Source organism: Lissotriton vulgaris, chromosome 8, assembly GCF_964263255.1.
Source record: "Lissotriton vulgaris chromosome 8, aLisVul1.2, whole genome shotgun sequence".
Classification (NCBI taxonomy): domain Eukaryota; kingdom Metazoa; phylum Chordata; class Amphibia; order Caudata; family Salamandridae; genus Lissotriton; species Lissotriton vulgaris.
Genome location: NC_141696.1, coordinates 786,108,626 through 786,180,714, shown reverse-complemented (window position 1 = coordinate 786,180,714; position 72,089 = coordinate 786,108,626).

Genomic DNA, 72,089 nt, shown 5'->3' with positions numbered 1-72,089 from the left:
CTACCCTTTTCTCATCTATATATATAAAAACGAAAGTATGTCTGTCTGTCTGTCCTTTATGCATTACTACACCATTCATTCGATCGATCGACATGAAACTTTGGGAAGTTGTTGAGTACACTCCCCCCAGGGCCCTCATAATCTTTCGAATACTGAAATAGACAGCGAATTTGTGAGCATCGTCGACAGTTATGACCCCAAACGGAAATCGAATGGTCAATCTACATCAGATGCACGAAAGAAAAAGGCATTATGAGCTTCAGAAACAGACAAGCAACGGGAAGCAAGATTAGAAGCTGTTCGAATACAAACTGCACAAGCCCGTAATGCTGTTTGAATACAAACTGCTCAAACGAACGAGCAAAGAGAATCAAGATTGGAAGCCGATCGAGTACGCACTTCTCAAGCCTGTTCTTCTCAAACGAACAAGCAACGAATGAAACAGGGGAGCAACTAGAATCAAGATTTGAAAATGATCAATTACGCACTGCTCAAGCACGCTCGAATGAAACAGGAGAGCAACCAGAATCAAGATTGGAAGCCAATCGAGGACACACTGCTCAAGCCACACTTAGAAATGTTTTCAAAAATAAAATGAATACGTTTCAATAACAATGACACAATGTAAATTTTATGTTATCATAACGAGTTTCCTTGAATTTCCTTTCTTCTGAGATCGCAGCAACGTGCGACGGGTAAGCTAGTGATGCAATAAAAAGTAGGCATTCTGTGAAAGCTAATCAAGAAATAAAAGTATGCTTTCTAATGCTAGCCTTTAACCCACCATTCGCAACTGCACGTCGTAAGGAGTCCTAACCAATTAATGTTAATGGCTGGAGGTGTGCAAGTTTCTGCGACCTGTCCTTTTGCAGAAATAGGACTGTGGACAAATATCACACTCCAAAGGAAGAGACTGGTTGCAGCGCAATAAGATTTTGTTTTACGGATACCCTTTTTGTTCTTCAAGCTTCAAGTACTTTATAGTAAATACTCAAAAAGGTCAAGGTCAAGGCCCTAAATAAAACACAGTGACCCTCTGGAGGTCCAATCGGGGAAAAGAAATGAGCAGAGTGTCAGAGACGTGTACCAGAACAGTGATCAAAAGTAGGATACAAATCCTTAAATGGCTGTGCACCCTGATCCCCCATAAGTACAGTCGTTTCAAAATGGACCTCTGTCATAGCTTGTAATTCATTTCTTAAGAATCCAGCAAAGAAATGCCTAGATGGCTCACTGAGTTAAATGATAGCTGTTGACATCTGCTGTCTGTAATTCATAACTTCAAATCTTGGCAATGCTAACTTAGCCTTCCATCTTTACAGGTATGTAAATGGAATACCGCTACAGCGACACCTTTAGTACGCGGACAAGGCAGCACGGGCATCATCAGGCCCGGACTGGTCATTCCGGGCACCGGGCAATCCCCCGGTAGGCTGGATGGGGTGGGGGCTGGTTTCGTGACGGGGGGCCGGTTCTGTTGTTGGGGCCGATTTGGACCGGCCCCAACAACATAACACAGATAGTGTTTACAGCTGTACTTTAAGTACATCACAATCAGGCCGCCTGGCTGCTGCCTGAGAGGCCTGTGTGAGCTGCGGTGCTGCGCCGATTTAAAATAAATGATTTCATTTTGATCACCACCTGACCTCACCTCCTCCTGTCACCTGACCATGATGTGTTGTTTAAGACGTGCGCAGCGCGCTTGTGTCACCGCCTCCGCGGCGCCGCTGTTTTTTTTAGGGTGAGGACTGCAGTGATGCTCATGCGCATTGGGAAATGCGCGTGAATGAGGCGAGGTCGAGGCAGGCATTCAGAGCAGTACAGCCAGGAAAGAGATTCGCACCCCGTAATTTAATCTTCCCTGTCTGCCGCCCGCAACGCATGTGAGTGTAGTATTTATTTGTTTGCAGTGGGCAGGGGCCAGATATGATTTATGGGTGTGGGCGGCACAGCACTACTGTGCAGTGTGCTAAAAAGACATTTTTAGCAGGTGGGTGTGAAAGACGGAACTAGGAAAAACACAGCAATCAGCCAAAATTGAAGTGAAATCATCACGATGGATTTTGTGACATGTTTATCGACATGGTCTCTCTGTTCAAAGTGTAAGCATGTATTCCTCTTCTTTTACTCTACGTGTAACAGGATGCATACACCCATTGTGTCCCTATCAGACTTCGAGGCGCGCTCATCTGTTTATCCCCATGGAAATAATTAAATGTAGATGTATAAAGCACACAGAGACGGGCGTCCTCGAGCTAGGGAGCATAGGACAGAAGGTTAAAGTCCAACCCATTTAGCAGCTGAAAGACCTGTTCTGCGGACTTTGTGAAATGAAGTGTGGGTTGTCAGACTTCTCAATAATAAAGGAAGCATGTTCAGTGGCAGCGTGCACCTTTAATTACTTTCCTGAATATAAACGTGCCAGTGTGCAAACGCCTATATGCCTCTGTAATAAGTGACAGTTTGCTCTCAGTTCGCCCCCTATAAATAGAAAAAATGTGCACTGTCCTTTGTCACTTGATGGGTTGCGTGAGAGATTTAAATAAAATCCTGGGTTTCTCTCTTTAGTATAAGAAAGCTCGCACTGCCTCGTTTTTCCCTGTATCACATGACAGTTTGCAAACTCAAGTTTTTTCCCTATAACACTTCATAGCCTGTACTTCGCTACTGTTGTCTTAGTGTACTAGCAAGCTTTCATTGCTCTGCTGTTAAATACAACAGGTGCTGCTGGTCTCTACTCACTGTGCTGTCTTGCGCCACCTCCTTGTTGTAATGCCTGTCAACTCGCACTCTCACTGTTGCTTCCTACACGAGGTACTTGCTTGCAGTCTTGTTTTGTTTTCTATAGTATTCGATGTTGCTGCTATGAGTGCCGGCTTGCACTCTCCTTGCTGCTGGAACAATTTTCTGAGTACGGCTGCTGCTGACCATTAACTGCACCAAACAAAGGTTCACAGAGGTCGGAAAAAGACTAGTACTACTGAAAATTCAAGAGTGACACATATGTCAAACCTGTTCAGAGAGGGAGAGGGAAAACACACAAATATCCTCGATGTTCCATAGATGATCCAGATGTAATGTACGCGTTTGCAGGGGCGTAACACAGCCCCCGCAGTGCGGGGGGGGGGACCTCAACACAGTACTGAGGCCTGAGAGCTCCGGATGAAATCTGGAGTGGCAGGCAGTGGTGCACGCTGGTACTGGCAGGCTTTGGGGTTGGGCAGTTTCTCACTCGGAATGACCGCTCCTGCAGTGGTTGTCCTCAGGTAGTCCTCACAAGCGTGTCCCAGTGACTCGAAGCACGGTGCAGCATTAGCGTCTCAATTAAACTCTGAACCACAGTTCTCTGACCTTATAGAATGGGGAGAGAGGGCAAGTTGCCATTAGTGCTGCCAACTGAACTGATCCGGTAATTTATAGAAGAGGTTCTCACAAGAAACTATTCAAATCTTTTAAAGTACCACTGGGATCATTTAACTAACAATTTTTTTAAAAACCTTTATTTATCATTTTTATAAATGTAACTAAACTAATTTGGTGAGCCAAGACAACAAATGGAATCCCTGTATTTCCTTCTGCAGCTTTGTAAATCTAATCTTCAATTCCTTGAGGAATATCCGTCTTTACCAGGTGTAGTATTATCACACCAAAATCTACGTGACTCGCAGTAACCCCCTAAATATTCTGAACAGAGGGACAGAATATTTTGGTGCACAGGATCCCCAAAACCATTAGGATGGGCATATCATATGATGTGGCTGTGTAGTCCTGGTCACCTCTTTAGAATGTTAGAGATGTAATGAGATGGAATGTTGGAAGGCCATAGGGCAGTTGATGAAGGCTGAGGTGTCTGAATAAATAATACCTTACTTGAACCGTTTCACTGCCTTTCTTTAATGTGTAATTGAGGTTGACATCCCAATTTGGCAACAAGGATGGTAGGCAGAAGCTAGGTCATACGTAAAGAGACTGACCGCAGACTGCTCTGTGTCACTTAGGAGTATTGCCATAGTGACAACTCGAGTGGAAACAGGACCCGGACATACTCCCAGTGACTGCAGCAAGGTGTGTAAAGAGGCATTGAACTAAGTAAGAGGAGGATTTTGGATGGTTATGTCAATCGGAGTGGCATGAGCATGATCAGCTTGTTGAAGCTCGTGCATCATATTGACTCAGCAGTGAGGTTGGCAAAGTGTGCGTGTCGCCTCAACGAGTGTATGATGTCATTGTGTGATGACGTCATGGCCATTTTGGATTGGGATTCAATTACAGAGGAGTGATAACTGCGAGCAGCCATTTTTGAGTGGGTCACTGTGATATTTTGGAGGCATTTGCTGAAGTGAAAGGTCCCGACGAAGTTGTCCATATAAAAGTGTCCACTTTGGAAAGTAAATTTTATTTCTTGTACTATGTGTGAGCATAAGGCACTTTACAGTAGTTAAATTATGTAATTTTGAGCAAACAGACAACAATACCCTGACACTTGCTTTTTGCTCTTCTCTATAATATATTCAGGTGTCTAGTCAATTTAAAGGCATTCTTGTAGTAATTTCTGCCGAAAATTTCAGCTCCAATGGTTTTTCTTGACATCACAGGGCGAACCAAATCTTAAATGGAAGAAGGTTTTCGGGGATTATTTTTGAGTTTGTGGCACTAAATTAAGCTCAGCGAGGAAACGTGCACTGGTATTACATCATTTAGGCACAGAAGGCAAGAGGTGTTAGAAAATGTACCTGAATTGTCTATAGAAGACACAAGGAATTTGATCGAGTACAAAATTGTCTTACAAAAACTAGAGCAGTCTGTGGAAGATTTTGTGACTATTTTGCGCAAACTGGCATAAAGCTTCAATTTTGGCAAACCTACAGAGCAACGAATTAAAGACTAATTTGTTTTAAAAAGCAGTAGTGACGAAATACTAGAAGAATTTTGGTCGAAGGATGACCCACCTCTAGAAGAAGGGATTCTGGTGGCTAAACGTTTAGAACTAATGCTGAAGTATCTGGAAGAGTTGAATGTAGAGAAGGATGTGAAAACTATTGTGAAAAAGAGGGCACAAGTGATGTGTGTGTTGTCAAAACTAATAGTGAGTTTAAAAAAAGGAGATTTAGAACTTATAGGGACATTTTACAGATGTGGAATGGTGGGACATAGAGCCAATGACAAGATGGGCCCTGGTTGTCTCTAATTTGCAATACATGTGGCAGGAGAACTCATTTTAGTAAACAGCCATGAGTAAACAACGTTGTAGTGTTTTAAAAAAGTAATACAGCCAACCTGAGGCCGCCTGGCTGTGACCTACGTGACTGACCTATGCCTCAGTCTGTGTTAGCCTCGTCTACACTGATTCACTGACTTCTCAGAGACTTACTGTCCCATGTCGTCGGCTCGAGTGAGTCCACTGACACAATCTAACAGCGTCTCTCTATAATCACTAGGCAGCTGCTAAAGTTTGGGGCCTCTAACATCCTGATGGAGGCTCGAGTGTAGGCTGGGCCCCGCCCTAATCCCTGGCCTGGAGTCCAAAGTGCTGTAATGCACATGCCATTATTATGATTATAAATTCCAGGGTAGGAGCTAGGGGGCCTAGTCGGCATAGGCTGGCTAATTGTTGTCCGCTGGCCTGGCAACACACATGTCCAACTAGTGATGGTCCGATGTTCGATTTCCTGCCTCAGCCTGTGTGGTACAGTGAGCACCAGCATTGATGCCACATTTAAAGCACAGCAGTCGAGTGTACTGTATACCGGAACACTCTATAGCACTAAGCCCCAGGAACGATAACTTCTGTCTCAGCCTACCTACTACCATGCCAGCACCAGCAGCATTCAGGTAATTTATCAGAGAAAACCGCTCTAGAAGCGCGACTCCGGTACAGTCGGTATTTTAATATTCTGGCAGATACAAAAGGTATTTTTACCCCTATCTGTACATACTTTAAACAGTGCATATAAGAAGAAAACAGTATAAAATGTGTATTCAAACTGCCCTAATGACCCCTGACTGATAAAGTAAAAAAAGAGAGAAAGTGCATTTCAAAAATGAATACAGACAATTTCATGCAAAGTTCCCTTAAAACTCAAGTCCAGGCCTTTGCAAACTGTTAAAACCTGAAATGGTAGACTTTATTTTTTCTCCAAAAGGTGGCAATCCTAAATGAGCAACAGTATTGAGGCCTCAGTAAGAGGACAATAGTTGAGTGTAATGTATGTCAGCACTCTCTGCAGCTCTGAGCCCCTGACAGATGGCAGTACAATCCTCTTAGAAACGGGCAGGGCAGTAGGTTAGTGAACTTATTTTTCAGGTATTTTGTAGTAGCTTCAATATCTTTTTAGAACTTCTCATTATTTGAAGGTGTATAATTTTGGATATTTTGTTCTGTCAATGCACTTCATTGATTGATTTTTCTTGTGAAAGTGTCACTCTAAGTGTTACACATGTTGTCACATGTTGCTGTTGAATGTCACTCATAAGTACAGTTAAATCATGAAAATGTGACACATGAGAAGTCAGAATACTTGGCAGCTATGAGTAAGTGCTTGAGACTGAGTGACAGTATAATCTCCAAGTTACACTTGCTATGCTATAAAATTTGCTTTTTAGGCTACCATGTGGTCATGAAGGATCAGATTAATGAGATCAAGTTCTGAGCAGCTGCAGTGCCTACCCTCTGTTTCTGAGAACTTAAGTCACAAAGTCTCTCTCCAGTTAACGCCCTTCCATTTCCCATACTTTGCAGAAGTTTTAAGATCTTCTTAGAGTTTCTTGTTGCTCAAATGGGAGTAATTTCTGATATTTATATGTTTCCCATGTCTTAATTGCTTGATTTCGCTCGCAAGAAAGTGTCACTCATAGTTGTTGAAATGTCACCCATAATTACACTGAAATTATGAAAATGTCACACATAGCAATCTGAAACCTTTAAGGTCATCATCTACTATTTACTGTGCTTTGAAAGTTGATACAATTTGAATATGTGATGAATATGTAATGAAAATGTGCTGTAAAATTCCCCATTTTGGTCTGTCGTTTTCTCAAATTTTCCTAGGGGACTACCTCGCCAAACCCCCTTATTAGCCGTCAGGCTCGCTCGCTGCGCTCTCTCGGTACGGGCAATGGGGGCTGGTCTGGCAAAATTTGCCAGGGCTGCTTTCAGTTCCCAGTCCGGCCCTGGGGATCATGACACATTATTGCATGATTACAATAATCCCTACCTTCAGCTCTGTACTGTGGCACACTACATTCCACTGTTAGCACGGACTGCACTGCATAACATCCCAGTATAAACCTTAGCAATATTATGTTGAATAAGAAAACGCTGTGTCCAATCAGGATGTTGCAACGTTGAGGATAGGAAATCTCCGCCAATGGAAATATTGGCAGCAATCAGTTTTCATTTTATTTTAACTTCCTTGGAGACTTAGCTAAAGGCTGGAATGCGAATAGATGAATACTATTATATTCTACAAAGCCTCGAGCAAAGACAGCATCTGGCAGAGGCAGATTCCTCTGTACACTACTTAACCTTTTAAAACATAGCCATGTGTCTTTCAAAGGAAAACGATTGAAAGCAGGTGTTGAAAACTCCAGTAGCATCATAACGAGGAAGACATTGAAATGATCAATATGCCTCAAACAGTTGTCTTTTTAGTTACGTCCTTTAATGTTATATTCAGGCGTTATCTGGTTCTGCCTCTGACATACTGATGTATTTTCTTACTTACTTCCTATGACTCCGAAATGTCACCCTGGTCCTCTAGCTTGCTAGAGATGAGGAAAGTGCCAGGGCATAAATTATCAATCATGTCTTTTTTATGCACCACTGTCTCACGTTCCTCGTAATGTGGCATCGACAAATGATTCTCATCATAACACTAAAAGTCCTCAGTTGAATGAGCAGGTGAATGAGCGAATCAGTCAATATTTGAGTGCGGATATCTGAAACTAAATCTGAGAAGCAATAGACTGCCATCTCTTGAGGAGAAAAGGAAGAATTAGTGAGTAACGCTGCATATTGAAGCTTCTTACTCCAACCCGGAAACTGTGACTATTCTATTTTACAATTCTCGAACTAGCAACCTGCATGTTCATGTTAATACCGTCATGTCCCTAAATCCCTCAAGATGGATTTTAATTAATCATTGTGCACAGACACTGGCCTTCACCGCAGCCTGATATCTCAAGCATGCAGATTTGACCACTGCAGAAATTGAGATACAGCACATAGACTTCAACAACACTCAACCAGCTACAGATGACAGCAGACACTCATGCACCACTTAATACAAAAAGGGTAGAGGGAGTTTCCCATAGATGATGGGTAAATTGTTTGATTATTTACAAAAAACCATGGAATTAATCACAATAACGAACATTATATAGGCCTACCATATATCACAATCTGAGCTATATCAAAAACGTTGTACAATTATTAAGGTGAGCCATATAAACAGGAACTAGTAGGTTCATATGCAAATACACTAATCAAATCTTAAAATACCCTAATAGTCTCAATGGAGCTTTTTGCCCTTGAGTTCTAATTTCATAAATAAGTTCATGCTCGTACTTGGACCTAATTCAATGACTCAATTAAAAAAGTCTTCACTTGCATGCAGGCCACACAACAACAATATCAGTAAATGTAATGTGGACGTATGTCATAGCCTGTGCCCATATAACCACATGAATGGCCATTAATGCAATGTTAATATATACCATAAAATGTGCCCGCACAGCAGAGCTCACATCAAGCAATAATGATAAAAATGTGTGTCATAATTCATGTACGTATGGTGATATTATTGTTGCCAATAAGAACAATGTCGATGTACGTCCAGATCAAAGCAAACATATATTTGATAGTAACAGTAAGAACAATGTCAATGCACAAGATGACAACTGTATGCGCGATGTTGATAATGTCTATAAAAATAATGCCAGTCGCCGCTATAATATTTTTATGAGTTCCTATGAACGCATATCAGTCCTGTCAGATTCATCCATGATGACATACCTTTCAACCCAGAGTCAGAGATATGTGTTCAGGCAGGTCTTGTGACCCCCACCCATGCCTATTGAGTAACAGGTCACAGTTGGGGTCCACCATAAACTAAAGCCAAGCACACACCCAGGGAAAACCTTGATTGACTCCGCAGATAGATAGATACACCACAAACAAGTCAGAGGTAATTGGCCCCAATATAACATGTTTAGCCAAAATCTCATGTTCCCCAGAAATACCACAAAGCTGTATACCACATGTAGATAAGTACACTCATCTAATCAAGACACAACATGCACACCACACATAGTGATCACGTGATCCTTATGCAGAACATCGGGGCACATACACACTGGACCACATTTGCTCTCCCCGAGGTCGAGAGCCATCTGTGTTCTCATCAGATGCACGCACTCAATTGATTTACCACTAAGATGCACTTTAGGAATGTAGATCATTTTATTGTACCTCATGAACTGTATATATTGCCGGCCAAACTTTTGTATATCGAGAGATTTTGAGCAGACGCACTCTGTCCCGGCTGCAGCGTTTAATAAAACCAACTTGTTTCTGTTTTGTCTTTTCATTTAATTAAGGTAAATTCATATAAACATTTTAGTGGGCAGGTAGGAGAAATTGGTTCTTTGAGCCTAATTGCTGTCGAAGGAAGGACCCTGACTTGAACGGATTCACATCTGTTCAAAAAGATTGGTGAGCAGAAACCATAAATGTTTAGAAGTTCTGCTTAATTCACTGGGTGGAGGTCCGTCCAGAGGCAGCCGTCATTGGGTAAGAGAATAACATCTGATCCTTAGTCCCAGTATGTGGTGTGTGGCAAACTTTGATAAGTATGTAGATCAATTTAGTTTTTTTCTCCTAGTCAGCACGCTAAAACAAGGTGAAGGCAACTACAATTTTTGGTATTTTACACCAAGAGTGGAGCGCATGGTATGGCTCAACCCTGGGTGTCAGTAAGGGAACGTTTGTACCTCTGGGCATGGTTCAGAGGATACGGTTAGTCTCTGGGTGTCAGTAAGGGATAGCTTGGCCAACTGGACTTGGTGGCAAGTCGGTTCGCATAGGCTCTGGGTGTGATATAGAGCTAGCATCTCAAACTTGATTTTTTTAGCTACAGAGATTCTTAGGGCTATTGATTCCAACATTGACAGCACCTGAAAGAAGAGAGAGGTGTTCCCATTTTTATCTCCTCTTGGATATCCGGACATTAGACAGTAACACGCACAACCCTTGGGTGTGATATAGGGTATAATTCAGAAATTAAGAAAAGTTCAGACCTTGGTGAATCAGGTGAAGCTTGTGTCAGGCCACAGAGGGCTAATAGTTATCATGGTATTCCTTTTTTCTCTGCTTAAAATTGTTTCGAATTTTTGTCCATCAAGCTGATAGTGAGAGACTATCAGGCTCACTTACTCTGCGTACTGCGCAGAGCTTCCCCTCTCCTCGGGCTAAAGCCACTCGGAGAGGACTCAGTTTTTTGGACAAAATAAAAAAAAACAGTCAACCTTTTTAGTCTCTATTAGATTATTTCTATTTTCATGCATTTATTAATGTTGTGGTGCTGTTGAAATTTTGCAAATCATGCCACATGTTTAAATGTTATGCCTTGTTAATACGTCTATGCTTTTAGGTAATATTAACTGTCTTTCCAAATCAGAGGTTCATAATTGCTAGTTTTCTGATGCAAAAGAATCTGCTCTGCTTTGAACTAACAATTGCACTTTTGTTACAGGTTGTTATTGCTTCGTTGCACTATTGTTGAGTTTTGGTACCACCCAGTGTACACTGTTCCCCCAAATAAGAGTATAATTGATAACTACATTTAAGAAAGTCTTGAGATAACCTAAATTTTCCAAACCTGTAAAACAAACCAAATTTCCCAATGCATCATGGAGACTCCCCTAGACTGCATGAAAGCAAAGTGTTGCAACCAGGCTTGAAAACTAGAGAGACACTGCGGTGCCCATAGCACGGCACAAGCATTCCCCTGGCCTGAGTGGGGTACATTTGATACCAACATCATAGATCTCATCAAAACTTTCATTCAAACCAGACATAAGGGACAAGAGAGAGACAGGAAAATGACCCTGTTAAGAATGTGGGCTTTTGAGGGCAGTACCAACAGGCACCATACCCAACCAGAGACCCGCAAAGGGAAAAATTGTTTTGCACGGGGATCCCCCTCCTTGTTATCCAGTACAGGGCTGAGACAAATAACTGTGGCAGGGAAGGCGGCATGCCAAACCATTAGGACATTGCCTCAAGGAATTGTCCCTGCCGGTCACATTGGAGAAATCCCTGGGCCTAGAGTAGACTGGCTATTGCCTACATTCCCCACCCCATGGTTATACAGGAGCCACCAAGAAACTGGACAAACCACCCCAAAGGTGTTGAAGCAACCATGAACATATAGGACCCCAGGGGAATCCAACTGAGCACTCGCACCAGACAGCCAAAGGGCGTTTGACCTCAAACTATCATAAAGTGCCACTATTGTCTCCGAAGAAACCACAAGGCTGCCTATTGTCACCTAAAATATACCATGAATGGAATAGACTGATATCAGGACTACCCCCACAGAATCCCAAAACCCAGAGAAACCCTCAGAACCCCCCAAACATTGAGTGAATCTCGAACCTCAGTATAAGAATACCTCTGAGACCCGCTGATGGAACCCCCCCCCCCACTAATGTCTAAAGGGAAACATCGCACCAGTAGGGATAACAATGACAGTAGGTATCAGTCAAATTCTTTAATTTAACAACAACATTAGGGATAACTTAAAGCTTTTTTACCACCAAAACATACAGGATAATTCAAAACCGTATGTTCACAAAGGAAAATCTCTGGACGACCATTCTATGTCGATGGGGAATCCACGCTTGAGTTCCCCATCCAGATGCCCACAGGAGGCCCAGGGTACCCTCAGCTGTTGATCCCCCAACGGGGGTTGGCTGACTATGCCCCTGGTGGGAAGACAGTCTGACAAAGGAGCAGGATGGCCCTCACTGGTACATGAAAGCAGCCATCCAGATCTTCGTGCCCATACCACCAGGTCATGTCGCAGATCAAAAGGACTTCACTCTCCATTCTCTTTCAGGCCTCCTCCAAATGGAGGTCCACCTATGGTTCCAAAATTAAGCAAATGCTCCAGTGGGGGAACTGGACCTATCATGCATTTTAGGGAAGAGGGGGTTGAAAGAACCTTGGAGCTCGATGGGCCTTACACTGATCCAGCACCGAGTCAGTGGATAAATCCACCAGTGAACAGCAGTTTCAGTTAACTTATTCACCACGTAATAAGCCCCCACCTGCACACTGAACTCCCCGCTGAGAACAGAGCATTCAGTTCCATCCTCCTCTCCCCCAAAATGTCTCCAAAGCCTTCTGAGGTTGACCTAGCGGGTTAGGCCTCATCAAAAGCAATAGATTCAGAACATCCAGGGCCCTTGGGGAGGGGAGCGGTGGGAGGTAAAGGATCTCCACAGCTTACCACCTCAGGCCGCATCTGGAGTGCAAGGTGGGCATTCCAGTTATGCCCAGCTGGTCAAAATGACACTCACATGCCCCATGAGGCAGCATTAAAAGAATTGGAAATCCCAATCTCTGCTATAGCTACATTCAATCCACAGGGTCCACAGAACAGCATCCCAGCAATGGATCCTAAAATGCCCGGAAGAAAAAACAAGTTCACAAGTTCATTTACGCCACCTCCTCAGGCCAGACTCCTAAAGTCCCAAAGGGACCCTTGAATCTTTCCAAGGAAACACTGCAAACAAACATAGTCACAGCCATTTTTCCCACTGCAGGTACTTAACAAGGGGTCCCCACACGACCTTCAAACCACCTCCAGTATCCTTTGTTAGATGTGCCAACACCCATGAACAGGGAACAGGCTGCTGGGACCCACACAAAAGAGCCCTAAGGTTCTTGGCCCTTCCAAAAGAAGGGCAGGACCCAACAATTCAGCCTAAATTAGAGAAACCACATTCCATGACACATACAAGACCGAAGGGGCACACATGTGTCAACGGAGGCTTAAACCAAAACATTAAACATCCTCCTCGCCTCACAACTGCACCCAGCTCTGAAAGAATGAAAAGACACCTCAGCACCTGCTAAAACATTGCGCTCTCAACAGAATAGCCTACAGAGAAAATAATATCCCCACTGTAACAAGGAGAGGGGGGGAAACCCACAATACAAGTCACATTAAAGTGAGTTTAAACATCCCTGGTTGTCCCCAAATTTTGACTGCTCACTGAAATTAGTTTAAAAACCTCATCAATGCCATTAAAAATTCTATCACTTCCATCTAATCCCGAAAGGAAAATTTGCTCCCCACTAAAATCATATAGCCATGGCAAAACCATATAGCAGGATCATTTTATAGATGGAACACGAATGTTCCCAAAAATTGCATAACAAAGGTGTTTTTGCAAATTAACCTACAACCTACAGCTCTTACTCTACACGTCAGCGATCAAACTCTAAGTGCACCAACATGGCCGCAGCCTGCCATTCCTTTATTCAGGACTCTCAAAAGACTTTCAAAAGATCAGTTGTTCAAGTACTACAGAGTTCAATTGACTTTGTAATTTAATTTCTAAGAGACACTCTTTCTGCACCACACCAAGGTGAAACTACCCCTTCGCCTCCAGACAACAGCCACCCCACACCGGACCACAGACACGGAACAACAAAAGACAGGTCCAAATGATAGACATCTCTCCCGAAGACGATCCTACATTCTATAAATGCTTCCCAAGTTATGTACTCTTATATTTTTGTACATGCTCTTTTTAACCATTCTGCTTTCGAGCTTCTCTGAAACCAAAAATGTGCATGATTTTGTAAGCTCTACTCCTACTTTCTTGCATGCTTGCACAAAGACCTCTCATCTCACATACACCTACACTAAACCAAATGTTAGTATTGGTCACGCACTACCCAGCACACTCCTACACAAAACCTAGTACCAACATATGTCCAGTATAGACACACAAATTACAAACAAATTATGTTGCATCAGTTAATTATAGCTCACGCGGTAGGTTCAAACAGGGAGATAGCACCTGAGATGCCTCATCCTCCTGTACCTTTGCAGGATTCGGACACAAAATCCATCCCAATGGAGGAGAATCTCATAGAACACTAGTAAACATCACCCGGTATGAGACCAACCCCACTGCACCATATCTCTTCACTGAGCCAAATGACATCAAATCAGAGGAACATAGGATGTGTATAAGGGGTACCATGGGTTGTACACTGTTTGGCCCCGGAACTTCATTGAATAAAGATTCTTGGAGGTACATGACCACCACACCAAAGCACAAATACTTTGTATGAGGTCCCAGGGCAGCCCTTAACATCATTGAGCCACCTTCTTTAATGATCAATCAACCCCACACATGGATTTCCAGTGAAGGGTCACTCATTTCAATCACACAGGGGGAAAATAAGTCCAATTGGAGGGGGTCCAATACCAGCATAGCCCCCCGTGACAGGAAATCTGGGATAGCGAGATCATCAATAGGTACATCTGGTTGGAGTGGAAGGGGCCATGCCTAATTGTATGGAAACATACACTGTACTGTTTATGCTTCAGTGGCAAAGGAAGCATACTGTTAGACAGCAACAAGAATTGAGGCACAATGCTGCATGTGTCAGACCTGCAAAGGGGCACCTCCATGCTGATGGATTTCTGCTGGCATTGCAGTGACCTTGCCTACACCCAGCTCATCCCTGGATGGCAGGGCCACTGCGCCCTCATGACCATACACACCCCAACCCTGAGCAGTCCTGGAGAATATCTGTCTGAGTTCTCTCAACATCTGTTACAGAGGAAAACAACTCTGTTGAATCAGGCTCGAAGGAGAAGAGCTGCTGATTATTTTGGCTGGGCTCAGTACAAGGACATTCCAGAAGAATTCGGACTGTTAAAAGATGATCCAGTAAACACCGGAGGATCAATACCCTTCTTCACCATGCAAACCAAAGCAAACACCCGCCGGTTGCAGGTTGCAAATAACCATATTGGAGCTGATGCAAATGATTTACAATACTGAGCTCAGCCTACATGCTATCAAGTAAGAATTGCAAGCCATCTGCCTTATGGTGATGCAACATTGGTACGTGTTGGATTTGATGACTGTGATGGAGGGTGGGGTGTGTGCTAAGATTTATGCTTCCTGTTGTACTTTCATCCTCTGGCGAAATAATGAAACACTAGCTTGTGCTATCCAAGATCTGCACAAGCTGCAAGCCAATATGAAGAAAGAAGGAGTTGCCCTGGAGCAGGACTGGTTGAAAAGTAACTTTTTGAGGATTCCCTGATGGGTGCTAAGATACTGACACCCTTGATGCCGATTCTCCTTGCTGTACTTCTGTTATGTGGTTTTGTACGTGGTGGGAGCTCACCCGTGAAAAAAAAAAACCTGGTCTGCTTTTTTTAAAATTAGCCCCCGGGGGGACCAAATCCCGTGGGCATATTTTACAAAAAGCGTGGAGGGCCCCAATCCCCCCCACACTGTCCCGGGGACCGGCACCCCCGAACAAAGTAATTATGCTAGTGGGGGCACACAGTCTCCCCGCAGCCACGTGGAATGCCACCCCCCGGGGAAACGACGTTTATGATGGGGGGACTCTAAGGCCTCCTGGGGACCGCCACCCCCAGGGCTTTGTTAGTAAGTATGTGGGGGGCTCACAGCCCCTAGTATGGGCCAGGGGGCTCCCTTGCAGAGACGTGTAAAGAGGGCATGCCCCTTTTTACACCTCTCTGCAATGGAGCCCCTTGGCGCATACTGGAGGTTGCTGGTGGGCTAGTTGGCCCCCAGGGACCCCCAGTATGCAAGGGAAATATTTCCCCCTCTGCAAACACACCAGGGGGCAGCGTTACAGAGAGGTGTAAAAAGGGGCATGGCCTCATTACACCTCTCTGCAACGCATCCCCCTGGCGCATACTGGAGGTTCCAGGTGGGCTAGTTGGCCCCCAGGCACCTCCAGTATGCAAGGAGAATTAGTTCCTCCTCTGCAAACACGCCAGGGGGCTGCATTGCAGAGAGGTGTAATAAGGCCATGCCACTTTTTACACCTCTCTGTAATGCAGCCCCCTGGCGCGATACTGGAGGTTCCTGGTGTGCTAGTTGGCCCCCAGGGACCCCCAGTATGCAAGGGGACTTTATCCCCCAACTTAGAACGCGTTACGGGGCATGTTTGCACATGGTTTTTCAGTGAATTTCTAAGGTTCTTTAAATGCTAATTTTTAACTATAGCGTGTGTGAAACCTATGTTTTTTTCAGTGAATTTCTAAGGTTTTTTAAATGCAAATTTTTAACATTTTATTGTGCGCTGAGAAGTTCATCGGACGTTTAATGAGGAAGTGTTCAATTGCTTTCAATCCATCGCAGTGCCTTATCGATGTATATAGGGTGGATACATCCATAGTCATTAAAAACATATCAGGGCCCCAAGTCACATGATCTATCTAGCGTACAAAATTGGAAGTGTCCTGCACATATGAAATTAGTCCTTTGACCCAGTCCTGTAAAAAATAGTCAATGTATTTAGATGTATTTTCCATTGAACTATTTATGGTCAAGATAATTGGTCTACCGGGGGGTTTATCTATATTTTTATGTATTTTTGGGATCAAATAAAAGGTGGGGATAAATGGATGTTCTTTTTTCAAGAAGCGAAAATCCTCCTCGGAAATCAAACCCCCACTTCTCCAAGCCTGGAGTTTCAAATACTGATCTATCCATGTAGCCTTAACTGTCTGGATGTTGCTTTTTCTGTAGCAAGATGTATCCCCCAACTGTAACTCAGCCTCCTCCAGGTATAGTTGGCGGGACCACAGGACAATGTTCCCACCTTTATCAGCTGGTCTGACTATGATGTTACAGTCAGACTCCAGCTTTCCAATTAGCTGGGGGTAGCATCGATTGTGTTTACTGATGGCAAATTGCTTTTTATTGCTGGCAATGTATAGTTTCTTTAAGTCCTGAATGACCATATCCTGATGGACATCCAAATTGTCATGTACCATTGTGGGTTGAAAAACTGACGTTTGTTTGTGAGGGGTCATACATTACTCATATCATCAGCAAGTGATAATTCTGACACATTGGAAGTCTCCCCCTGTTCATTCTGTAAAGACCATATATCCTCAAAAATCTCTCGGTCCCCAGCAGTAAGTAGAGAAGGACTTGTGATGACTTCAGAGTGCACCATTTTTTTTGGTTGTAGACTATGGAATTTACTTAGTTTATGTTTCCTTATGAATCTGTAAGTGTCCATTCTAGTGTCTGCATTATTGAATTTGCAAGGAGGACAATAGGATAGTCCTAACCTAGGACCGATTCCTCTCCTGGGATCAATTTCAAATTAGTTAGATTGACTACTGTGTTGGGGTTTTTGTTTGGACCAGGTTTTGGTTTTGAAATCGATTCCAGTGGCCCCTCGCCTCCTTTTTCCTATGACTCAGCTCTCTTTCGTTGCATCTGCATCTCTGGCAATGCTTGTAGTTTGCTCTTTGGTTTTGTTTCCAGCCGGTACTTGGGGTCCTAATTTATCCCATCGATCCTGGCATAAGCAATTTACTTCCTGTGCCAGAGAAAGCTTGGTAAACCCCAAGCTTGGAGCTCTAGTGGCATCCCCTTCAGGGTCACTTTCTGCAGCAGAACTGAGATCTGAAGCTGACATAGACATTGTCATCATTTCGCTTGTTTTCCTTTGTTCTGGTTTATTTGCTCGTGCTTTCACTGCATCATATCGGTGAGCAAATGGGAAAACTTTTCCATTTTGATAGTCTGCTTGATCCCTCTTAAACTTAAAGGACTTTCTTTTTTTAATTGTGTCCTCATCTCTGCGTAATCTGGCCATCATGTCTTCTCTCATTTTTTTAATTTGGTCACACATTTCCAGTTTACCAATTTCTCCAGTGACTCAATTTCAGTTTGAATTTTACCGCTGTCACTTTCCGCGTACTTCACTAGAATGGCCATTAACCTACTTGAGGACTCGAGGTTTTATTCGGCCCACTCCGCCAACATTGCCGGGTCTGGATTGTCGTAGATGGGGCAAGGGTAATACGTAATACGTAATCCCCTAGGCTTGAGGTTTGAGGAAATATAGATTTTTGGTCAAGTAATGTTCCCTAACGCGTACCCCACCGTCTCCATGTACTAGCTTGAAGTGCATGTAATTTCCCTCCTGTGCCAGCTATGAAGACGCAAATACATTTGCATCCATCTTTAACATGTCCTCTTTCAGATCTGCCATAAACGGATTGAATATTCAGTTTCTAAATATGCTATGCCAACGTCTTTTTGTGGTATACTTTACACGTTTTTCAGCTCTGGCGAAGTAGGCCCTGATTCTGCCATCGAGCCTCTTTTTCCTGCCTTCTGACTCTGAGGGCCTCAGCCCAGGCTGCCTCTGTACCAGTGACCCCTGCCTTACTCCTCGCGCGGCTCATGGCGCTTAGCCCAGCCTTCTGCCTGCCAAGACTTTTTTCAACCTTCGATTTATCTGCTCCACTCCTCGAAAATACATTCCTGTCTTGTCGTTCAAGTAAACATCCTCCCAGCTGCAGGAGCACTGGGCCCGGCCTTTCTGTCTCCGTGCAAGTAATTCATAGACTCCGTTGCCATGGTAGGCCCATGCCCCCTCACCTCTCATGCAGACATGTAGACACAAGACGCTTATACACACACTCACAACCAGTATAGAATAGCCTCCGTCCGAGAGACCTTTCCCTTCCAGATACTACAGTTCCTTAAACATAAGATATCAGATACGATTTGGGATTAGGTTGGTCTGACATCCCAGACTTATGTCTGCACTTGTAGGGCTAAATGTCAAGTCCCCTTCACCCTCCAGTTACACGTCAGCCACACGTCATACTGCTGCGCGCGCATCTCTGCCATGTAATTCTGCTGACACTGCAGGATTCTCTTATGGATCCACCTACTTGTGACCTCATGGTAAATGACGTTTCTAGTACACGCCTTCATGCACGCCTATTGTAACGCCTTTTCTGTTACGTATGAGCATTTTATCTCTCTTCTCAGCTGTTACGCCTTCTGCATATGCCTTTACTGTAATGCATTGACTATATATATGAATAACTGTCAATAAAATGTTGTCTGTCAGTCCCTTCCCGAACCTATGTGGTGACGGAATGGTATGCCACCTTGGCTCGAGCCAAATACCCAATTCCTTTTTAAGGAATAAAACCCTTTTGAGTAAACCTCAATATCACGGATTTTGCCTCTTATTTATCTGAGTTATTCTTATGGATTTTTCCGCATAAATTAAGCATGGGTAATTAGATTTTACCACAGAACTGGCGCCCGAACAGGAACCCCTCCCCCATCTCACGCACCGGCGGTGCGTTGCAGGCCTGGCCCCCTGCCACAGCCGGACGGACAACTACGCGTACCCGCAGGATTTCCAGTATCTCCCTCAGGCCAACGGAGGTGACTGAGGCTGCGATCGACACCCAGACGAGGCGGTGAGGAGTGCGGAGGATCCCGACCAGAGCCTAGCTGAGAGAGCAAGATCCGAGGTATACGGAGGCCCACCAGGTTCCGAAGTTCCGAAGTATCTGCGTCACGAGTCGAGTCCGAATCCAGTCCGAGTCCAGTCCAGTCCAGGGTTTCCGAGGCCTTCTGTTTCCGTGCTTCCCGGTGAGTACCGTTGCTAGGGTCGCATCTAGACGTGCGCATTAGTTTGTGCCGGTCGAGACGGGCTTGGGTACACAAGCCTGGTCTGCACTGTTTAGCAGTGTATCTGTACTGTTTAGCAGTATATCTAGTTTGCACTGTTTACGGTGTATCTGTACCGTTTAGCGGTACATCCAGTTTTGCTCAGTTAGTAGGTTTTATTATAATTATAGTAGTTTGTTTTTGAAATGTTTTAATGTGTCATTCAAATGTCGTGGTATGAGTGAATGTTCGATCTTCATTATTGTGATCATTGTGTTCATGTTCAGTGTGTTCATATCTGAGTAGGAACCAAGTAGCCAGGTTTCAGAATGCCGTAAATTAAGACAAATAAAAACTAGAAAAGGGGTACTAGAAGAAGCCGTCCCCATTCCCCCTAGGGACACTCCAGGGTACTTTATGTACCACAAACATGGCCTAGATGCCGTTTTATTTCTCGACTTATGGGTGGATTACACTAAAGACCTATCAGAGAATCAGAGATGGCCCGCTGCTGGGACATGGGATGCAGATTGCATCATGAGAGTAGAAGAAGCATTATGGAAAAAGAAAGCCAGGCAGTCACAGAAAGATGCCATTGAACTATGGCGTGAAGAATCGCATAGGCGCACAGAAAAAGCACACAGACTAGAAGAGAAACATAAGGAGGAGCCTGAAAAGACCCGAGAAAACGTATTAGTTGAGGAAGGTATCCGAGTAAAATTAGAACAAGTAGACAGACAGCGAAACACACTCATGAATGGCATGTATCCCCTCTTGACTGAGGGTTTGCCTAAGGCCACCCCGGAAGTCCCGAAAAACCTACCACCCCCACTGCTCCCGACTAAAAAGCACCAGAAAACAGCAAAGGACGTTTTCCTTTCTTCCTATCTAGACGATGTAGCTCCTGCATATGTTAATACCGTACCGCCACGCACACCTCCGCCTGGCGGCCAAGATGGTCAGCCCCTACCTCCCCGACAAGCTACTCCTCCTCCCGCTGTTCCTCCTGGTCTTCCAATCCTCCTTCCACCTCTTCCTGGACCTGCACCCCTTGATATGGCCCCAACTAACCCCTTCGGAGCCGGCGCCTCAGGTGGCGCGTCCGGAGGAGCGGTAGGTTTCCAGACCCCGTCACCCACCCATCGGATGACTTTTAGAGAACAAGCACAACAGCGTACACCTAGAATAGGCGATATTATGGTATATGGAGATCGTCTTGCAGACTGTAGATATGATCCAGTACCTGGTAAAAAGAATGATGAAAGAATGTTGCTCGCATCAGTACGATTGCGGAGAGTCACGAACTTCTTATTAACACTACCTGGAATGATAGATCATCTAGATCGAATATATCGGTTTGTCCAGACAGGAGTAGGGCCTGAAAGTATTAAGGAGGCCATGGCCTTCCAGAAAGTGGATACTAAAGCCAAGATATTACGGTTTCTTATAAACTGTTTCATAAGAGAAGTGGATAGGCCGGGTATGAACCCGGAAGACGTGAAAGCACTTCACAGGTGGGGCCAGAATATAGCAGATGGGCAGCACGATAAAGAGGCCTGTGTAGATAATATGTACCGAAGAATCAGAACTGCAATAAATAAAATGCATGAGAAAAGACAGCCACTACCGGAAGTAGATTCAGACAAACATGAATCCACGGAGGAGGAGGAGGAGGACGATCAAGCAGAGATACCAGAGCACACACAGTTACCAGCTAGAGAAATGATAGCTTATGTAGGTAAAGGAAGACCGTTCAATAATTCAATGCGCCCAGTGCGTCCAGAAAGTAAAAGGATTTTTCAGGAAGCCATGTGTAATCCGAAAACGCCCGAACACTTATTCCAGGCCACTGATAAAGTACTTCAAGAACGAATGGGGTACCATGTACTCGATTCTATAGATGAACAAGAATTAGCTAGGTCAGCCGTGCAATGGGCTGACAATTCTGAGAAATATGGTGATGATGCGTTAGCACATACGTTTTTGAACCTGACACCGAGTGAACAGCGTTTAGCTGGTATATACATGATACAACACCTGCTCTTATTGTACAGAAGCCAACATTCCGATCCAGGCCCTCTTCCTGATATATTAATAGAACTGCTCATGAACAGATGGAGTGGTCTGGGTACTGATCTAATTAAAGTAATTTTAGAACATCGTCACAAGTATAGTACCTTCTTATGTCCACAGATCAACTCAGCACGTGTCATGGAAAGAAAAATGTATTATATGGACAGACAGAATCCGTTGCGAGAAGTGCACCCAGTACAGAACGCAGACAATACGCTTAGGCGCGTGTTTGTGTACACACCCATAACTAAAATGGAATTATTGGAGATGAAGAAATTAGTACCTAGTCATGACAAAGATCCCGCAGGTTTTCACCGTGAAATAAAGGATATGTTATTAATGGGTGATTACACTTTTCCAGACCTTATGAAAATATTGAAAGTATTACTGCCTCCAGGTATATACGAGAAACTCAAAGAAAAAGAGTGGGAGGTGGGAGACACAAAGATTGATTGGGCTGCATTAGAAGATGAAGAAAATACCCGAGTTCCAGGCCTAGGGCTTGGAGACAAAGTCAAGGCGTTACCAGGGTTGTTAGTACAAGTATTGCCACGTTTATTGAGTACGAAAAAGGAAGATTGGGGTGCAATCTCAGCCTGCAAACAGAAACCCGATGAAGACACTAGTGATTTCTACACCCGATTTGAGAAATGTTTTGGTATTAATAGCGGTCTGAAAGCAAGTAGCGAGTCATATCCACATCTTTTTGTAACGAAATTAGTCGAGAATTCCCTGCACTAGGTCAAGAACAGGGTACTGAAAGTAGAAAGTACTTGGCAAGCTAATACTCCTTCACAAATGTTACAAATGTTACAGTACCATCAGAATAGACTTAGAGAAGAACAAGAACACGAACAAAGACGTATGAAAGATACAAAAATGAAAATGTTAGTTGCTCAGTCAGTTCCAGCTGACGGTCACAAAAAGGGTGCGACCCAGCCCAGTAATTCAACGGCTCCTGTTAAAGGGGTATGTAACTATTGTAAACAGCCAGGTCATTATATAAATGATTGTGCAGTTCTGAAACACAATATCTCCACGGGTAAGACCAAGGAGAGACCGCGTCCACCTAGACAAGATCAGGTTCAACAACAAGTACCCCAGAATGTACAACATATTCCGCCTATGCCAGCTTCATCACAGACCGTAGCGATACCCCAACAACAGCCTATCACCGCAACACAAAACACGACACAGCAGATGTACCAGTATGCACAAAATGATTACCCCGATTATCAACGATACACATGAAACAGCCTGGAGAGGGAGTTCCGCTTGCCTCTTATTGAGGTTCCTGTAGATCAAAGGGGTCCTTATGTACACAGTCAAGTATTAGGAAAGGACAGAAAGTTTCTCATTGATACAGGGGCAAGCAGAACCACTATAAGTCACAATGAAGTACCAGGGGCACCCCTCTCAGGCTCACAGAACGTGTCCCTTGGATTTTCAGGAAAACCCATTATTAATGAAGTATCACAACCCCTTCCTCTTGCAGTTGGTCCTTTGACACGGACCACAGATTTATTGCTTACGAAATCATGCCCAGAAAACCTGTTAGGTATAAAGACATTGAAAGCTCTAGGAGCTATTATATGCTGTTCTCCGGAAGGAGTACGATTGTTTTTGCGAGATTTCAAAGGCCATTATGTATTGAGAGACATGGATCGCAGATTACAGGATGTCCCTGCACACTTGTGGGCGCAAGGCCCCACTGATGTAGGTTGTATGCGCATTACACCATATCGAGTCACACTCAAAGCAGGAGTGATATTACCACGTATTCGACAATACAAGTTACCCCCAGATGCTGTAGTGGCTTTACTGAGAATCATTGACGAGCTCATTGCACAAGGAGTGGTTGTGGAAACTGACTCCAATGTATGTAATTCTCCTATTATTCCAGTTCTTAAACGTACTGACACAAATGCACCACCTGTTTATCGATTAGTTATTGATCTGCGCGAATTGAATAAATGCATTGTACCACAGTATCCTGTGGTCCCAGATATCTCCTCATTACTGACAGCTATTGATTCAGAAGCGACGTTCTTCACTGTAATTGACCTCAAGAACGCCTTCTTCAGTGTCCCGATCGATCCGGAAAGCCAATACTTGTTCGGATTCAGTTTAAATGGACGATCTTTCAAATTTGCACGCGCACCTCAAGGATTCACAGAAAGCCCCAGCATTTATAGTCAAGCATTGAAAAAACAACTCGACAGTATCCACATGCCAGTTAACACTGCCCTGCTTCAATATGTCGATGATCTGCTGATCACCGCTCGAAGCGAACCCGAATGTGAACATGCCTCACTGACTGTTTTGAACTTCCTGGCTGACAAGGGGCACAAGGTGTCCCCTTCGAAGCTGCAATTCTGTGTTCAGCAAGTTGTGTACCTGGGTCACTTGCTGTCCAAAGTGGGGAGACAGCTCACTCCTGATCGCATTCAGTTAATTGTAAACATGTCACCACCCAGAACACAAAAGGAGGTGCGGGCTTTTATAGGCCTCACTTCATACTGCAGACAATGGATTCCCCAATATGCATTTCTAGCAAAACCACTCATTCAGTTGACAACACAGGAGGCAGCGACTTCGACTGTCCTCCCTTGGACTCAGGAACATACACAAGCTTTTGAAGACTTGAAGAAAGCCTTATGTCAAGCACCTGTTTTAGCGACACCATGTTACAGTAAACCTTTTACACTTTTTGTCACAGAACGTGAAGGTACTGCCTTGTCAGTCCTCACTCAGGAACAAGCAGGTTCACACAAACCGTGTGCTTACTTTTCTAGCACATTAGATCCAGTAGCCCAGGCCCTCCCGGCGTGTTTGAAATCAGTTGCAGCAACAGCTTTAGCAATCAGACAGAGTGATTCCATCGTGTTAGGACATCCATTGACAGTACAGGTTCCACATTCCGTGGAAGTCCTTTTAAATCGAACTCAGACTCAACACCTGACCATAGCAAGATTGACAGGTTACGAACTGACATTGTTTCAACCACACATAGAAATCAGACGCTGCAGCACATTAAATCCTGCCACGTTATTGCCACTCAATGGAGTAGATCCATTGGCACATGATTGTATTGAAGTCATTACTATTACAACAAAACCCAGACAAGACTTGACAGATGTTCCATTATCAGATCCAGACCTGACACTTTATGTGGACGGTTCATGTATGAGAACAAAGACAGGTGAATTAGTGGCAGCCTACGCAGTCACGACAGACATCGATGTTATTGAAACCAATTGTATCGACACCTTGTCAGCTCAAGCAGCAGAGCTCATCGCTCTGACACAAGCATGTATCCAAGCCAAGAATAAGAAAGTCAATATATACACTGATTCACGTTATGCATTCGGAGTCGTTCACGACTTTGGAGTCCTTTGGCGAGAGAGAGGTTACTTAACTTCTCACGGTGCCAACATCCAACATGGTCCCCTCATTCAAGCTCTGTTAGATGCGATACATCTACCCACTGAAATTTCTATCATGAAATGTAAGGCACATACAAAAGTTACTGATACCATCTCCCAGGGTAACGACCTGGCAGACCGAACAGCAAAGCAAACTGCTCAAAACCGAACTCATGTAACTGAACAGACACAAATAGTAGTACCGACACACTGCATGACAGTCAGGGATCCCGCACGTGATGTAATTGACATACAAACACATGCCACGCCAGACGAAATTAAGAAATGGACTGAATCAGGAGGGATCCAAACAGACCAGGGATGGATGACGAAGGGAATATCTACATGGTTTCTCCCCGACTCTATGGTTCAGGTTATCATTAACACGATACATAGTCCTGCACACCTAGGAGAGAAAGCAATGCTAGACAGTATTCAACACATATGGTTCAATAATAACTTACGAGCAGCAGCCAAGCAGAAAGTGCGTACTTGCATGATTTGTGGTCAGTTTAATCCAGGTAAAAGCATCCCCGTAGAGCAAGGTGGATTTCAGCCTCCCGAACACCCTTTTGAAGTCCTCCAGATGGATTATATCCAGATGGAACGTTGTCGAGGATTCAAATATGTCCTCGTAGTTGTATGTGCTCTTTCCCGATGGACAGAAGCATACCCAGTCCCAGATTATACTGCTCCGACCACTGCCAAGCAGCTGGTTCGTGAATTTTTCCCACGGTATGGTTTGCCCCGTATCGTGTACTCAGATAACGGTCAGCCATTCTCATCCGAGCTTGTGAAACACATTACACTCCTGTTAGGCTATCAGTGGAAGTTCCACTGTGTCCGGCATCCCGAGGCAGCAGGTCTCATGGAGCGCCATAATCAGACTCTAAAAATCCGACTTTCCAAGATCTGTAGAGAGAAGGGTGTTGACTGGATAGTTGCTTTGCCGGTTGCCCTCTTCTATATGAGGATGGTGGCCCATTCTCGAACTGGGCTACCCCCGTATGAAGTGGTCTTTGGGAGGCCACCGAATATGTGGGGGACGCCTATTCCACGTAAACTTACAGATGTTGACTGTATTATGCTGACAGATTACCTTGCCTCCTTGATGTCTGCACTACAATCTTGTCGTTCACAGGTAGCTGCAGCCTTTCCCGACAACACCGAGGTGAAACCCCACGAGGTGGTCCCGGGGGACTTTGTCTTCGTGCGCAACTTCGATCGGAGAGGTCCGTTGGAGCCCCGCTGGCAAACCCCGAAATTGGTCCTTCTAACAACCAGGACAGCGATAAAAGTAGAGGGCAGGAAAGGGTGGCTGCATTCCAGCCACGTCAAGAAATTTCACGGACTTCCTTCGGACTTGGACTCTAAGCCCTGCCCTCCTACACAAACTGATTCAAAACTCCCTTTGGTTGAAAAAACCGCCTCTGAAGAATATAGACTGAAATTACGATCTAGCAAGTCAGACAGTTTAATTGTTTAAGTCCTCCCCTAGGTGAATCGGTTAAATTAGTTTCTGACATGTATCCCCTAGATCGAGATAGAGAGAGAGATAGACAAAGACAACTCAAGAAGAGTGCATATTGTAAATCACTTCGTAGTCACTGTATAGTGGCGCTACTGATTATGTTTTTTATAAGTCTTCTGATTATTGCTGCTAGTATTGTATTGCACATATATTACCCTATATTCAAGCATGCACAATCTGCTTATAACGTCACTGCTGAACATTCCTTTAGTGAATTACCCCCTCACGAATTATCCTACAGACTTGCGCTGCGCAACAACACTTTCATTAGTATGTTACATCACTCCCATCAGACTAATAACGCTACCAATTGTTGGATATGTGGCCGACTCCCTCCCTACCAGAAATACAAGGGAGTTCTGCCCCTCTTTCCGTACCCGTTCACTCACAATGGTTCATGTGGCGCGTGGTTTAAATTGATTAATGCCCTAGATCCTGATACTGCTGTATATGAAGGAAGCTGGGTTTGGGGAAACCTGAACTTAGTCTTGCTTAAAGCCTGCTACCCTGACAAGGAGGGACTTCCCGTTGGGACAGGAACTGATTTAGAAAACGAAGTGTATGGGTTAGGTAACTACACCATTAATTTCATGATCCTAACAATTGAATCTGAAGCTGCACCAGTCTTACCAGCTATGTCAGTATTACCAGTCACAGGCGAATTATGTGTCCGGAAAAATGGTTCAGTACATTTAGGTCATAGCAAATGCACTACTGTGGTCGAATTCAGTGACCAAGGCAAATCTTCATTCAGAGCTTCACGTCATTCCTATTTTGTTTGCGGCCATACCGCATACATACGCTTACCTCTAGACTGGGATGGTACCTGTTACATTGCATTCCTTTTGCCACCTGTCTTCCTAGCCCCTCCTGATTATCATAGAAATACTAATCTAGTGAACCATCGACTCCGAAGAGATCTCCCACTTGTCGATTACACTGAAACGGCATGGGAGCAATATACGGACTTCAATAAAGGTTTTTTCCCCTATCTAGGTGCTGTTTTTAATAGTAAACTGATACGCAGACGAACCAGAACTCTCGAAGCAGTAGTGAATGAGACTACTTCAGCTCTAGGTAACCTAACGGAGGAGCAGTCCGCCATGCGGGTTGTTGTTCTTCAAAATCGTCTTGTTATTGACGTCATCTTGGCAGATAGGGGTGGAGCTTGTAGGGTCATCGGGTCAAGTTGCTGTGTTTTCATTCCAGAAAACGCGCCAACTGTATATAAAGCTATCACACGTCTTCATAAAATTGCAAGTTTGATACACCAGAATCCAGGCACCTGGACTTGGTCCGGTTGGTTTTGGACAACGTTAACTGCTTGGGGATGGAAGATCCTATCCCTCCTAGGCATTGCCCTTCTCATAGTATTCAGTTGCTGCCTGTGTCTACAATGTGGGCCGGCGATTTGTGGCCTGTGCGCCACATCATGCATTCCGCATTCAAATTCTCATTCAAAACGCGAAAAGAAGAAAGAAGAGCAAATGATGTTACGTGAACAGATTGATCGATTCATGAGGATCGATGTATCATGAAGGGTCCGTAGGGAACAAGGAGGGAATGAGGAAATATAGATTTTTGGTCAAGTAATGTTCCCTAACGCGTACCCCACCGTCTCCATGTACTAGCTTGAAGTGCATGTAATTTCCCTCCTGTGCCAGCTATGAAGACGCAAATACATTTGCGTCCATCTTTAACATGTCCTCTTTCAGATCTGCCATGAACGGATTGAATATTCAGTTTCTAAATATGCTATGCCAACGTCTTTTTGTGGTATACTTTACACGTTTTTCAGCTCTGGCGAAGTAGGCCCTGATTCTGCCATCGAGCCTCTTTTTCCTGCCTTCTGACTCTGAGGGCCTCAGCCCAGGCTGCCTCTGTACCAGTGACCCCTGCCTTACTCCTCGCGCGGCTCATGGCGCTTAGCCCAGCCTTCTGCCTGCCAAGACTTTTTTCAACCTTCGATTTATCTGCTCCACTCCTCGAAAATACATTCCTGTCTCGTCGTTCAAGTAAACATCCTCCCAGCTGCAGGAGCACTGGGCCCGGCCTTTCTGTCTCCGTGCAAGTAATTCATAGACTCCGTTGCCATGGTAGGCCCATGCCCCCTCACCTCTCATGCAGACACGTAGACACAAGACGCTTATACACACACTCACAACCAGTATAGAATAGCCTCCGTCCGAGAGACCTTTCCCTTCCAGATACTACAGTTCCTTAAACATAAGATATCAGATACGATTTGGGATTAGGTTGGTCTGACATCCCAGACTTATGTCTGCACTTGTAGGGCTAAATGTCAAGTCCCCTTCACCCTCCAGTTACACGTCAGCCACACGTCATACTGCTGCGCGCGCATCTCTGCCATGTAATTCTGCTGACACTGCAGGATTCTCTTATGGATCCACCTACTTGTGACCTCATGGTAAATGACGTTTCTAGTACACGCCTTCATGCACGCCTATTGTAACGCCTTTTCTGTTACGTATGAGCATTTTATCTCTCTTCTCAGCTGTTACGCATTTTGCATATGCCTTTACTGTAATGCATTGACTATATATATGAATAACTGTCAATAAAATGTTGTCTGTCAGTCCCTTCCCGAACCTATGTGGTGACGGAATGGTATGCCACCTTGGCTCGAGCCAAATACCCTATTCCTTTTTAAGGAATAAAACCTTTTTGAGTAAACCTCAATATCACGGATTTTGCCTCTTATTTATCTGAGTTATTCTTATGGATTTTTCCGCATAAATTAAGCATGGGTAATTAGATTTTACCACAGTAGACTATGGAATTTACTTAGTTTATGTTTCCTTATGAATCTGTAAGTGTCCATTCTAGTGTCTGCATTATTGAATTTGCAAGGAGGACAATAGGATAGTCCTAACCTAGGACCGATTCCTCTCCTGGGATCAATTTCAAATTAGTTAGATTGACTACTGTGTTGGGGTTTTTGTTTGGACCAGGTTTTGGTTTTGAAATCGATTCCAGTGGCCCCTCGCCTCCTTTTTCCTATGACTCAGCTCTCTTTCGTTGCATCTGCATCTCTGGCAATGCTTGTAGTTTGCTCTTTGGTTTTGTTTCCAGCCGGTACTTGGGGTCCTAATTTATCCCATCGATCCTGGCATAAGCAATTTACTTCCTGTGCCAGAGAAAGCTTGGTAAACCCCAAGCTTGGAGCTCTAGTGGCATCCCCTTCAGGGTCACTTTCTGCAGCAGAACTGAGATCTGAAGCTGACATGGACATTGTCATCATTTCGCTTGTTTTCCTTTGTTCTGGTTTATTTGCTCGTGCTTTCACTGCATCATATCGGTGAGCAAATGGGAAAACTTTTCCATTTTGATAGTCTGCTTGATCCCTCTTAAACTTAAAGGACTTTCTTTTTTTAATTGTGTCCTCATCTCTGCGTAATCTGGCCATCATGTCTTCTCTCATTTTTTTAATTTGGTCACACATTTCCAGTTTACCAATTTCTCCAGTGACTCAATTTCAGTTTGAATTTTACCGCTGTCACTTTCCGCGTACTTCACTAGAATGGCCATTAACCTACTTGAGGACTCGAGGTTTTATTCGGCCCACTCCGCCAACATTGCCGGGTCTGGATTGTCGTAGATGGGGCAAGGGTAATACGTAATCCCCTAGGCACCCTTCCGACTTGTAGGTAGCGGGACAAAGAGCGGCGGTCTCACCACTTGGACTGTTCAGAGCGCATGAGTCTTTCCAGGTTCTTGAACAAGTCTCTCATGGTGGGATTGCCGGTAACTGCACTGGTATGTACTGCGGTCATTGACCCCCTACCGGGGAGTCATTAAACATGGTCTCCACAGCCTCTTCTCGGTATCGCAACACGTCTGTGGACATTCTTGCTGTGTGGCTTTAGCAATACTGCTTTACACTTTGAACGGTCACTTGCACGATATACAATATCACTGCAAATGCCATGCACACTCCCCACTAGGTCGGCCACAGGGATCCTACCTGAGCCAGACTGCCTGCGCTTCCTCCGGTCGGCCGACACGGAACACGCTGACTTCTGCAGTCGAGTCGGTCAATCGGCGGCACCAAGGTGCTCTTGCGGCTTGCTCCTCACTGGAGTTTTGTAACTTCTGTTTCTGGGTTAGCAGAATCAGCTGCTTCCTGCCACGTCGCCCATGCTCGGGGAGGGGTTCTGCTCGTACCGCTGAAGCACCTCGGTACCAAGATATCTGATAAGTCGTCACAGCCAACTGCTTTCCCGCACAGCACAATGACGAAGAGCAGACCTAAGGTTTCTGGTGAAAACTTAAAGGGCCTTTATTGTGCCCAGCATGTCCGCCAACGCGTGTTTCACTTCCCTGCGAAGCTTGATCACATGACATGTTGCGAGTGATCAGGACGGCTATCTAAAGTGCTAGTGCATCGGAAATGGTCACATTCAGTGCAACAAATACATAGACTTGAAGAACATACTACAAACATAAGTAGTTGCCAGAAAAGCATAGTGATACATGAATGATAAAATCCATGGGGAACATAGTCATTAATTATTTTAAAATTCAAGGTTCACTTTTGTTAAAAATCACATTTTTGATGAAAATTTCAAAAGTACCATAAAAAAGATTTTTATAATAAATACAGTCCAATCAATACTGATTTGAAAGTTCCTGCATATTGCGAGATAATCGCTATATGTTCTTACAGCTGATGGTAGCTCAAGCCAATGCTAGGCATGTATAGTCAAGTCAAAAATAGGCATATATATATTACCTACTGAAGGTCCCCAGTAGGTAGTTACAGTTAGGACCTATTTTCCATCGGAAATACGCAACATTCTATTTGGAAGAACTTTGGCGCCGGTTGACGAATCTTCGCAAAATTCTCAAAACTGGTGGGGCGCTCAGGTCCGCTTCTTCCCTGAAAGTCTTGGGGTGATTCGTGAAGCGGGGCAGAGAAAAAAGGGGGTCCTAAAATGTGTTTTCCCCATGCAATTTTCCATAGTAAGAGTTCATCACGGCTACAGCCCGAACTACTGAACGAAATTATACCAAATTTGGCACAGAGGTAGTCCTTGGTTCAGACTTGTGCCTTTTGCTTAAATGGTATAAATCCGTTCAGTAGTTCCTGAGAAAATTACAATAAAAAAGTACACATATATCTATAGCCTCGGTGGATCCGCACATCTTGCGCACACTCTAAGCGCACCGTCTCGATCATGCGCTGAATGCTAATTGGCTGTCAAGTGGTTGTTAACATTTGAAACCAGGAAGTGTTGGCAGCCATTTTGTGCCTCGGTTGAAGTGAGGATCTAGAAATTAGTGGAACAAGTGTTCAAAACGTATAAAGGGGGCAGGACAGAAATATTTGGACCCTCTAAACCTGCTTAGGGGGGTCCCACAAAAGTATTATTATTTTTTTTTTTTTAAACTGAGAAATGCGCGATGGGTGCATGGATCCGCCGTAAAAAAAATAAAAATGCAGCACAGGCTCCTGTGCTTATTTAAAAATTAACTACCTGGAAGGGCAAAATCCCGGGGTCTAAAATATGACATTTGATGGGGGTTCAGAGGGGCCCTGGAGCCCGGGGACCGCCATTCCTCGGTGCTACAAAATAAATCGATAAGGGAGCTCAAAGGTCCGTCAAAACCCCGGGGATTACCACCCTCCGGGTCTTTTCATATTTTGGGAGGGAGGCTGCCTGGTCTTCATTCTGGAGCAGTCGAAAGCCTTGCGGAACACCACCCCCCCAGGAGCGGCTCCTTTGTGTCTTGGGGTGCCTACCCCCGGGACACTGCTGTTTGCTATGGCAGGATGGGAGTCGAGGTTCCAGCTCTGGCATAGCAAACTTTATGGCATATTAACAAGTGCCATTTCGCCACAATGTTTTTAAAAAATGCGGTGAAAACTATATTGCCCTGTTTACTAGGCGATGCTAAGATGCATTAACGCATGTTAGCAGCCGGTATGCTAACAGCTCGCCTCGTATCTCCAATGAGTTGCAATGTAAGTGTTCCCAGTGGAAAGGTAGGTGTTCCTATGACAATATAACATGGAAGAGAGAGGTATGACAACAGCGTTGTATTTACAAGGCGGCACTGGATTTGAGGATCGATAGCAAAACTCTTGATAATTGCAGTTTATGTTGGATCCTAACATCTGTTCTGAAGTAGGCTTAAGCATGTTTAATATGTGAGGTAGATTGATATGTTGAGTCCACAGTCTTATATTAACAAGCTTTTCACTTGCGAACATGAATTATCGCTGTTTTTCTTGCGATATTGTAGGCATATTTACAAGGACACCGTTAAAATTATCGTTGCTTTAGCGTTAGGAAAGTGCAGTTCAAGCGGCCATAATGGGCTTAATAGTAGGCTTTTGAGAATTTGTGAGAATTCCAATAGAAGCCCAGGTTTACACCAGAACATTTTAATACTGTCCTTGTAAATATTTCCATTACAGACCTCTAATTTTACCGTAAAAAAATAGCACCTACTACTAATTTTTATTCTTCCTCAGTATCCCATCCCATGGGCGTATATTCAACGTTGGGGACTGTGGGTGGAGGCCCAATTTCCCTATGGTGCCAGTCAGCTCCCTGCGTCCTTCGGAAGCCACCATTACTTTTCCACCGGGGACCTGCTAATATGCAGCTCCCCATGGGAACAAACATTCTGCTTTACATTTTAAAAGAGAGAGTAGGTCTCAGCTCTCACCCTGCCATAGCAAACTGTAGCGGTGAAAAAATCAAGGATTTTGAAGTTCATTATCGCGTTTTAGCTGTAGTTTGCTGCTGTTAAAGCGGCAATAATTTTAACGCCGTCCTTGTAAATATTCCCCTAAGTTTTGGAATGTCGACAATCCCGTCTCCCATTTAAATAAGTATTTAGTGAAGTGCAAACTGTGAATCGTGAAGCAACGGTGTTTAATTACGATCGATAAAGAATTGCCCATTGTTAAGTACAGAGTAGGCAAATTGTACATGGGGTTTTGTAACTTCAGTGGCTATTCCTCGAGCCCTCACTTGAGGTTAATTCGAAGAGTTGTGTACTACTTTTGTCGTAAGGTACATAGTTCTCTGGCTTCTCAGTTTGCTTTCCCCTCTGTCATGTAGAGGATCCTGGGTAAATATAACGGCTTCTGTACAGCCAGTACCTTTCAACCCTACCCCAAACTGCTTACTGCCTGTTACCATAGTAACAGTTCATGGAACACTTAAGTGAGCACACAGGTCACAAGTTCACCACACAATGTTGCTAATACAAACAGTAAGTGTGTTGAACTTTTTAAAATTTTCCATAGGAACCGTTAATCGCAGCTAGACACTCTGGTAAAGAGTTAGCCTCAGTATTATACTTCTAGTTATAAACATCCTTTCTACTTTTGATTGTTAAATCTTCTCTAAGAATATGATTATCACACTAAATAATAGTGAAATGTTATAAGAAAAAGAAGACGTAAACACTTTTTTTAATTAACTTTTATTAAAACAAAAATAAATAATATAGGAACGTAACTTTAACATAACAGTATAATGAACACAATGTGAAATGGACTCCAATGGTAGGAGGCTTGGTAACCTGCAAACCAGAAATAAAAATAAGGCTGTATAATTAGATTGATGTGACTGAATGAGGTCAAAGATCACTAATTAACATACAACTTTGCTATATTGCTTATTCGCAAGTGTGCAGTGTGCCTGATATATCCCACCCCTGTCAACGGCCCACGTTAAAGAGGTGTCTGTAGGGAAATGCCTGCTGGGATAGATCTACAGTATGGTCCAACAGGTCTTTAAAATGATTCACAGATGAGAAAGAATTAGGGGAGAGATCACGTCATTATGCAGGACAATATTGTTTATTTGCAACGCATTCAATCGGAGGCATTGTGTATCTAGGCCGCTCTGCTTACCTTTTGTAAACACTGTTTTCAACAGAGCTCACAACTTGGTTCTTTACTGCAGACTGTATTTAATTCAGTCTTGATTTATTCATCAGCAGCCTCCATAACTTGCAAAGAGAAAGAGAAACAATGTGAGAGAGAGGGAGAGAGAGAAAGAGAGAAAAAACGACATTGAAAGTGTGAGAGGGAGAAAGTAATAGATGGAGCAGGAAAGGTAGTATTGATACTGGAGAAAATCTTCGTAGCTGAACTTTTTGCCTCTGGTGTGTGTCCAAGCATGTGCCGGTTCATAGTGCACCCTCAAGTTTAGTGATCTGAAAGATAGTATACAGTTAGTAATAGCAGAGTACATACAACTGCACAGGTATATATTTCTGTGTTATCCCTTTGGACACTCAGGACACTGTATTACATCAACTTCCACTGCAAGAAGGTGCCTGTGCGTTCTTTTTCTCCCAGAGTACTCTACCTCATGCACTCCCACTGCATAGCGGTGAGTTCTCATTACTGCGTACCCAGGCTGTTGCACCCCATTGACTCCCAGTGTCCGGAGGTGAGTGCCCTTTCTTGTGCACCCAGACTGTTCCAATCTATCCACTCCTACTGTCCAGAGGTAATTGTTCTTTTGAATGCAGTTAAGCTGCTGCACACTGTCCACTCTCTCCGCCCACAGGTTACTTCTTGTTGCTTTGAAAACAAGCTTCTTTGCTCACCTTGTGCCAATGGCATGATTCAAAGAGGGTCCCCCACGTGTCGAAGCAGACTTCTTATGCGTTGTTATGATGGCCACGCATCATCACAGAATCCTTAAATGTTGAGCTTTGGATGTGTTGGGTGGGACTTCAATTTGTGAAACACAACCTGTTAGATAAAAAGGAAGATAAGATTGTGCACCATTTGTTTATCAAAGGGAGAGGAAGTGAGAGAGTGACTAAAAAGAATATTCACAGCACACCTTTCTGTCACCGGTGTGTCTTCCACCACGTGCCGAGACATAGTGCACCCTGAAGCTCTACATCTAAAAAATAGTAAAAGAAATATTTTATGATTGGTAATTGTTACTATCTTAATGTGGAGCAGAATAACATCGCCCTTTCACACACCTTCCCTCCCGCATTTAAAATGCAACTATTTGTACAGTTCCAACTTGTATAATGGGCTTCGATTTATGAAGAATTAGTAGAGTAGTAATGTTTTCCATCGGGTTATAGAAAACAAGTTGTGCGCAGTGATACACATGGTTTCAATCATCATGAGCGACAGACTTTTGACCGACTATAAAAACTTTCCTGCTATAGGAAAAAAAATGCAAATGCAATAAGATATGGTATATAGGACTGCGTACGCCTAAAACGCTGTGTCGCCTTTTTGTATTCAGTCTGCTGCACCCCATCTACTCCCTCTGCTGCACACCCAGAGCTCACTGCTCACCTTTTCGCGGACAGGGTATGTTCTACATCAAACAGTCCTGCTCTGTCACCAAGAAGTCTCATATCCTTTCTAATAATATGGAAAGGAAATGAGGAACAACTTCTTTCCACACTTGGTTAAATACGTGCTCAAGTGACATCCAGTTCAGCCTTGAATTTGACAGATCCACCCTTCATTTTCTTGACATTACCATCAATGCTGAATCTGAGACCCTATATACCGGTCTCTTTCGCAAAAGCAGTGAACGTAACACCTTACTAAGATATACCAGCCATCACTCACATAACCTCAGGGACAACCTCCCCTTCGGGCAATTCCTGAGGCTGCATAGGAACTGCTCTAAGAAGGAGGATTATTTTAATGAATCTGCAGGACTAGTAGCACGCCTTCACAAAAGAGGGTACCCTGTCAGAATGTTAAAACAAGCAAGAAAACGGGCATGGCATAACCACAGAGAACATCTACTTGAACCCAGAATTGACAAAAATAAGAATGAGGAGCGTCTATTATGTAAATGTAAATGTAAATGTAAATGTGTGTGTCTTGTAAAGCGAACTGCTACCCGGAGGGGTCCTGGCGCTATAGACCGCTGGGGAACCCGTCCTGGCTTTCCCTGTGAGATGTTCCCTCCTGGGTATCTCCAAGGTGAAACCAGGCATCCCCGGTGTTTGTGGGGGGCCATTGTGGAGATGTGGCAAGCTAATGCCCAGAGTTGCCGAGTGTGATCCCTGGTTAGAGTAGGCACCGAGGCGAGAATTATCGAGTCCACTGACCCTGGTTCACGACCCTGCTGCGTCGGGAATTGAACCCTGGTCCGGGGCTGTCCTCTGCTTCCGGGTCTGCCGCCTCTAACCAGTGAGCCACACCACTCCACTGTGTGACAACCTTCTCCACTAAAAGCAATGCAGTGAAGATAATTATTAACCGACACCGGCACCTCATCTCAGATGATATAGGAAACATACCACCACCCCTCCACGCGTTTAAGAAGGCCAAAAATGTATGAGACCATGTGGTGAAGAGACTCCTACCCTCAGTAACTACTTCCAACCGAACAGTACTCTGGAGCATTCCCCCAATCACAGGGCATGTGAAATGTGGCCAGTGTAAAGCTTGCCCCCGGATGCAAGAAACAAAGCAGTTTACATATAATAACCACAACCATGTAGTACAGGATCATTCAAACTGCAACTCCTCAGGGGTAATCTATGCAATCAGCTGTCCATGCAACTTCTTATACATAGGGCAAACCATCCAGAAAGCAAAATGTCGCATTTTGAAACACTGTAGCCGTATCAGATGCCAGACACAGGGGGCCCCTTTGGTGGACCACTTCACCAGGTTCAATCATGCACCAGAGAGTTTGAAATGGTGGGTGATACCCAACCCTAGGGGTGGGAACTTCAGTAACATCTTGAACACTAGGGAGTGCAAATTCATCCATCTATTTAACACCATTAACCAAGGGCTAAATGAACATGAAGAAATCAATAAACAGGCAGTTGACCTGACCAATGGGTAAATTGCACTAGATCGCATGTACCTCCAATGAGTCAGCTCTCACGCAATTGAATGGCAATTTCCTATTCTGTTTCCAATCACAATAGGGGCCCTATGAGTCTATGTGCCACATGAATTAGAACCCCTCCATAGGCTCATAGCTACTGTACTTACTATATAGGAGTCTATGTGCAATATGAATTCAGACATGTTATAGGCACATAGCTATTGTAGATATGTTTGTACTCGAACTGCATTTTATGTTGCACTCCGTTCCATATTGTAACACAGTCTAATTATGTCTGTGTTTTTAATACATGTCTTTTAAATGACACATTTTCTGTAAAGATGTAAATATACTGTCACGATGATTTAATACTGGAATTGTGCTGACAAAATCCCCAACACTGCTAATGTTACCCCTCGGTAACAAGCTAATTCACTCCCCGCGTAAGTCTCTCTTCACTGCCAATAACGTGCGCTGCGCGTCGGATGTTGCCGTTAAAACGTCCTCGCGGTTCGGAAAATGAGCCCCTCACCTCGGCGCAAGCGATCCATTGACATCGGTGCTTCAATTTACCAGGTAAGCGCCCTGCAACCAGCGCTGCCTCAATGCCTAAAATAGTGTCCCCGTCCATACTTAAGTTGTCCTTTCCCCACAGTTTGGCAACCCCAACCGAGGGAGGAAGGAACAACCGATTTCGCTCTGAACGCTACCCATGAACATCGGGTAAGTGTTCATCATGGCCTTGTGGTTGTGGAGAGTTATACCCCCTTTTAAATGTTTTAACTTGTGCGAAATGCTCCTGCAATCCTACCTCCTTTTCCCAATTAGATGAGAAAAACGTGTTGCTTTCCGGTGATCGGCCGCCTTGCAACCATTCTCTAGGGATCTTCTTGGCCCTCATGAAGACATAACGGGTAAGATTAACCCTGTACCCATCTGACACTTATGATGGGTTACTACAAATGTAATATATGCAAACCTGACCTGCAAATAATTAATTTACTCTTAGATATGTGATCAAGCCACATCTAGGTACCCAGGCTACCCCACTTCCCGTCCCGAAGAAGACCTGCAGGCCGAGGTCCCCAATTACCCTTGAGCCAAAAGGGTTGAAACGTCGACACCCATCTTTGCTTACACCCGGACCATTCCCTGTACATGCCAATTTTCAAACAATGAATTTATTTCATTTGTAAATCAATGATGTTGAATTGATATTACTAAGTCCAGTGGCCAGGTGCCCTCAGAACTGGAAGTGTTTGACCAGGTTTTATAAAATGATTGTAAATACTTTTTTTATGTCCCTTTGTTTTTGATGCCTTCACACCACTTCTCCTTATCACTTATTCACTCCCTCCTTTGCACTTTCCAGGACACACTATGTTTGTTTTTGTACCGATGATTGTAAAATTAAAAAGCTATCAAGTATAAGTTATGTATAATTGATCTTACAGAAGGGAGTGATTCAATAAACTCCATCTCTGTAATACTACCTCTTGTCAGTTGTAGCATATGTCTATAATCAAGTACCTTGATACATACGATATAAACTTACTGTTTAGAAGTTTTTAAAAAACTGCAAATACTGATTGAAAGTGTGAATTTGTTTAATACTTGATCAATGGTCTTGGACCACTGTTTTTGATACCATCCTGTTAGAGGAGGCATGCCACCTCTGCCATTGATGGGGTTTGTTTCTGGACCCAGACAGCAGAGGGTCTCTACCCAAGGGTCCAGAAACCTGTCTGGTGGTTGCAAATGGCAGGCAGCCTTGAGGAACCACACCAGGACTGGTCGATTTCTGGGCGGCATCTCTAAGATTCCGTCTGAGTGGATTTTACATTAAATTTCAAACTGGCATCAGTGGGGGTTTAATGTGCTGAGATGCTTGCTACCAAACTTCCCAGTTTTTACTAAAGCAATTATAGAGCTGTGGAGTTCGAAATGGCCAACTCACATACCATATACTCTTTATGGCTTTACTACACCTAAAGTGTCTGAGAATGGACTTACACACTGTAGGGGCACAGGGCTCATGGCACTGTACCCTTACCTCAGGACTACTGCACCCTGCTAGAATGTGAGCCATGTTGACTCTTCACTTTTCTCTGAAACAAAAGATACTGCCTGCACTGGCAGTGTGTGGGTGTTCAGTTACAGGGCCCTCAAGGGTGACAAAATAAGAGCTGCAGCCCTTAGAGGCCTTCCTTTGTCACAGTGCCCTTGATACCCATGGTGCCTTTTGCAAGGGGCTTACCTGTGGCCAGGAATGTGTCAATTGTGGGTACAAAGGTACATATTTGGGAAACAACACAGACCCAGGAAACTGTTTGGCAGGGACCCAGGGCACATCAAGTCAAGTTGCATCAGATGTCAGGCAAAAAGTGGGGGTCAAACAGGACCAGGACACAATTCTCTGTCTAGTTGCCGAAGGACCCTGCTTTTGTCCTATTAGGCTGCTGCCTTCCATTGTTTGTTGTTTTCAGGGCCTGCTTTAAACTGCCTTTTAGAGTTGGTTATGGCAGGTCACTGGTGATTTCCACACTACCCTCCCCTACACACACCCAGCTCTCAAAGCCTAAGATTGGTCTTGCTGAAGACTTCGGCCATCTTGGCATTTCCTCAGCACATGGCATTTTGGGCCTATTTGCAGTAAGGCAAATGTGATCTAATCTTGGCACAATAGGTAGGTTTGCCCCTGGAAGCATTTAGGGCATTGGATATCGAAGGGCCAGGAGTCACTCTCATCCACAAGCAGGTGCTAGGCATGAATGTGGCTCCCTAAGGCACCAACCATAGGAATCTTTTTGGATCTGTGAGAAAAGAGAAGAAGGACAGCACCTGCTGTCTGAGACCATCAAGGGTAACTAAAGAGCTGGAGCTGCTCCTACTTGCACCCAGGACAAAACGTTGACTCCAATAGTCACTTGACTGACTTGCTGTGTGATTACAGGGACACAGCAAGTTGCAAGAGGCCCTTTCTTGAAGTGCCCACCTCACCATTTTCAACATTACCTCAGCAAGCTGCTGCTTTTGGCCTCTGCCTGGGACCCTGAGAGTCTCTAGGTGCCTCCCCAAGGGTTCTAGGGAGTTAGAAGTAATCTCCTGTAGTTGTTTTGGCATCAGAAGAAAGTTTGGATTTTTTGAAAACTTTTCATCCAGAAAGCCAGAACTTCAGTGGCACCCTTGACTGGCAGTTCCATGGCATTGGAGTTCACTTCAGCTTGGTCTCACAAGGAGATCTCCACATCTCCCCCCCCCAAAAAAAATGACAAAGTCCCATTCTGCGTTGGGACTTAGAAACGTTTAGCAAAAAAATCTCTGAAGTTGCAGAGCTTCAGCATTACCAATCGGCCCTTTTCCCTCTAAAAAAATGACAAAGGAGTTGAAACATGTTTGACTTTTGATATTTTCCTTTAAAAAGTGTTAAAGTCCCTTTCTGAAGTGGACTTACAAGCTTTTTCAACTGTTTGACTTCCAGACTTGCACCGGGACCAATTTGCTTGGAGTATCACACCAGGGCTCCATTCTGGTTGTCTTGAAAATACACCTTGGTCCAGGTCTTCTACGTCAATTGACTTACATTGTACTTTGACTTTTTGGTGCTCTTTCCACTTAAATGTTTAAAAATGCATATCTTTGGTTCCCTTAATTGGATTTTTTTCATTTTATTGTCTTTTTGCTTATTGAACATTTCTCTAAAGTTATATATTTGAGTGGGATTTTTTTATTTTCTGTATCTTTGACTTTTTAGCTTTTGATACTTCTAAAGGCTTCACACATTTTCTTTAGGTGAAGCTTGCCTGCACTGTGCCACAGCTACCAAGGCTTAAGCAAAGTTTTAATTGATTGAAACCTTTGACTTGGCCTTACAGGTTAGTGACTCCATTACCGGTGGTAGACTGCCATCCTGTCCAATTAATTATTCACTTTCTTACAAATCCACACCAGAAGAGCTATCCTATAGCTTGAGAGTCATAATAACAGTAAATCAGTCACTTGGAGTATACACCTTGGATGAGAATGAACACTGGAAGATTTATTTCATTCATTCCAAGGGTAATGAACCATACGATGCAGAAAGAAGTATGGCTGACTTTATTGAAGATGCATGTCAATGGCATAAAACAGGCCTGCAGCCCCAGTGAAGCGGTGGATGGGGTGCCAAGCTCCAGAGGCCCCCCTCAGCACAATTCTCTGGCTGGAGAGCTCCTGATTGAGCCCCTCCATATACCTTGCAGCCCCCCCTCCATGTTTCATTTGGGCAGTGATGCATGTATCTTAAATTTGGGACCCACAGAGGTTTGCCATGCGAGTTGAAAGTTGGTCATTTGAAATTTGTCTTTTATGAATTTACATACTGTTCTTTTACACAATTATCTCTGGATCACAGCAGTCTCTGTTTTGATTAGCCTTTTATTGGTTCTTTTGTCTAGTGTTCTTATTTCCACGTCGACTACTCCCATTCCCCTCCATCGATTCATTTGTTAATAACTCACTTTTTTACAGTTTGGTGATGCAGCTTCTTGAAGTATCTGATGTTTAAAGCATTCCTTGTTTTAACCGAAAGGTATGTTCTTCTGATCCAGATTTTAATCCTAGAATGCATGGTGAGTGAAATATATATCCACCTTCTCGTAATGCTTGTTGTGCTGTGTATTACCTCTTCTCCTGTCCCCATAAAAATGCATCTTTGGCAGAGGAGTTGTTTCTTTTTCTCTGGTTTTTACACTGTTTGTCAGAATAAAGCAGTCACTTGCTTTCTCTTTTTTTGTTCTCGGTCATAGGATCTATATATATTTAATCACTATTAGAACATTGGAATGTTGGGAGCTCTATTGAAAACAATGGAGTGCTCCGGGCTTATAATGGCTGGTATAAGCCCGGAGATCCAACATTTCAATGGTTCTTTGTTCAGAGCACTGGCTGTGAACAAAGGCTTCAGGGAGCCTGAGGGGATTCCAATCCCCTCATGCTCCCTGAAGGCATTGTTTTTTTTTGTTAAAACAGTCTGTCCTCTAGTGGAAGAATGTTCTAATAGCCTTATAGCTCTTCGTAGCAGGGCTATACCGGCTATACCAGCTATTAAAGTCCCTCTCCCACGCTGGAGAGGGCCTTTAATAGCCGTTAAAGTGCTCTATGGCGGCTGTAAGTCTTTAGTAAAGTGTCATTCTGGGGCCCTCTGAATGGTATATCTAATCATCTAAGCATCCATCTCAGATCAAGAATTTTTTTTATTGGTTTATAATGAGTAGTGAGCAGATATATTCATGTTTCCGACTCTGCATAATTCTTTTGTTTATTTCTTGCAAACTAATATGATGATAGTATATGAAGCATTCTCTGACCAGCTGTTCTATATCTCCTATTTTAGTATATCACTCTGATGCTTTGTACTAGCCTTATGTGAGTCTCTGTTAAATGTAAATTGAGGCGGTATAATTCGTGTAGTTTTGGGAATAGTTTTGTTATGCATAATTCCTCAAAATATGCCTTTATTCTACTTCGCATAATTACATGCCATTAAATGTATTGGAAAGACATGGCTTGGCAGTTCGGGCTGGACTGTTCCCATGAGGCACAGGGTCAAGGCTTATTTGCATATGGCCATGTCCGAACTGGGGTGGTGTGGAGTGCAAAAAAACGATGGATTTAGGCCCAGATCTCTGTACTGGGGTGAATGTATGATTTTGTTCTGCATTCTGTCCATCAACTGTGGTTTTTGCATTAAATGTATTGCCAATGTTGGATTTGCATTTCACATAGTCCTTCAAAATTTCAAGGAATTTGGTAGCCATTTTGTGTATTTACGCGAGAGCACAAAACGCAAATTCCAGATTCAGCACTGCAAAAGCTTTTTGCAGAAGAGACCTGAAAAAGACAAGAAGGAAAATAATATGAAAAGAAAACATTCCTTTTTGGTACTAAGAACAAGTAAGAAACAAGTCAGGATAACAACAAAGCAACAATTAAAGATTATAACAAAAGTTCCTCCGAGCACTTGCAGTATGTAAAGTAACAGTCCTCCACTTGTATCTCTCAGTTGTCTGTATCCAACTTTTTATTTTCTCCAACAAATTCAAAGCCCAAACACTATGAGCAGTGCAGCCAACACGTGTTTCGTCTAGTCAGTAATTTACTTATAGACTTCTTCAGGGCTGCAACCCAAACAACAACATATAAGACAAATAATAAACATCATTAAAATACTACATCGTAAAGTAGACTTAAATCTCAATTCTATAGAGAATTAAGGGATACAGGCTTTAATCACCCAGTGTTGTTATAGGATATAGTATAGAAAAGGAAAACCGAAAGGCCAAGTCCACTCTAGAATCACCATTGTGTAATAGCTAATTTCACTAACAAAAAAGTCCACTGCGTTTCCGGCGTAAGGTAATAACAGGTATCTTTTGATTCAGTCTTTCCTCCATTAGTAGAGGGTCAAAATATAATCATAACCATAAATGAATCCAAATGTGCAAAGTCAGGCTCTCAGTGCTCACAATAACTTAAGGATCCTCCTTAGTCAGCTCACCAATCTCGTGAGTTTGCGGTCATACCATGCCATCACGGTCTAGTCACTATGGCACAGTAATTGTATTCTAAAAGAAAAGTAGAACTTCTATAATTATTATCCCCCACACCACCTGTACCAGTCTACAGCGCAATCACTTTAAGCTTACATCATTAGGCATGTATGCCAAATATCGTTACTCCTTCAGAACCTCGTAACCGATTTATTTGTATCCTAAGGAATATAAAATCGCACGTAAGCAACAACCTCTATAATGGTATATTCTCATGTTAACCAACTAATTACAAGGCTCACCTCTATTTTGTATTCCCACTTCGTAGGATATCAAGAATGTTTCCCAAGCCACATGTCCGTGTGCTAAAAACAAATAAAGTTGCATATCAGCAACACATTCAACCATAATAAGTCCCCCTCTGTCTCACCTTTAGACTCCATCGCTTACCTCAGTATACAGCTCCCTATCCGTAAAAATCCCGGCGTACTGCATCGCCGCCCTATTAGAGTGTCTATATGTATGGAAGAGTAACGGGCGCCATCTTGTAATGGTCAAATCATAAAGTAAAATGCTTATGTTGAATATTATTCAGTCTAGTAGCTGTAAACATTGGTTCTCTTGATCTCGTAGATCACTATAGTAACCCATCACTTACTTCGGTAAATAACTTCGTATCCGTAAAAGTCTCTGCATTTCATATCACCGCTATATTATAGTATCTATTTATTTACCAGAGCGTGGCCCATTTTGTAATGGTTAGATCTTACCGAGAAGTGAATTTATCACTCGTTGTATAGTAAAGTAGCTATAATTATCAGTATTCTTGTATTCTCGTACAAAATTGTAGTCACTCATTCCAAAATTAACCTAAAATCGTTAAAAAAATCTCATTGTATTTATTTATCATTAAATAAGGGTATCACGTTATAAAGTCAGATAGTCTGTGTCAGTAATAGAGTATTGACGTCATAAGAGTAGTTCTGTATGATACGATTTCGTACCAGGATCCTAAGAGTAATCATCTGCGGGACCGGTATATATTCTAAGTGCACTTGAGTAGTGCAAAGTATTGATATATCTCTATTATAGGGCTAATGAGGAGCTCATCCTGAGCATATTACAAAACCTTAGTACCTATATAATGTACTTGTAATAAATCTTCATGTCTCCTATTACATCGATAGTAATTATATAGACAAACAGATTCGTCAACGGGTCCAATGACCCTAATCGTAAGAGAGTGGGTTAATTGTGATAAAAATAAATAACATTAAAGAAAAAAAAATAAGCTGAAAAGAACAAAAAAGAGGTTGAGAGGTTCAGGAGAGAGGAGAGGTCCTACAAACATCTCAACATTTCATAGTAGCACTTTTGTACAAAAAGAAAATATTGCACGTGTTCATCATCATGGTATTCATATCTTACAGATCAACAACCTGTTGACATATGCATGGGGGCTATTATTCTTACTCTTGACCAAGGTAATATTCCAGTTCATTATCTACATTCAGCCCCAGCAAAACCTTAGTACCTATATAATGTACTTGTAATAAATCTTCATGTCTCCTATTACATCGATAGTAATTATATAGACAAACAGATTCGTCAACGGGTCCAATGACCCTAATCGTAAGAGAGTGGGTTAATTGTGATAAAAATAAATAACATTAAAGAAAAAAAAATAAGCTGAAAAGAACAAAAAAGAGGTTGAGAGGTTCAGGAGAGAGGAGAGGTCCTACAAACATCTCAACATTTCATAGTAGCACTTTTGTACAAAAAGAAAATATTGCACGTGTTCATCATCATGGTATTCATATCTTACAGATCAACAACCTGTTGACATATGCATGGGGGCTATTATTCTTAGTCTTGACCAAGGTAATATTCCAGTTCATTATCTACATTCAGCCCCAGCAAAACCTTAGTACCTATATAATGTACTTGTAATAAATCTTCATGTCTCCTATTACATCGATAGTAATTATATAGACAAACAGATTCGTCAACGGGTCCAATGACCCTAATCGTAAGAGAGTGGGTTAATTGTGATAAAAATAAATAACATTAAAGAAAAAAAATAAGCTGAAAAGAACAAAAAAGAGGTTGAGAGGTTCAGGAGAGAGGAGAGGTCCTACAAACATCTCAACATTTCATAGTAGCACTTTTGTACAAAAAGAAAATATTGCACGTGTTCATCATCATGGTATTCATATCTTACAGATCAACAACCTGTTGACATATGCATGGTGGCTATTATTCTTAGTCTTGACCAAGGTAATATTCCAGTTCATTATCTACATTCAGCCCCAGCTCAACCGCCTTCAATCTCATTAACCACAAAACTTCTCTTCTTCTCAGTTGTAATTGTCTGTTGCCCCCTCTTGGGTCTTGTTTCACGTGATCAATGCCATGGAAACTGAATCGATGTTGATCTCTATTTTCATTATTTAAACCATATGTGAAGCAATGGGGTAACGGGTATCACCATTTTTTAGAGCTCTGAAGTGTTCCATCATTCTGTCTTTTAGTCTATTAATGGTGACACTATGACATAAACCAGATAGGTTTTATCACAATTCAAAAACATGTCTATAGTATAATTCCCTAAATCATTGTAGTTAAAGGTTGTTATCTTACTTTTAGCCCATCTACAAGAGCTACACTTACCACATTTATAAAAACCTTTAAGTTCATTTCTTAACCAGATTACATTCTCGGGTTTTTTCGGGTAACTGGGGCTAATCAGGTTGGCCAATGTAGTGCCTCTTTTATATGTCACTCTTGATTTTCATTAAGAAAAGGTGACAAATCATTTTCTACTTTAAGAAGATACCAGTGTCTTCTAAGAATAGAGTAGTGCTTAGTACTATCTGCATTATAATTAGTAATCATTCGTACTTTCTCGGTCCCCTGTTCAGTGTTCTGTTGTTTTTTCTGTAAAATTGTATCATGTTTCAGTTTCCTTGCTCTTGCCTCAGCCTTCACAATTGTCTGTTTAACATAACCTCGATTGATGAATCTACGTGACATATCCTTTAAATTATAATCAAAATCCTTCTCATTAGTACAATTTTGTCTGGCTCTAGTCATTTCTCCATAAGCTATTGCTTTAATTTGACTATTCGGATGACAACTTCCTGCATGCAAGATTGCATTACAGCTAGTGGGTTTCCTAAACATCCTACTACCTAGTCTATCTCCATCTACAAATAATTCTATGTCCAAGAAGGTTATATGGTCATTGTCATAATGAGTTGTAAATTTCAGATTAAAATTGTTGTCATTCAGGTAGTCAAAGAAACCTTTCAGTTCATCCGTCGATCCCGTCCATATTAATAGGCAATCGTCAATGGAACGACCCCAATAGTGTATATATTGTATCCATCTTTGCCCACCATGGCCCCACATCCGCTCCGCCTCAAACCAGCCCATGAAAAGGTTGGCAAAGGAAGGCGCGAATCTGGAACCCATAGCAGTCCCAAGGCGCTGTCTGAACCAGTGTCCATCAAATAAAAACACGTTATTTTTCAAAACCATTTCTGTCATTTTCAGAATCATCTGAGTATGTTCATAAAACTCAGCTATTCTACGACTCAGAAAGTAATCCAGTGCTTGTATTTCTAGTTCATGATCAATATTAGTGTAAAGCGACACTACGTCTAGTGTAGCCAGAATCATTCCATCCTCCCATACCAAGTCATTGATTATGTTAAGTACATGCTTGGTATCTTCAATAAAAGAAGGTAGTTTCTGAACATACAATCTAAGAAAATTATCCACATATTGTGACAATCGCTCAGTTGGCCCTCCGATACCTGAGACTATAGGCCTCCCAGGAGGTTTATCCAAGCTCTTGTGCACCTTGGGTAAGGTATACATACAAGTCGCTCTTGGTGTAGTTACCAATAAAATACATATATTCATCATAATCCAAGAGTGATAGATCATAATATTGTTTCATTTGTAAGTTAATTTCCTTAGTAAGAGTCTCAAGGGGGTTTGAAGACAATCTTTCATAATAGTGCTCATCATTTAGTTGTGTATATACTTCATCATTATAAGCTTGTGTATCCTGCACAACAATATTGCCACCTTTGTCCGCTCTGCGGATAATTATGCTCTCCCTTCATTTTCAATCTCTTCTGGTGTTTTTTGTCAAGTAGTGTGTCTATCTCCAAAATAACTGCCCTATAGAAAGCATCTATAGTGCTACCTGTTCCTAATTGTGGTGTCCATTTCGATTTAGTCCTAAATCCACTACTCTCACTTTGATAGCGATCGATCTCAAATTCATCATTCCGGCAAAAAAGGGTCGGGCATCTGTACGCAATATGCGTAAGGCTTCCAAATGTGAACTCGTTCCCAAGCTCCTACATAAAGGCTTTAACCATCTCGATCTAGGCAGCGCATAAGCATTGCACTCAAACAACAGATGGGCAACGGACTCAACCCTTGAGTCACAGAAGGGACAATATAGTACAGTTTGTAATGGTGGTTTCCAGGTGGAAGTTAGCAGCCCTAAGGGGAGAACCCTCACCCTGAATTTGAAGTACAGTGATCTGTCGCCCGAGTTATGGATTAAATCCAGGTAGGGTTCCCTATAGGGGAGCTCCTTAACTAACAGAAACTGGGCAACAGATTTACAATGCTTTGAATTGCACATCCTCTTGTTGTCCACCCATGACCAATAAGCCTTCTTTAGCAGTTGTTTTGACGGTGATGATTTATCGACCCAAGCGTCTCCTAACCCCAACTCATAGAGAAGCCGCTTAACCTCCCTGAGCCAGGTTACCTTGTACCAGCCCGAGAGGGACAAAAGTTCACTTAGGGATTCTGCGTAACTACACAGTTCAGGGACATTCCATATCCTGGCCCATAATAAAAGGGGACATAGTTTTGCTTGCTCACATATTGGGCGGGTGCCTGCATCTAACAAGAGGGGGATTGTAGGGGTACTGTGGGGTAGCCTCATAAGATCTTTGTTAAAGTTATTTTCGAGGTGAGCCAAGGTGTCAACTCTCTGAATACCCCACAGTTCTGCGCTGTACAGTGCTGCACTCACGACCCTTGCCCTGTAAATGTCTAATAGTGCCCCAATAGGTTTTATAGATGAGGCACGTTGTTCTTTGAGCAGGGCACCTGCGAACCTCTTATGAGTCAGAAACACCTTTTGGTGGTGTGCCTTCCAACTCATAGTGTCGCAGAGACGTATGCCCAGGTAGTCAAATTCTTTGACACTTTCAAGTGGAACAGAGTCTAGAGCAGGAGGAGCAACTGATTTCTTAGGGGGGTTAAGAACAAGGAATTTGGTCTTGCCTATATTTATAGCCAGGCCCTTAGTATCACAAAAAGCCTTGAAACTAGAAAGCAACTTTTGGATGCCTGCTGGTGATTTTGAGATTAGAAGGGTGTCATCCGCAAATAGGAGCGTCGGAACTTTCCTTCCAGCCAGGGAAGGTGCATCTGATGGATGTTGAAGGAGATGCTCCACCACTCCGTTAACGTAGAGAGAGAACATAGTGGGGGCAAGCACACACCCCTGGCGGACGCCCCTATCTACAGGGATACGAGATGTTTTTTTCCCCCCTGGACACCCCATCTAATCTGGGCAAAATTGCTTTCATGAAATTTTATAAGCAAAGCCAGCAAGTAAGGGGGTAAACCTAACCCATCCAGGACATTCCACAATAGGGCTCGTGGGACCAGGTCGAAGGCTGTTCGCAAGTCTATAAAGACTAGATACAAACTGCCCCCTCCCAGCACCACCACTTTCCAATATATCATTAAAAGGCGAAATGGCTGCTCGATGGTGCCTGTCCCTGTTCTAAAACCTGCTTGGAAATCTGAAAGGATCTGGTTTTCTTCAGCCCACTGCAAAATCCTACCTAGAACCACTTTGCCCGCAAACTTTTGAGTTGAGTCCAGCAAACTGATAGGGCGATAGTTGGCTGGGTCGTCCCTACAGCCTTTCTTAAAAATAGGGACGACTTCTGCGCCCCTCCATGAGTCAGGGAGAGAACCTCCCAGCAAGGCCTCGTTTAAGAGTGAAGCAATTAATCTGCTCCACAATAATGGGTAGTTCTTCAATAAGTCACCCAGAATCCCATCAGGGCCTGCAGCCTTATTGGATACAATACACCTGATTGCCCTTTCTACTTCCTGACTGGTGAAGGGGCCGTCGTTAATTGGAAAGTCAACTGTAGGACTGGGCAAAGGACCCTGACTTAGACAGGGTGCCCCCAGTGGAGCAGAATATAGTTTGGAGAAGTGGGCAAACCAGGCGTCACCAGGGATATTACAAGTTATCTGTTGATCAAGAGGCTTGTCGCTAGCTCTTAGCAAATCCCAAAACCCCTTGGAATCTTTCCTAGTACTTGCCTCTACTAGCTCCCACCAAAAATTGAATTCGTGAGTCTCCTTTGCCTCAGCCACAGTTTTTTTGTAGAGTTTCCTCGCGACTCTAATATTAACTGGGTCCTTGTTTTTTACTGCAGAGATAAGTTCCCCCTTAGCAGCTCGACATTTGGAGGAATACCACTTGTCTCTAGCCTTAGAAACACCTTTCGGTACAACCCTCGCACTGGATTGGGGAATGATAAACAAATCGCTCAGTGCCACTATAGTCGCTGTAAATATTGGTAAGACCTTTTTACTGGTGGGACTTAAGGCGTCAAGCCGTGGCTCCACCACTGACAAGATGGTCCCGGCTTGCGCCATCCTTGCTTCGTCCGCTGCTGCTTTTGCCCACTTTAGGCGCCTGCCACAGTTTGAGGGAACAAGTTCATGGGATGATTTCCACTTGTGGGCAGTCTTGTCTTGGTTCCCGGCCTGCCAAGGAGGAGTAAGGGTTAAGGAGAGAGGATTGTGGTCACTATCACAAGACACTATGACCTCCATGTCTTGATGGAATGACCAAAGATTATAATTCAGCAGGATGTAGTCAATTCTGGAGGTGTGGCCCGTCCTGTTATACGTATGCGCACCCATAGAATCCGATTTGGATTGACCATTTGTTGGTCTCAGGTTGTGTTCCATGCAAAGAGCATTGATGTCTATCGCACTTTGCGTCCATTTGGGAATCGGGTCTAGGGTCAGGATAGGGATACCTCTCCTTGTATCCTCTTCAAAGGTGTCCAAAATGTCTTCCCTAGCCAGTGGCTCAAAACAGCAGTTGAAGTCGCCTGCAAGAAGAACATAAGAATCGATGTTGCAAGCAGCTAGATCGCTGCTTAGTCCTGTTGAGGTTAGACATGATGCCCCACACCTGGCGCCCCTCAAATAAAGATTAAAGACTTCTAACTTCCTTCCCCCTTGGCAGTATATAGTTATCCTCTGGAGGTCAGGAGATTGAGTGGTCCTTTGGCTTACACTTAATCCTAGTCCAATGCTGACCCATATAATAAGGCCGCCAGAAGGGCGACCTTTGCATCCATGTTGTTGGGAAGCTGGGACAAAGTAGGTTGAAAAGCCTACTCTGTGCCTGGGTTCTTTGCACCATGTTTCCTGTAGGAGGCAGATGTTATAGGGTTCTAAGAAAGCGTTCCATTCAGGGATTTCAAAGTTACGGGCAAGCCCTGCCACATTCCAGCTTAGAATCTTTAGCAAAGGTTCACCTGAGGTAGTCTGCTTAGGAAAATAGATAGGTGTAGGCGGATTGGTCACAGCCGCTCTAGATGGCCTTGGTGGTGGGTCAATCTGGTGGTAATTAGGAGCCATAACTGCACCGGACAGCTTTCTATCTATTAAAACAGTCTGAATGGGTGACAGGGGAATCATACAGGGTGAATCCAGTCGTTCTTCCACGACTTGAAGGTCTAAAATGCTTGGAGCAATCAACCCCCCATCAATAAACAAACTATGTGGTGTTCCAACTGGACCTACTGGAGGGTCAGGAACTAAAGGTTCAATTAACAAACGGGGAGATTCTACGAGCCCTAGGACCTGTGGTGAAGGTGCTTTTCCCATTAATTGATGAGCAGGTTGCCTAGGGAGTCAATCTACCTCCTCCAGGCCACCAAAAATATTTGAGGTTGGAAGGCCGTTCCAATGTGAGAGGAAATCCTTTTGGTTGTTAGGATGACTCTTCCATGAATGGTGATGTACCCATGACCAGTCATCCACCTGGATATGTCTGGGGCGTGGTGGATAGAAGAAGGACAGCGGCCTAGTTATGACAAAAGACCCTTCACTGCTGGGCCAAGAACAGATGTGCTGTACCGTGTGTGGATCCTCAAAAGTCACCACTATACAGTCCCCAGGACTGGTTTTCTTTGTGGGGCCCACCCAGGGAGTTCTACGAACCATCAGGACTCTGCTTCTCCGGCCATTGGGGATTGGTCTATTCACATTAAGCTAATGCATTATCTTGTTCTTCAGAGACCAGTGGTTCTCGTGTTGACCATTACCAATCTGGGGGACGCCCGTCAACACAACCACATAATCATTGGCTTCTGGAGGAAAATCAATATAACCCCCTCTAAAATTGTTCTTGACAGGAGGGCCCTGAATAGGCTGATAAGCCACTTCACTAGGAGGGGGTCTAGGAGGGACTCCGGGATTAGGGTTTACTGATTGGTGCGGGAAAGCACGCTTAGGAGCCTTAGGTTTAGTGACAGCGGAAGTTTGATCCACAGCCATGGTCCTCGGTTTGGGCACCGGCCGTACAGAGGCTGGTACTGGGGGGGGAGGTTGCTGAGCTTGAGATGTAGGAGCTAATGGTGTTGGATCAGCTACAGGGAGACCCTGATTTTCAAGACTTCTCAGGTCGAGAGTGGCCAGAGCAATAATGCTCTTTTCCATCTCGAGCAGGTTGTTTTCAATCCGTGGGAGTCTGAGGTCGAGGGGGGAAAGAAGTTTTTTGAGGGTTTCCCAAACTAAACCTATAAATTCCCCTTCATTCTTTCCCAACCCCTCTACCTGTAAGCCCTCATCCTCTAGAGTGGTGGTGGATGGAACAGTGGCTGTCCCCTCTCCCCCTCCCTCCCTTAGTGGCTGTTTCCTAGGGGTACGCTCTCCTTTTCCGTTAGATACCGGGACACTAGTCAATGCCAGATGTTGTGAGACCGCAATTTTTGCCTTCTTGCGAGAGTAGGCAGAGCGGGAATGGCGTTTTCTTTTAGGTTGTTTGCCACTGGTCGCGTTAGAAAATGCCGGTGTGGGTGGGTTAAAACTAGCATCCTGATTGCGAGGAACAGCTGGTAGGTTCGCTTCGTCTGCTTTGAATAGTTGCTCTAAGGGCGGGGAGAGGAGGGGGGGGAATCGGGGTCTGGTGAACATCAACCTGCGTGACTACACAATGGGGAATGGCAGGACGCTCCGGGGTAACCGCAGTGGCTATGTGGCCTAGAGAGGATTTTTTAGAATTTGCAATGACCTGGGACAGTCTTCTAGCAGCTACCAATTCTAGTGAGACCCGAGTTTGGAGTTTAGAGATTTCTTGGTCTATAGCTAGATTGGTACGGGTAATGAAGTCATCCATGGGGCCACTGATTGGTGGGCCACCATTGGCAGCCTTACTCCGGGTTAACCTGGTACACATAACTTTAGTACAAGAAGGCAATCGCCAATCTAGCAGTGAAAATGGTATAATAAGATGAGTTTACCTATTTGGGCTCAGTAGAGGGAAATCGAGAAGAAATGGCGAAAGAGGGTGGGCCAGTCCAGTCCGCTCAGTCCTCTTAGCCCGGTCTTCGCCCCAAACTGCGTCCCGCGCTGCGGGAGTCTGAGAATGTGATATAGAGGGGCGTGTTAGGCGGGGGCGGGCCAGCAGGGAGAGCGGACCGGATGGTGGTTCCCGGTCTAGCAGGGTCTCCTGGTAGTTGGAGTCCCCTGCACACTCGCAGCCCCGCCGAGCCTCACGCCCAGACCGCCTTGCTGCCTGAAGGTCCGAGTCCCACGCACTCCTGTGTGCTGCGGCACCCGCGGAGCGGGTGCGGCGAGGTGTGGGCGAATTTACAGGGTAAGTGCCGCCTGGAAAAGTTTGCCTCCGTGGCTGCTGTGCAAACAGGAATCCCGCCGATGGAAGATGCAGGGCGCCTTTACAGCCCTCAGGTGGGCGGGGGGCGGGCCAGCAGGGAGAGCGGACCGGATGGTGGTTCCCGGTCTAGCAGGGGCTCCTGGTAGTTGGAGTCCCCTGCACACTCGCAACCCCGCCGAGCCTCACGCCCAGACCGGCTTGCTGCCTGAAGGTCCGAGTCCCACACACTCCTGTGCGCTGCGGCACCCGCGGAGCGGGTGCGGAGAGGTGTGGGCGAATTTACAGCGTAAGTGCCGCCTGGAAAGGTTTGCCTCCGTGGCTGCTGTGCAAACAGGAATCATCGTTAAATTGCTCATAGGTTTTATTTTTACATGTTTAGTTCTCTCAGGTACATTTGCAAAAAAACTTTTTAGTTTGAGTCTTCGCACAAATATATATAAATCAATTTTAGTCTTAAACCAATCAGATTTAGTCAACGGGCAAAACCCCATACCTTTCTTGAGCACACTCTTCATATTATCAGATAATTCACAAGACATGATCTCTAGGTCTCTCACTTTTGACTCATCTTCTGACATTAAGGTTTCCATGATCTCAATTTCATACCCATTCTCACTCCTTGTCCTCCTCCTGCCTCTCCTCCCTCTCCTGGTCTTTGTGCATTTAAATCTTGATTCCTGTTCTCTTTATCCCGATTCTATCTCCTCAGTCTGCGGACTTCTTATAAAAAATTATTCTCTGGGGAGGGCGTAAAGTAATTTCTGGTATATCCTCATTCTCACTACTTGATAAGTTGCTTGAGGATGCATCTATGTCACTGCTCGATGGAATACTGCCTTTCGGTTTGTTATTGGTGCTTTCTTCATTAAGTAATCAAACCTTTTCGCAAAGGTATACACACGACCTGATCTATAATCATTTTCATCTTGTTTCAATTTCCTTGCCTTCCTCTTTTTGATGTCTATTTGTAACTCATTAGGTTTCTCATCCAGTGTAGTATAATTTTTATTTGTAGCCTCAGGGAGATTCATCGCTTTAATTTCATCCTCAACCTTCTGTATTTCAATCAGTAATTTAGCTATCTTTCTTTCAGCATTCTCTATAAGGATGTTAATGAGATTTCTAGAGCTAGCATTTAGTTCTTTTTCCTAAGTTGCATAGAGATCTGGTTCTAAATCTTCGTAGGTTGGTATTATCTGGGATATTAGTTCACATGGGATCCTGTTGAGTATTAAATATTGCTTCAGAGCGGCAGTGTCCCACCATTTATTGAGTTCTGTCCTTTTCAGTAATTCTAGCTTAACAAATTTGGCTCTCAGACCTTCCTTTTTATTGTCTCTTGTACTTCTTACGGCTGCTCCAATCGTGCCGCCTGCATTCAGATTACTAAATAAATCTTCTGCTTCCTTGTCTCTATTCATTATTACCTATGCGGTTGCTCTAACAACTTATAGCAATACAACAAAATGGGGTAACAGTTTGATAAGATCGCACAGCAAATATAGGTTAGTCACAATGCTCCAAGTCTCAAAATAGTGCTCCAGGAAGATGGGGTCGGTTACCACAACCCCAGATAAAACCACCCTTCGGTGATCCTGAATTATAACAAAAGTTCCTCCGAGCACTTGCAGTATGTAAAGTAACAGTCCTCCACTTGTATCTCTCAGTTGTCTGTATCCAAGCTTTTATTTTCTCCAACAAATTCAAAGCCCAAACACTATGGGCAGTGAAGCCAACACGTGTTTCGTCTAGTCAGTGATTGACTTATAGACTTCTTCAGGGCTGCAACCCAAACAACAACATACAAGACAAATGATATACATCATTAAAATACTACATCGTAAAGTAGACTTAAATCTCAATTCTATAGAGAATTAAGGGATACACCCTTTAATCACCCAGTGTTGTTATAGGATATAGTATAGAAAAGGAAAACCAAAAGGCCAAGTCCACACTAGAATCACCATTGTGTAATAGCTAATTTCACTAACAAAAAAGTCCACTGCGTTTCTGGCTTAAGCTAATAACAGGTATCTTACGATTCAGTCTTTCCTCCATTAGTAGAGGGTCAAAATATAATCATAACCATAAGTTAATCCAAATGTGCAAAGTCAGGCTCTCAGTGCTCACAATAACTTAAGGATCCTCCATAGTCAAATCACCAATCTCGTGAGTTTGCTGTCATACAATGCCATCACGGTCTAGTCACTATGGCACAGTAATTGTATTCTAAAAGAAAAGTAGAACTTCTATAATTATTATCCCCCACACCACCTGTACCAGTCTACAGCGCAATAACTTTAAGCTCACCTCATTAGGCATGTATGCCAAATATCGTTACTCCTTCAGAACCTTGTAACAGTTTTATTTGTATCCTAAGGAATTTAAAATCGCATGTAAGCAACAACCTCTATAATGGTATATCCTCATGTTAACCAACTAATTACAAGGCTCACCTCTATTTTGTATTCCCCCTTCGAAGGATATCAAGAATGTTTCCCAAGCCACGTGTCCGTGTGCTAAAAACAAATAAAGTTGCATATCAGCAACACATTCAGCCATAATAAGTCCCCCTCTGTCTCACCCTTAGGCTCCGTCACTTACCTCAGTATACAGCTCCCTATCCGTAAAAATCGTGGCGTACTGCATCGCCGCCATATTAGAGTGTCTATTTATATGGAAGAGTAACGGGCGCCATCTTGTAATGGTCAAATCATAAAGTAAAATAATGATGTTAAATATTATTCAGTCTAGTCAGTAATATAGTATTGACGTCATAAGAGTAGTTCTGTTTAATACAATTTTGTACCAGGAATTTAAGAGTAATCATCCGCGAGACCGTTATATATCCTAAGTGCACTTGAGTAGTGCAAAGTATTGATATATGTCTATTATAGGGCTAATGAGGAGCTCATCCTGAGAATATTACAAAACCTTAGTACCTATATAATGTAATTGTAATAAATCTTCGTGTCTCCTATTACATCAATAGTAATTATATAGACAAATAGATTTGTCAACGGGTCCAATGACCCTCATCGTAAGAGCGTGTGTTCATTGTGATAAAAATAAATAACATTAAAGAAATAAAAATAGCTGAAAAGACCAGAAAATAGATTGAGAGGTTCAGGAGAGAGGAGAGGTCCTACAAACATCTCAGCATTTCATAGTAGCACTTTTGTACAAATACCATCATCATGGTATTCATATCTTACAGTTCAACAACCTGTCTACATATGCCTGGTGGCTATTATTCTTAGTCTTGACCAAGGAAATATTCCAGTTCATTATCTACATTCAGCCCCAGCTCAATCGCCTTCAATCTCATTAACCACAACACTTCTCATCTTCTCAGTTGTAATTGTCTGTTACCCCCTCATGGGTCTTGTTTCAAGTGTTCAATGCCATGGAAACTGAACCGATGTTGATCTCTATTCTCGTTATTTTGAACCATATGTGAAGCAATGGGGTAACGGGTATCACCATTTTTTAGAGCTCTGAAGTGTTCCATCATTCTGTCTTTTAGTCTTCTAATGGTGCTACCTACGTAGATCTTACTGAAACTGCACACTATGACATAAACCACATAGGTTGTATCACAATTAAAAAACATGTCTATAGTATAATTCCCTGAGTCATTGTAGTTAAAGGCTGTTATCTTACTTTTAGCCCATCTATAAGAGCTACACTTACCACATTTATAAAAACCTTTAAGTTTATTTCTTAACCAGATTACACTCTCGGGTTTTCTCGGGTAACTGGGGCTAATCATGTTGGCCAATGTAGTGCCTCTTTTATATGTCACACTTGGTTTTTCATTAAGAAAAAGTGACAAATCATTATCTAATTTAAGTAGATGTCAGTGTCTTCTAAGAATAGAGTATAGCTTAGTACTATCTGCATTATAATTAGTAATCATTCGTACTTTCTCGGTCCCCTACTCAGTGTTCTGTTGTTTTTTCTGTAAAATTTTATCACGTTTCAGTTTCCTTGCTCTTGCCTCAGCCTTCACAATTGTCTGTTTATCATAACCTCGATTGATGAATCTACGTGACCTAGTCTTAGGACACCCCTGCACCGCACGGCCACCAGCTGTAGCGTGTGCCCCCCCCGCCTGCCTCGCTGTCCCTGCCTGCCTGCTGCCGGCTGACTACGCCCCCTGCCGTCGCTCGGCGTGGTCTCCTGCGGTCTAGGTACATGTGAATGTGATTTGTGTTGGTGAATTTCTGTTGCCGTTTTAGGCAGTTGTGCCCCTTCTTTTTCGCTCCTCTGTGACCCATTGTGCACATAGTTTGTTTTTTGCCTGTCCCCCGGTGCTGTTCTCCCCTCTGTTAACCCCTGTGCCCTCCCGCCCGTTCCCCGCTTCCCGCCTCCGTCAGGTTGGCGACGCCCCCTTTTCTTTCTGTACCCTCCCCGCTCCCGCCTCCCAGCTGCTCCTCCCTCCCTCGCACTTGGCCATAAATGGGCGGCCGTGCGACGCAGGTGAATGTGTCCTAGTCTTAGGACACCCCCGCGCCGCACGGCCACCAGCTGTAGCTTGTGCCCCCCCGCCTGCCTCGCTGTCCCTGCCTGCCTGCTGCCGGCTGACCACGCCTCCTGCCGTCGCTTGGCGTGGTCTCCTGCGGTCTAGGTACATGTGAATGTGATTTGTGTTGGTGAATTTCTGTTGCCGTTTTAGGCAGTTGTGCCCCTTTTTTTTCCGCTCCTCTGTGACCCATTGTGCTCATAGTTTGTTTTTTGCCTGTCCCCCGGTGCTGTTCTCCCCTCTGTTAACCCCTGTGCCCTCCCGCCCGCTCCCCGCTTCCCGCCTCCGTCAGGTTGGCCACACCCCGTTTTCTTTCTGTACCCTCCCCGCTCCCGCCTCCCAGCTGCTCCTCCCTCCCTCGCACTTCGCCATAAATGGCGACCGGGTGAACACGCAGCGGCCACTCGCAGCGGGCGCGCCGATTGTGCGCCGAAGGTGCGCCAAAGGTAAGCCCGTCTGCGCCCGTCCGAGCCTGGACCGCGCCCAGTGCCAGGACCCCTGGCCCCCGCAGACCCCAGCCCACCCGCCGGACCTACGATGCCACCGAACTCTATGCACTCAACGCCGGAAGAATCCCGGGGTGCTACCGAGCCACCCCGAGACGCACCCACGGACCCTTCTGCTGCAATGCCTACAAGTTCAGCTGCATCCGGACCTGCACCACTCCAGCAGTGCTCAAGACCTCGACGAGCAACAGCAGCAGCCACCTAAAGTGCATCCTGCTCAACACCCGCTCCGTCCACAGACACGCCGTCGAGCTTTGGACCCTGCTCGACACTACTTCACCAGACGTCGCCTTCCTCACGGAAACCTGGATGAACGCCACTTCAGCGCCCGACATTGCCATCACCATCCCAGACGGCTACAAGATCATCCGAAGGGACCGCATCAACCACACCGGGGAAGGCATCGCCATCGTCCACAGGAACACCATCCGCATCACGACCAACACTGACGACACCCTCCAAGCGCCGAGCACCTGCACTTTCAGGTCCACATCAACCCCAAGACCACCCTCAGAGGCACCCTCATCTACAGACCCCCGGGACAACGCACACAATTCGTCGAAGACATTGCCGACTTCATCAGCCCGCACGCCCTCTGCTCCGCTGACTACATCCTCCTAGGGGACCTCAACTTCCACCTGGAGAACAACAACGACCGCAACACCACCACCCTGCTGGACAACCTCGCCAACCTGGGACTCAAGCAGCTGGTGACCACCCCCACCCACTACGCCGGACACACACTCGACCCCGTCTTCTCATCCAGCAAGGACATCGCCTTCAGCCACGCCACCGGACTCCACTGGACGGACCACAGCTGCGTCCACTTCAGCTTCGGAAGGACCACGATCCACCACCACCAGCAACAGGTTGCACGCAGGAGCTGGAACAAGATCACAGCCGACCAGCTCGCGACCTCCCTGAACATGAACCCTCCCACCAGCACAACGAACCCTAGCCAGGCGGCCACCAACCTCACAAAGTGGATCAGCGACTGCGCAGATGAGCTCGCCCCCCTGAGGACCCCGCCCAGCAGACCCAGTAGCAAGAAAGCCCCATGGTTCACCGACGAACTCAAGAGCTCCAAGAAGAACTGCCGAGCCCTCGAGAGAACGTGGCGCAGAGACCCTACACCGTACAAAATGACTGCCCTCAAGCTCGCCACCCGTAAACACCACCAACTCATCCACGCCACCAAGAAAACTGCATTCAAGGAACGACTGGACAACCACGCACACAACAGCAAGGAACTCTTCAACATCGTCAAAGAGCTCTCCAACCCCAACACCGAAAACAACGACATCACCCGTTCGCAAGACCTCTGCATTTCCCTCGCCTCCTACTTCCACAACAACATCGCGGACATACACAACAGCTTCAGCACTCAACCGACGAACGCCACGACCGAACCACCGCCCCCCACCACCACCCTCCGCGCCTGGACTCCGATCAGCACCGAAGACACCGTCCGCACGATGAACTCCATCCACTCCGGATCTCCGACCGACCCCTGCCCTCACCACGACTTCAACAAGGCCGACGCTGTCATCGCACCCCAGCTGCGGGACATCATCAACACCTCCTTCGACACCGCTACTTTACCGGAGAGCTGGAAGCACGCCAAACTCAGCGCCCTACTGAAGAAGCCATCGGCCGACCCCACCGACCTCAAAAACGACTGCCCCATCTCGCTGCTCCCGTTTCCTGCAAAAGTCATCGAGAAGACCGTCAACAAGCAGCTGGCCGCCTTCCTCAAGACGAATGGATCCCTCGACCCCTAGCAGTCTTGCTTCCGGGCCAACCACAGCACCAAGACCCCCCTGATCGCAGCCACCGATGACATCCGAGCGCTGCTCGACAATGGAGAAACAGCGGCCCTCATACTCCTCGACCTCTCCGCTGCCTTCGACACTGTCTGCCACGGTACCCTAGTACAACGCCTCAGCAACGTCGGAGTCCAGGAGAAGGCACTGGAGTGGATCATTTCCTTCCTCGCCGGAAGGACACAGAGGGTCCGTCTCCCTCCGTTCAGATCCGAAGCTACTGAAGTCATCTGCGGCGTCCCTCAAGGCTCCTCGCTCAGTCCAACCCTCTTCAACGTCTACATGAGCCCCCTCGCAGACATCGCACGCCAGCACAACCTCAACATCATCTCCTACACCGACGACACCCAGCTGATCCTCTCCCTTCCCAACGACCCCGCCACCGCCAGAGCCAACCGTCACGAAGGGATGAAAGAGGTAGCCGAGTGGATGAAGAACAGCCGCCTGAAACTGAACTCGGACAAGACGGAAGTCCTCATCCTGGGATCCTCACCCGCCGCTTGGGACGACTCCTGGTGGCCCCCCGCCCTAGGCAGCGCACCCAAACCGACAGACCACGCACGCAACCTGGGCTTCATCCTGGACTCCTCCCTCTCCATGACCAGAAAAGTCAACGCCGTCTCCTCGTCATGCTTCAACATCCTGCGCATGCTACGTAAGATCTTCTGGTGGATCCCCACCGAGACCAGGAAGACAGTCACCCAGGCCCTCGTCGCCAGCCGTCTGGACTACGGCAACTCCCTCTACGCCGGAACCACCACCAAACTCCAGAAGAGACTCCAGCGGATCCAGAACGCCTCAGCACGACTCATCCTGGACATCCCCCGTCGCAGCCACATCTCCGGACACTTGAGAGACCTGCACTGGCTCCCGGTCAACAAGAGAATCACCTTCCGTCTTCTCACCCACGCACACAAAGCCCTACACAACCAAGGCCCAGGATACCTCAACAGCCGCCTCAACTTCTACGCTCCCAAAACGCCAGCTTCGATCGACCAGCCACGCCCTCGCCGCCGTCCCCCGCATCCAAAGAGCCACCACAGGGGGACGGTCCTTGTCCTACCTCTCCGCCAAGACATGGAACTCCCTCCCCACCCACCTCCACCTGACCCAGGACCACCTCGCCTTCAGGAAGCAACTCAAGACCTGGCTGTTCGAGCAGTAGCGGACCCCCCTCCCCAGCGCCTTGAGACCCTCTGGGTGAGTAGCGCGTTGTATAAATGCGATGATTGATTGATTGATTGATCCTTTAAATTATAATCAAAATCCTTCTCATTAGTACAATTTCGTCTGGCTCTAGTCATTTCTCCAAAAGGTATTGCTTTAATTTGACTATTCGAATGACAACTTCCTGCATGCAAGATGGCATTACAGCTAGTGGGTTTCCTAAACATCCTACTACCTAGTCTGTCTCCATCTACGCATAATTCTATGTCCAAGAAGGTTATATGGTCATTGTCATAATGAGTTGTAAATTTCAGATTAAATTTGTTGTCATTCAGGTAGTCAAAGAAACCTTTCAGTTCATCCGTCGATCCCGTCCATATTAATAGGCAATCGTCGATTAAACAACAACAATAGTGTATATATTGTATCCATCTTTGCCCACCATGGCCCCAGATCCGCTCCGCCTCAAATCAGCCCATGAAAAGGTTGGCAAAGGACGGAGCGAATCTGGGACCCATAGCAGTGCCAAGGCGCTGTCTGAACCAGTGTCCAAATAAAAACACGTGATTTTTCAAAACCATTTCTGTCATTTTCAGAATCATCTGAGTATGTGAGTTTTAACTCAGCTAATCTACGACTCAGAAAGTAATCCAGTGCTTGTATTCCTAGTTCATGATCAATATTAGTGTAAAGCGACACTACGTCTAGTGTAGCCAGAATCATTCCATCCCCCCAAACTAAGTCATTGATTATGTTCAGTACATGCTTGGTATCTTCAATAAAAGAAGGTAGATTCTGAACATACAATCTAAGAAAATTATCCACATATTGTGACAATCGCTCAGTTGGCCCTCCGATACCTGAGAGTATAGGCCTGCCAGGAGGCTTATCCAAGCACTTGTGCACCTTGGGTAAGGTATACATACAAGGCGCTCTTGGTGTAGTTACCAACAAATACATATATTCATCATAATCCAAGAGTGATAGATCATACCATTGTTTCAATTGTAAGTTAATTTCCTTAGTAAGAGTCTCAAGGGGGTTTGAAGACAATCTTTCATAATAGTGCTCATCATTTAGTTGTGTATATGCTTCATCATTATAAGCTTGTATATCCTGCACAACGATATTGCCACCTTTGTCCGCTCTGCAGATAATTATGCTCTTATTATCACTAAGTTCCCTCAGCGCTTCTCTCTCACCATATTTAAGATTATCTCCCTTCATTCTCAATCTATTCTGGTGTTTTTTTCAATTAGTCTGTCTATCTCCAAAGTAACTGCCCTATAGAAAGCATCTATAGTGCTACCTGTTCCTAATTGTGGTGTCCATTTCGATTTAGTCCTAAGTCCACTACTCTCACTTTTTTAGCGATCTATCTCAAATTCATCAAGTAACCTTGAGATTGTCACAGGATCATCCTCTTTCTCAGTAAGGGAAAGCAATAGCTGAGTTTCTTTAAGTTCTTCAATCGTTAAATTGCTCATAGGTTTTATTTTTACATGTTTAGTTCTCTCAGGTACATTTGCAAAAAACTTTTTTAGTTTGAGTCTTCGCACAAATTTATATAAATCGATTTTAGTCTTAAACCAATCAGATTTAGTCAACGGGCAAAACCCAATACCTTTCTTGAGCACACTCTTCATATTATCAGATAATTCACAAGACAACAGATTAATGATCTCTATGTCTCTCACCTTTGACTCATCTTCTGACATTAAGGTTTCCATGATCTCAATCTCATACCCATTCTCACTCCTTGAGACTTGGAACATTGTGACTAACCTATATTTGCTGTGCGCTCTTATCAAACTGTTACCCCCATTTTTTGTACAACAATTAAAGATGCCACGGTGGAATTAGTCCTTGGTAAAGGAATCTAGACCTAGCTAGTTAATGAAAGTATGATAACTTAAGAACCTATTAGCCTTAGAGTTTGAGATATTATCTAAAATATCTGTGAAGGAATAGAAACTTGGGTTTAAATTTTATGAAGGAACAAGGGCAATTAAGAAGAAGATGTTGGGTAGGCCTAAAACCTCTCTGGAAAGAGAACTGCTTAAGAACTCAAGGAAGCTGCAAAAGTGGGTTGGTACATTTGGCTGGTTAGGACAAATTAAGGCAGGGCTGATAGAAGATAGATAACAGAAGAGGTGGAGAATACCAGAGCTCTTGTTGAAGAAAAATGTTGCAATGTTAAAACAAGTGGCTTAGAGCGTATACCTTGAAAGAGATCTGCATTTGTGAGAGGCAGGGACAGGACACATGGCAGCACCTCATAAATGATGCCCTAGGTTTGCAAGCTGATAGCAGCTACTCATGACAAAAATGTAGTTGTGCCTAAGGACCAATATATAAGAAGAGTGTTATGCCAGAGCAGGTGGTTAATGTAGACTACTTCTTATCTTGTCAAGTAAAATCCACAAATCTTGCATCTACCTTTTTATGGATGGGTCAAAATACTGCTGTTCATATTTTATAGCTCATTATTGGCTATCAGATGTTTTCTAACGTTTAGAATGCTTTATTGAGGTAATAATCAAAGCAAAACATCAATTCATGGTTAAAAATAGGAGGATGAAAGGTAAAGACAAAATATATGTGGCAATACATTTTTTTTTAAAAATCCTCAAAAGGTAAAGCCTGTACAAAGAGTAAATGCATTTTAACTTTTTGAGTTAAGAAAGAAAAAGGGGAAGAAGAGAAAGAAGGAAACGGGAAGAAGGAGGGGGAGAAGAGTACAGCAGAGGAATAGAATAAAGAGGAAGAATGAAAAGAAAGAAAGAAATAGCACTTTAAAATATAACAAGATATAGGTTGATATCATTTGTACAAGCATAATCAATTGGCACACCTTGTAAGAAAGGATGTGAGTGGTAACCACAAGTCGTTTTTTAACAGCAAGGAAGTAGAGGAAGCCTAAGCCCGATCAAGTCTATGATGATGACAAAGCAAATTCAACCAAGCTTAAAAATACATTTTCGAGGTGTCCTTCTAATTAGTGGTGATAATCTGAAAGGAAATGGCTAAAAACAAACCCACTTTCCTCTGTACATTCCAAACAGTAGAAGAACTACCTAAAAATATATCTAAAATATAAAAAGATACAGTAGTTAATAACATTTCATTCAATTTGGACCATATACGGGACCACAAAGCGTTAACCATAGGACAGTGAAACAACATATGAAAAAAATCACTGCTCTCTATATAACAAGACCAACATTTTTGGGGAATCCAATAGTTTAAATATGTGTACGTCAGTAGGGGTAAAAAAAGTCTATTATAAAAATAATATAAAGTCTGGGTTGTACTAGCTGAGCGTGAGGAAGTGTGGATTTTTGAGCAAATGGAGTCAAATATTTAAAATGAAAAGTCTTGTGCTAGGTCATTTTCATACAAAAGTTCAGTTTGGATTTAGCTCTGACATTAACAGAGCGAGAAAGTAACTTGTATATAACAGCAGCTTTAAATTGAGTGGAGAAGTCCAAAAGAGAAGAGATAGTTTGGTCATGTGTAATAGCAGAGTTACTTTGGCAAAAATAAAGAGTCAGAGAATCTTTGAGAGAGGGCTATTAGTGGGCTTGTGTGGAAGAAATACCATCGGATCTTTGAATCTCCGAACAATCCATAGGGGACCCATCTCCTAATAAATGGTCAAGTGTGATGATGCCTTTGTCAAACCATTCCTTCCAAAATAAAGCTCTATTGTTAGTCTTTAGATGTTTGTTATACCAGATTGGAATGTTAGAGATGTGATCTGCAGAAGACAGCTGAGTTGTAAGCAGAAAGATGGCAATTGCCTTGGAATGGGTAAAGATAGGTTGAACAAACATTTTGGAGATTAGGAAAGACGGGTAGCTGAAAGAAAGGAAAAAAATGTGTGCTGGGCCTGTTCTATGGAACTCCATGCTGTTACAGGTAAATGAATAGATTCAGATAAAAGGGACCATATTTGACTCAGAGAAAATGCAGAATGATAACGTTTGAGGTTAGGGAAGTTTACTCCTCCCAACTCCTTGGTAAGTTGTAAGCAAGAAAGTGAAATCCTGGCCTTGCGATTTTTCCAAAGAAATTTGGTCAAAGAGTGATAAATAGTGCTAAAAAAGGAGTTGGGAAGGGAAACTGGAAGCATAGAAAGAACAAAATGAAATGATTGGGAGAAGCATCATTTTGATCGTAGCTACTCTACACCACCTAGATAAGAAAAGTGGAGACCAACTTTCCGTGAGATCTGATAGTTTTTTAGGTATTTCAGTAAGGTTTATTTTGATAGTTTCTCTAATGTTATTAGCGTAAAGCATTCCTAAACATTTGATACTTTTGGAGTTCCATTCAAAAACAGTGTTGTGAAACATATATGGAAGACAATACATATTCAAGGGCAGGACTTTGAATTTATCAATATTCAACTTATAGCCAGAAACAAAAGAGTATTCTTGTAGAAGTGAAAAGAATTCCGAGAGGGAAGTTGATGGATTAGAGATATATAGAAGAATATCATCAACATAGGCAGTGAATTTGATGTCAATATTATTCAATTTAAAACTTGTGTATTGTGGTGAATGTCTAAGTTTTTCTGAAAAGGGCTCCAAAGCAAGAATAAACAGGAGAGGGGAAAGGGGACACCCCTGTCTCATCCCTCTAAGTAGTGGGAAATATCCAGATTGACGTCCATTTACCCAAATAGAAGTAGCGGGGACAGAATATAGCAATTGAATATACTTAATATTGGGTGGGCTAAAGCCATGCCACTGTAGTGCGCTGAAGATAAAATCCCAATTAACCCTATGAAATGCTTTTTCAGTGTCCAACGTAATAGCTGCAATGGGAGAATCTAATTTGGAGGCCAGGTGAATAATATAAGAAATATTCTGGAGTTATCAGTGATGGAACGTCCTTTAACAAAGCCAGATTGATATATGTTGATGAGTTTTGGGATTACTTTATTATTGCAGAGGGCAAGTAATTGAGCAAAGATTTTATGGTTGGTATTGATCAGGGAAAGGAGCCTATAAGTTTTACAAAGGTAAGGGTCCTTAGCTTTTTTAGGAATTAGACATAAGCCTGAGTGAAAGATCTGCGCGACTCACAGGAAGTGAGAAAGTGATTAATTAATAAGAATAACTGAGGCACCAAAAGTTGTTTGAAATGGCGCTGTGAACATGGATGAATTTACGAAGTTCAGCTGGGTCTTCAAAAGTAAAAGTTCTTTCCTTGTAGGTCACTTTAAAGATGCATGTGTGGATGAGACCATAACGAGCATTTATGGCTCTAAGCATTGGCCTGAGTTCTAGAAATTACTTTCGGCGGTTGGCGGTTGGCTTTGAAACATCCTGGTTGAATAAAACTTAGTGGCCGGACCAAATAATTTGTTTGTGCTGTTTTGCTGCATTGAGAATCGCCATGAGGTCTTTCTTAACACGCTTGTTAGTATTAACAGCTGAGTGTGTGTGACCTCCAACAGATGACCCTGATGTGCCTTGAGGCTTGGTACAGTTTGAAGCATCCATAGCAAGGCACGAAATTCAGCACGGCCAACAATATGTAGTTTGTAGGCACGAAAAGTACAAAGTCACAGTCAATAACAGCCAGTATGAAGGAACGCCAACATACCTTGTGAAGAGAAGGACTAAAAATCGCTGATTTATCTTGATGATGCCATGAACATCAATGAAAAATAAAAACAAGTTACCATTTAAAAATAACATCCTCTCAAAAAGACCAAAAATGAGGAAAAATGCACATTTTAGCAATGAGGCAGCATAACAAACGAAAAAGTGAGGAGTGACTGCGAGGAGAAGACAAAATGGCAGCATCTACAGAGGCCGGAGGAGGCGGAGGCCAGAAAACAGTAAAAAAGACCAAAATTATTTAAAAAAAGCTTGCATCAGCGTGCAGCAGAACTTCTGCAGTCGGAATCCATAATTTTCTGCATGGTTCGAGCATTAAAACAAGCCCCTCGATAGAAGACGCTCCTCCGGGACACTGAGCCGATTCAAGGAGCGGCAATCTTGGATCGCCACTGCAGCGCGCCCTTCGCTATCAGATGTTTTTAATATTTATTGTACCTATATGATGTCTTTATTATATTATTGTGATTGTTTACAGAGTGTAACTTCCTAATAACAAGAGTTTTTGAAGGTATTACGTATCAAAGGTCTCTAAAAAGTTCCATTTATTTGTACGTTGCTGTTCTGTATTTGCAGATTATTTTATATTTAGAGTGAGGCACATATATAGCTGAATTAACCATATTTTTATATACAAAGTTGTTAGAACCGGCTGTCTCTAGTTGGCAGAGGTATACACTTCTGACAAATAGGGACACACCTTTTCTAGTCAGGGCAAGGGGATCACACCCTTTGATAACCCCTGCTCACCCCCTTGGTAGCTTGGCAGAGCAGAACAGGCTTATCTCCGAGGCTGTGTGTTAAGCAGTTATGACCACATACAGTAATAAAGTGAATACACTACAAATGGACACGACACAGTAGTATTATAAAAATAAGGATTTTTATATAAGGCTTAGCACAAGACCAAATAACGACAAAAATATACACAATCTTAATAAATACTTTTGGAAGGGAAATACCAGTTCAAATGCGGATGCTTCTTTAGGACAAAGTCGTTTCGTATCAAAGCAATTCTTCTTCTTGGAAACACAGTTCTTAGCAACAAGGTAACCCACACGGGAGCTACACGACGTCGAGGTAAAGTTAATCCAAAGGTTCGGCGTCGACCGCGAGGAGCGCTACGTCGAGCCCGGAGTCACACGGACCCCCAACAACACAGTATCTTGAAAAATGAAGCACACGATGATCAGCGGCGTCGAGCAATCCGTCGTCGCGTCTTTGGTGTCGATCAAGCCTCAGCAGTCGTCGATGTCGATGATTCTGTTGCAAGTGTGAGCAGCGCTCACGGCGTCGAGAGGGCACGAGGGGGAAGCGATCAGCAGCGGTGCAGACACGGGGTCCCTTGGAGCTGGAGCCGAACTCACTACTCACTGGCGTTGCTGCTGGCGTCGATCGGGCCCGGCGGCCAGCGTCGAGGAAGCGGGACACTGGAGCCGTTACTCACTATGTCGAGCTGGATTCGGCGACGTCCGTCGGCGTCGAGATTGCTGGTTCTTTCAGAGGTGCTGGATTCACAGGTTCCAGCAAATAGCACTTTAAGCAGATGAAGTCCTTTAGCCCTGTGACTTCAGCAGGAGACTGGCACTCTTCCAGTCCTTGGAGATTTTCTTAGCAAGCGTGAGAGTACACACACAGTTCCTCTCTCCTGGTTCCTTGGCAAAAATAAAGAAGCACTGCAGGATTCCCCCCAGCAAACAGCACACTGGCAGAAGGGGTAGGCAAGTCCTCAGATCAGCAGGCCTCTTGTCCTTGGTTACAGGGTTCCTTGTCAGAAGTGATCTGATTTCTTAGTTCAGGGGTCCTACTCTTATACCCCTATTCGGCTTTGATCCCTTTGTCCATGCAGGGGACTTTCCCAACATCCTGGGTCTGTTGTGGGTGGAGCCAGGCAGAAGCACCTGGCTTATTCACTGAGCAGGGCTGGGTCCTCAGACGCCCAGCAGGAGGTGGAGCCAGCATTGTCACTGGCAGGAGCAGAGCTATCGGCCTCCTGGCAGGAGGTGGGGCCAGGATCGTCCATGGCAGGCACAGAGCCATCAGTCGCTTGGTAGGAGGTGGAGCCAGCATTGTATCAGGCAGGGCAGGCTATCAGCAACTACTCTCCCCCTACTCTCAACGCAAATGTCCCACTCATCCCACACTGACTCATCCAGACCTCTGGAGCCACCCAGCTCCTGTCACACACACGCAAGACCAGCAGAAACCAGAAATGGTTAGACAAGAAAATAGACACTTTCAAAAAGTGCTATTTTCAAACCCAGAGTCCAAAAACCATCCACACCAATGGATGCGTAATTAAACCCCGAGTTCAGGGATACCAAACTCGACATTGCACCACGCTCCCCGAGCCAGCTAGGATAATAGCAATAATAATCCCGGCGGCCCATTCTAACTAATGGAGAGCTGGCTACCTCGCAATAGTGAAGAACGAAGATGGCTGTTGTTCACTATCAGGACATGCCAACTTGGTCAGGCGTGTCCCACCTTATACTTACAACGCACCCTGCCCGTGGGCCTACCATAGGGGTGACTAACATGAAGTTAAGGGAAGGTTTGAGGGACTGGCAAGTAAGTATACTTCGCAGCCCGCGTGACAGTACCAGACTGCACGTGGGTCTCGCAATGACCGACCCGTAGAAATTCTTTTACGAGGCCGCTCTTGTGGGTGGCACAACACGTGCTGCAAGCCCACGAGCGGCATTTGGATTTACAAGCCCCGGCACTCTTGGTGCACTAGCCTAGGGACTGACAGTAAACCAAATAAGCCAAACATGGATACAATCGATACATCAATTTAACATTGGGAGCACTTGCGCTGTGGCACTGATCAGCAGTGGCACGGCGCCCAAAGCATTATCCAGCAAAACATCGTAAAACAGTGGAGGCAAACAGAAAAAATGGATGAGAGACAGGTCTAACACGTGTCCCCTCCAGATGAAATGTGGGGAGAACTACCCTTCACCTAGGGAGTCCTCATCACTAAGGCGGAAAAATCTGGACAGACCATCAGCATTGGCGTGATCTGTACCAGGGCGGTGTTCCACCGTAAAGTCCATCCCCTGTAGGGAAATGGACCACCTCAACAGTTTCGGATTCTCACCCCTTATCTGCATCAACCATCTGGGGGGCCTGTGGTCTGTCTGAACCCAGAAGTGAGTCCCAAACAGGTAGGGTCTTAGCTTCTTCAGCGCCCATACCACAGCAAATGCTTCTCTCTCTATCGCACTCCACCTCGTTTCCCTGGGAAGTAACCTCCGACTGATGAAGGCTACAGGCAAGTCTAGGCCCTCTTCATTCACCTGAGCTAGAACAGCCTCCACGCCATGCTCTGAAGCGTCCGTCTGGACAATAAATTCTTTCGAAAAGTCGGGTGCCTGGAGTATAGGTGCTGTGCACATTGCAGTTTTCAGGGTGTCGAAGGCCGTTTGACAGGCATCAGTCCAGATTACATTTCGTGGCTGCTTCCTGGAAGTCAGCGAAGTCAAGGGGTGCACAATGTTACCGTAATCCTTGACAAACCTCCTGTAGTAACCCGTGAGTCCTAAGAAGGCTCTCACCTGAGTTTGGGTTTTGGGCGGCGCCCAAGCCAGGATGGTATCAATCTTGGGTTGCAGGGGGGCAACCTTGCCGCTCCCTATGTGGTGCCCCAAGTACACCACAGAACCCTGCCCAATCTGGCACTTACTGGCTTTGATTGTGAGGCCTGTTCTGCGCAGGGCCAACAACACTTCCTGGAGGTGGCGCAAGTGTTCCTCCCAGCTGGCGCTGAACACTGCGATGTCGTCCAGGTAGGCGGCACTGAAATCCTCCAGTCCAGCCAAGACCTGGTTGACCAACCTCTGAAAGGTGGCAGGGGCATTCTTCATCCCAAAGGGCATCACCCAGAACTGGTATAGCCCATCTGGTGTGGAGAATGCTGACCTCTTCTTTGCCCCATCGGTCAAGGCGATCTGCCAGTACCCAGACGTCAAATCAAACGTGCTAAGGTACCGGGCAGCCCCCAACCGATCAATGAGCTCATCAGCTCTGGGGATGGGGTGCGCGTCAGTCTTCGTGACTGAATTGAGTCCTCGGTAATCCACGCAGAACCGAAGTTCTGGTGAAGCACCAGGCGCTGCAGCCTTCGGGACCAAGACCACAGGGCTGGCCCAAGGACTGCTAGAGCACTCAACCACCCATAACGCAAACATTTTGGAGACCTCCTCCCTAATGTATGCTCAAACCTTGTCAGTCACCCTGTAAGCCTTGTGCTTCACAGGAGGGCTGTCTCCGGTGTCAACGTCATGGACACACCAATGAGTGACACCCGGAACCAAGGAAAACAGATCCGGGAATTGTCC